The sequence below is a fragment of the Schistocerca americana genome, chromosome 2 (assembly GCF_021461395.2).
Source record: "Schistocerca americana isolate TAMUIC-IGC-003095 chromosome 2, iqSchAmer2.1, whole genome shotgun sequence".
Taxonomy (NCBI): Eukaryota; Metazoa; Arthropoda; class Insecta; order Orthoptera; family Acrididae; genus Schistocerca; species Schistocerca americana.
In genome coordinates, this window is record NC_060120.1 from 73,175,047 (window position 1) to 73,247,135 (window position 72,089).

A 72,089-nucleotide genomic window follows, 5' to 3' on the forward strand; every position below is an offset into this window, starting at 1 on the left:
GTTGAGACATGATCCAGCAAAGCCTGGGTGTGAGGATGGTTGAGACATGGGCATGCGGATAATTGATATGAGGTCCAATGATATGTGGGCTCGAGGACGGCTGATACAAAGTCCAATGAGATGTTGGCTCAAGAGCAGTTGACGCAAAGTCTACTGAGGCCTAGCTGTAAGGACAGCTGAGATAATGTTCAGCAAGATGTAGGTTCAAGGATAGCTGAGACAATATCCAGTGAGGAGTCGGCTTCAGAAGTTTGGAGAAAAGGTCCCCTAAGGTCTGGGCATGAGGTTAGTTGAGACAAGGTCCAGTGAGCCCCGAACAGAAGAATGTTTGAGCCAGGGTCCAGTGAGGCTTGGGTGCAAGGACAGCTGAGACAGTCTGAAATTACCGTAATAAATGCGTGCTGTGTTTTACAGAATAATGTCCCACAAAGAGACAGCAATAGATTTGAAGATATATTGTAAGTCGCTACAGAATTGGAAATTCTTCAGATCCTATGAGCTGTCTAAATTCATCGTGAAATTTGTATCAGGGTGCAGGCAAGGCCTGGCAGCTTCGACAAGTGCACGGACTATAAAGGCAGCCACATCCATTCTCCACAAGACAGCCTGCTGACAATAGTCAGCGCGAAGCCACAAAATAACAGCTGCGCAGTGCGTGGGCTACAGCTCCTGACCGTATGTAAATTTTCTTCACAATCAATGCTAATTGTTTCGTCCTCTGCATGCCAATTGAAAGCCGAAATTCGTTGTACCAATGACAGGTCATCCTCTTGCGTTGTCTGAATTCCAGAAAAAATTTGCGATCCACAGTGACCAGATGTAGATCACAAACCCTAACAGCAACATCATCTAAGAACGCTTATAAACAAAATGCTTTTCATGTGAAATAGACAGTTGTCAACTAACAGGGTAACATTTTCCTGCACATCAAAAAGCAACGTCCTGCAATCGGAGCATGTGACACTTACGTCCCCAACAGTATCCACACTGATGTATACCAGCAGATTTCATGTAGTCTGCAACTACTGACTTAAACCAGTGGTACTGCCCTCCTCAGATTCGGTATGAACCTTTAACTCATACTGGAAGCAATGTTTTCGTTAATGAGTCAGCCCCAACACACTTCTCACTCCCATGGCCAAATACTCTCCTAAAACAACCAAAACACTAGTTACTGGAAAGATGAGTTGCTCACTACCAGGTGCAACTCCCACTCACCGAATAACCACTCTCTGTTACCACAGAAATGATTAAGGGTGCGGGGATCTGGAAGTGGTAAGTGAGTGAACTCGTGCTTAACAGAAAAAAATTCACAGCTTTATTTAACACAAACGATTTACATAAGCCACTTGCTGGTAAATTGAATATTTTTAATTATTTAGTTAAACAATTGTAAATAATTGATAAAATGTTTACAGCAGATCTCACACTATTAACATAAAAAGGTGCCATAAAAAGATCTGATAGTGTTACACTCAAATAAATATTTAAAAGCATCTTTAACTAAAGCATCCACCAACAATAAAATTTATTTAAAAGCCCAAGGATTTAAGCATACAATTTAACATCAAAATTATTTAAAATGGCACCAATAATACCATCAGAAGTCCCAGTACTTTACAGGCACCAATAAAAAGACCGTTCAGCATCAGAAAACCTTTAACAATAACAAAGACCAAATATTACAGATGGCAATAATTAGAAGCAAGTCTGTATCAGTGCACATTCCATGAATTTAAATTTCCAGCAGACATGCTTACAATGACACATGTAAAATTACAACCTACATTTTATGCAGATAAAGAATGTCAAGGCCTCGCCCTGGAAACTTTGTCTTGAACCTGGATTTACATTGGGCAATGACAGCAACAGGTGATCCCACTACTTTTACACAGGTAGAATAAAAGCTGTTAGGTTTTATAGCTCTAAAAAAGAAGAAAAACACTCGTAAAATAGAATCTTAAAAGAGTTACACATCATTTAAGAGAGGGAATAAGTGTTGAAATTTCTCACCTCTTTCGACATTAACGAATTTATCAAGTGAATAATCAGTTACTATTATTGGAAACATTGTTAGAGGAAATCAGCTATCACAATGGAACATTTGAAATTAATTATACAGCAGTGAAGATCCAATGATGTTTATTAAAAGGTGACCAGTTTCGATCATTACATAATAATCTTCAGACTTTCAGCTGTAACGTAATACAGGATATAAATTAGAGGGATACGTAAAATGAACTTAAAATTAGCTACAAAATACGAAATATAGATATATTCATATTGATGGACAATGGCTGTGCGTGGAGCACTAACCGCTGAATGACGACAGCCAACTGCTAGAGAGAGAAATACAGCTGTTTCTTAAATACTGGAAGCTCCTCCTACAGCTGGCAGAATGATGTCAGCGTTAACCAGTCAGGTAGAAATCGAGAGAATTATGCACAAAAGGATGCAGTTATTTGTAAACGGAAGGTCAAAATTTTATAATAAAAGAAGAAACAGCTATAGCCAAAACAATATTCTAAGAGCTTTAAAATCACACACATTAAAGACCAATCAGTTTATGACAATTCCTTCCAGTCAGAGTAACAGTTACAGACGGAATCAAATCACCCATAACACGTCAAAGTTATAACTGGCACAGCCACGGGAATTTTGAATAAAAGGAACACATAAATAGTGGGGCAGCCAAACTCCCGTGATTAGTATTTTCACTCACTCAGTTGTTTCACAACACAGCAGATGAGAGTTCGTTATTAACTTCCGGTATATGATAGTAACAAATGCAACACAGCTTAGTAGCAGGTACACGTTTATGTTTTGAGTCATCAGTCTTCTGACTAGTTTGATACAGCCAACCACAAATTCCACCTCAGATTAGAACTTGCAGCCTAGGTCATCAATTATTTGCTGGATGTATGCCATTCTCCGTCTTACTCCACAGTTTTTTCCCTTTACAGCTCCCTCTATTATCATGAAAGTTATTCGTTGATGTTTTAACAGATGTCCTGTCATCCTGTCGCTCCTTCCTGTTAGTGTTTCCCATACATTCCTTTCCTCACCAATTATGCGGAGAACCTCCTCAATCCTTACCTTATCAGTCCACCTAACTTTCAACATTCTTCTGCAGCATCACATATCTAATGCTTCTCTTCTCTTCTGTTCCTGTTTCCCATAGTCCATCTTTCACTACCGTACAATCTGTGCTCCAACGTACATTCTTAGAAATTTCTTCCTCAAATTAATACCTATTTTTGATACTAGCAGACTTCTCTTGGCCAGAAATGCCATTTTTGATAGTGTTAGTCTGCTTCTTATGTCTTCCTTACCCCGTCTGGCAAGGGCTGTTTTGCTGCCTAGATAGCAGAATTCCTTAACTTCATCTGCTTCATGATCACGAATTACAATGTTAAGTTTCTCGCTGTTCTCATTTCTGCTACTTCTGATTACTTTCGTCTCTCTTCGATTTACGCTCAATTCATATGCTGTACTCATCAGACTGTTTATTCTACTAACATCCTGTAATTCTCCTTTCAGTGAGAATAGCGGTGTTATCAATGAATCTTAACACTGATGTTCTTTCACCTTGAATTTTAATCGGATTCTTGAACCTTTCTTAGTGCATCTTCGCTGTATAGACTGAACAGCAAAGGGTGAAAGACTAAATCCCAGTTCTACACCCTATGTTCTTGGTCTTCCACTCTTATTGTACCATTTTGGTTCACCAACATATTGTATCACCCGTATTTTCCAATTACTTAACACTAATTTCCTCAGGATTTCGAACATCTTCTACCATTTTTGTTGTTGTCGAATGCTTTTTCCAGATTCTTCAATCTTTGTTCCATTATTCAGCCGTAACGTTAGAACTGCCTCTCTGTCTTCCCTAAAGACTAAATGATCTTCCTCTAACAGATTCTCAATTTTCTTTTCCATTCTCCTGTATATTATGCTTGTCAGCAACTTGGACACATGAGCTGTTAAGCTGACTGTCCGATAATTGTCGCACTTGTTGGCTCTTGCAATCTTGGGAATTTTGTGGATGATTTTTTTCCGAAAACCTCTTGGTATAACGCCAGTCTCAAGACCCACCAAGTAGCCAAGGAAGAAACCTGTATCCTCTCAGAACAACATTCTACACTGTCCTGGGCAACTTTCACATATTCCTGGCTGCTAGAAGACCGACTCTCCATATCCTGCTTATGCCCGTAATCACTCGTATCTGGCTTGGCATCGTTTTCAAAGGTGTGTCAAGGAAAGAAATGCGTTCTAAATTAACAATGAGTAGTGACATATAATTAATTACACTACTGGCCATTAAAAGTTCTACACCAAGAAGAAATGCACATGATAAATGGGGGTATTCATTGGACAAGTATATTATACTACAACTGACATGTGATTACATTTTCACACAATTTGGGTGCATAGATCCTGAGAAATCAGTACCCGAAACAACTACCTCTGGCCGTAATAACGGCCTTGATAAGCCTGGGCATTGAGTCAAACAGAGCTTGGATGGCGAGTACGGGTACAGCTGCCCATGCAGCTTCAACACGATACCACAGTTCATCTAGAGTAGTGACTGGCGTATTGTGACGAGCCAGTTGCTTGGCCACCATTGACCAGATGTTTTCAATTGGTGAGAGATCTGGAGAATGTGCTGGCCAGGGCAGCAGTCGAATATTTTCTGAATCCAGAAAGGCCCGTACAGGACTTGCAAAATGCGGTTGTGCATTATCCTGCTAAATTGTAGGGTTTCGCAGGGATCGAATGAAGGGTAGAGCCACGGCTCGTAACACATCTGAAATGTAACGTTCACTGTTCAAAGTGCTGTCAATGCGAACAAGACGTGACCGAGACGTGTAACCAATGGCACCCCATACCATCACGCCGGGTGATATGCCAGTATGACGATGACGAATGCGCGCTTCCAATGTGCGTTCACCACGATGTTGACAAACACGGATGCGACCATCATGATGCTGTAAGCAGAACCTGGAATTCATCCGTTGACTCAGGTATCCAGACGTGGCTGCACGATCCGTTACATCCATGGGGATAAGATGCCTGTCATCTCGACTGCTAGTGATACGAGGCCGTTGGGATCCAGCACGGCGTTCTGTATTACACTCTGAACTCACCGATTCCATATTCTGCTAACAGTCATTGGATGTCGACCAACGCAAGCAGCAATGTCACGATACGATAAACTGCAATCGCGATAGGCTACAATCCTACCTTTATCAAAGTCGGAAACTTGATGGTACGCATTTTTCCTCATTATGCGAGGCATCACAACAACGTTTCACCAGGCGACGCCGGTCAACTGCTGTTTGTGTATGAGAAATCGGTTGGAAACTTTCCTAATGTCAGCACGTTGTATGTATCTCCACCAGCGCCAATCTTGTGTGAATGCTCTGAAAGGCTAATCATTTGCATATCACAGCATATTGTTCCTGTCAGTTAAATTTCGTGTCTGTAGCACGTCATCTTCGTGGTGTAACAATTTTAATGGCCAGTAGTGTAATATTGGGTTGTTGCATAAGTTCGCACGGTTTTGCAAGTTGGTACTCTGGTTGCTGTGGGTTTATTGATAGATTGTAACTTTTTATTTTTAGTTCATTGTTGCCATTTAAGTTTACATACTTGTCATTTTGTCTTTTAGAGATAGTCAGTGGAGCTGAGGATGCTAGAAAATTTAGTGCCAAGTGGAGAAGTCGGACATTTCCGACATATTCTTGTGTTTGAGTTCAGTAGAAAGCTGACAACTTCAGACACAGCCAGAAACATTTGCGCCTTGTATGTAGTCAGTGTCATTGGACGGAGCACTGAAAGAAAATGGTTTTCTCGTTTTAAGGAGGATCGTTTTGACTTCAGTGACTCTGTTCAGGAAGTCCTTCAGCGTTTGATGAAGATCGTTTACATGTCTCAGTTCACAATGATCCATGTCAGTGCACTCGAGAACTGGGAAATGTGATGAACTGTGATCATCCCACCATTGTGCAACATTTTCATGCGATGGTAAAGATGCGTGTATGGATACCACGTGTTCTAAGCCAAAATCACTAAACAAGCATCCCTGCTTGCTCGTCATCTATTGGCTCGTAGACAACGGTGATCATTCCCTATGCTGTATCGTTGCTGGTGACGAGAAATGTAGGTTTTTACTGACACAAGGGAATGGGTGAACCCATATGAAACAGCAACTCCACGTACAAAGATAATGTTATGCGTCCGATGGAACAGCGACTGTGTGGTATACTATGAACTGTTTCCCCGAGGTGTAACCATCACTGCTGACAATTCTTGTCAAAAATTGAGACGTCTTGCAGACGCAGTCTAAGAACAACAATTAGCAAGACTGCGCAAAACGATGCTACTCCACAATAATACACTCTTGGATTCTGCTAGACTGACATAAAACACTATTCAGGGTGGTCCATTGATAGTGACCAGACCAAATATCTCACTAATAATCATCAAACAAAAAAAACTACAAAGAATGAAACTCGTATAGCTTGAAGGGGAAAACCAGATGGCGCTAAGGATGGTTCGCTAGATGGCGCTGCCATAGCTCAAACGGATATCAACTACGATTTTTTAAATAGGAACGCCCATTTCTTATTACATATTCGTGTAGTACATAAAGAAATATGAATCTTTTAGTTGGACCACTTTTTTTCGCTTTGTGATGGATGGCGCTGTCATAGTCACAAACGTATAAGTATGTGGTATCACCTAACATTCAGCCAGTGTGGACGGTATTTGCTTTGTGATACATTACCCATGTTAAAATGGACCGTTTACCAATTGCGGAAAAGGTCGATATCGTGCATGCTGCTCGGTATCCTGGACGACATCATCCAAGTGTCCGGATCATTCGCCAGATAGTTACATTACTTAAGGAAACAGGAAGTGTTCAGCCTCATGTGAAACGTCAACTACGGCCTGCAACAAAAGATGATGCCCAAGTTGGTGTTTTAGCTGCTGTCGCGGATAATCCGCACATCAGTAGCAGACAAATTGCGCGATAATCGGGAATCTCAAAAACGTCGGTGTTGAGAAAGCTACATCAAAATCGACTGCACCTGTACCATATTTCTATGCACCAGGAATTGCATGGGGACGACAGGACGTCATTGTACAGTTCTGGGCGCAAGAGAAATTAAGGGACGATGACAGATTTTTTGCACATGTTCTAATTAGGGACTAAGCGTCATTCAACAACAGCGGTAACGTAAACCGGTACAATATGCACTATTGGGCAACGGAAAATCCACGATGATTGCGACAAGTGGAACATCAGCGACCTTGGCGTGTTAATGTATGGTGCGGCATTATGGGAGGAAGAATAATTGGCACCAATTTTATCGATGGCAATCTAAATGGTGCAATGTATGCTGATTTTCTACGTAAGTTCTACCAATGTTACTACAAGATGTTTCACTGCATGACAGAATGGCGATGTACTTCCAATATGATGGATGTCTGGCACATAGCTCGTGTGTAGTTGAAGCGGTATTGAATAGCATATTTCATGACAGGTGGATTGGTCATCGAAGCACCATACCATGGCCCGCACGTTCACCGGATCTGACGTCCCTGGATTTCTTTCTGTGGGGAAAGTTGAAAGATATTTGCCTGATAACATGCGTCAGCGCATTGTTAATGCATGTACGAACATTACGGAAGGCGAATTACTTGCTGTTGAGAGGAATGTCGTTACACGTATTGCCAAATGCATTGAGGTTGACCGACATCATTTTGAGTATTTATTGCATTAATGTGGTATTTACAGGTAATCACGCTGTAACAGCATGCGTTCTCAGAAATGATAAGTTCACAAAGGAACATGTATCACATTTGAACAACCAAAATGAAATGTTCAAATGTACCTACATTCTGTATTTTAATTTAAAAAACCTACCTATTCCCAACTGTTCGTCTAAAATTGTGAGCCATATGTTTGTGACTATTACAGTGCTATCTACCACAAAGCGAAAAAAGTGGTGCAACTAAAACATTCATATTTCTTTACGTACCAAACGAATATGTAATAAACAATGGGGGTTCCTATTTGAAAAAACGCAGTTGACATCCGTTTGACCTATGGCAGCGCCATCTAGTGGGCCAACCATAGCACCATCTGGTTTCCCCCTTCAAGCTGGACAAGTTTCGTCCTTTGTAGTTTTTTCGTTTTCGCTTATTTCGTGAGATATTTGGCCCAGTCACGATCAATGGACCACCCTGTATAGTAGTTAGGTTGTGAACTGATTCCACACCCACCTTATTCGACTCATCTTGTGGCCACAGATTTTCACCTTTTCCTCTCTCTATTGAACAACCTTGAAGGAACTTCATTTCTGGATGAAAATGCACTCCGTTGATGGCTGTATGAGTTTTCCGACTCAAAAGCACATGGTTTCTACAGTCGTGGAATCGAAAAGTTACCCTAGCGCTGGCAGAATAGTGATGAAGAATACATTATTAACGCCTACAGTCTCTGTATCTGTTGTGTTTAGTAAACTTACGAAAAATCGCTACGAACTTAGGCTGAAACCTTATACATTTCAGAAATGCCGGCGTGCTGGAAGTGCTGGAGAAGCAGCTGTCGACCAAAGAGATACTGAAGTGGAGTCCATTGCGCTTCGCCGAAGAAACTCATGCTTGGGGATGGGTGGAAATTCTGCTGCAAGGAGGCTTACCTCGGAAACACCTGGAAGTTACGAGAGCCAAGTTGAGTGACCCCGAGCACGCCGCCGGCATCATGGAGCAGCTGTGCGAGTGCGGACACCTGCAGCTGCTGCAGTTCGCCCTCTCCGTGGACCCGGCCCTGGCGAACGTCACGCTGCAGGGGGGCGGCCGCAGCCCGCTGCAGGTGGCGGCGGCGCGCCGGCGCGACGCGGCGGTGCGGCTGCTGGTGGAGGCGGGGGCCGACGTGGGCGCCAGGGACGGCCGCGGCCGCACCGCGCTGCACGCCGCCGTGGCGCACGGCGCCGTCGACGCCACGCGCATCCTGCTGCACGCCGGCGCCGACGCCTGGGCGCGCGACGCCGACGGCAGGACGGCGCGCGAGCTGGCGCGCAGGAACGAGCAGGTGGCGACGGTGCAGGTGCTCGAGGAGCTGGCCGGCGACGTGCACTGGCCGCTGCGGCGCCTCATCCTGGCGGCCGAGGCCTCCAACGTGGCCGCGGTGCGCCAGCTGCTGGCCGCCAGGCGCGGGCCTCCGAAGGGCAGGTGGACGCACCTGCACTGGGCGTCGCTCAAGGGTAGCGCCACGGTTGTCAGGTAGAGGCGGCAAACTTGGCTGTAGCATTTTTGCAATACGCGAGGGGCATTCAATAAGTAATTCAACACCTTTTCCTCTGAAATCCGGTTGATTTCATTCAGCATTCCAATACACCATATCATTCCGCACCCTTTCGGTTGTTGTTGTTGTTGTTGTTGTTGTTGTTGTGGTCTTCAGTGCTGAGACTGGTTTGATGAAGCTCTCCATGCTCCTCTATCCTGTAGAAGCGTCTTCATCTCCCAGTACCTACTGCAACCTACATCCTTCTGAATCTGCTTAGTGTATTCATCTCTTGGTCTCCCTCTACGATTTTTACCCTCCACACTGCCCTCCAATGATAAATTTGTGATCCCTTGTTGCCTCAGAACATGTCCTACCAACTGGTCCCTTCTTACTGTCAATTTGTGCCACAAATTTCTCTTCTCCCCAATTCTATTCAATACCTGCTCATTACTTATGGATCTACCCATCTAATCTTCAGCATTCTTCTGTAGCACCACATTTCGAAAGCTTTATTCTCTTCTTGTCTAAGATATTTATCGTCCAGGTTTCACTTCCATACATGGCTACACTCCATACAAATACTTTCAGAAACGACTTCCTGACACTTAAATCTATCCTCAATGTTAACAAATTTCTCATCTTCAGAAACGCTTTCCTTGCCATTGCCAGTCTACATTTTATATCCTCCCTACTTCGACCATCATCAGTTATTTTGCTCCCCAAATAGCAAAACTCCTTTACTACTTTAAGTGTCTCATTTCCTAATTAATTCCCTCAGCATCACCCGAGTTAACTCGACTACATTCCATTATTCTCGTTTTGCTTTTGTTGATGTACATCTCATATCCTCCTGTCAAGACACTGTCCATTCCGTTCAACAGCTCTTCCAAGTCCTTTGCTGTCTCTGACAGAATTTCAATGTCATCGGCGAACCTCAAAGTTTTTATTTCTTATGCATGGATTTTAATACCTACTCCGAATTTTTCTTTTGTTTCCTTCACTGCTTGCTCAATATACGGATTCAATAACGTTGGGGGGGGGGGGGGGGGGCTACAACCCTGTCTCACTCCCTTTCCAACTACTGCTTCCCTTTCATGTCCCTTGACTCTTATAACTGCCATCTGGTTTCTGTACAAATTGTGAATAGCCTTTCGCTCCCTGTATATTACCCCTGCCATCTTTAGAATTTGAAAGAGAGTATTTCAGTCAACATTGTCAAAAGCTTTCTCTAACTCTACAAATGCTAGAAATGTAGGCTTGCCTTTCCTTAATCTATTTTCTAAGATGAATCATAGGGTCAGTATTGCCTCACGTGTTCCAACATTTCTACGGAATCCAAACTGATTTTTCGTGATAACGACGTCCTCTTGAGTAGTCCCCACCCAGAGATCAGATTGGGGGACTATTTCACCTGTGGAATATTTTACCCAAGAGGACGCCATCGTCGTTTAACCATAGAGTAAAGCTGCATGCCCTCGGGAAAAATTACAGCTGTAGCTTCCCCTTGCTTTCAGACATTCGCAGTACCTGCACAGCAAGTCCGTTTTGGCTAGTGTTACAAGGCCAGATCAGTCAATCATCCAGACTGTTGCCCCTGCAACTACTGAAAAGGCTGCTACCCCTCTTCGGGAACCACACATTTGTCTGGCCTCTCAACACATACCCCTCTATTGTGGTTGCACCTACGGTACAGCCAACTGTATCGCTGAGGTATGCAAGCCTCCCCACCTACGGCAAGGTCCATGGTTCATGGAGGGGGTGGGTCTTTTGGTTACAAAACCCCATTTTTCAGCAAAGTCTCCGTTCAGTGCGACGACCTTATGCCGCCTTATAGGCAGACTCTGTATGCTTGTGTGGTAACACTACTGGTCGACATCGGAGGCAACATCTTGCTGCACCAATGACCTCCCCATCACCCACATGCTGCTTCCCCCGGCTGTAGGGCGGTAGGGCGCATGAGGAAGAACTGTCTAATGAAGGTCTGTGATCTCTTCTCGAGTGCACGAGGCCTTGTGTTGTTACAGAGAAGGAGACGTTCGTTGGCATTTTGGTGACGACGAACTCATTAAAACCATTTCTTCAGTTTCGCGAGGGTAGCACAGTACACCTCACAGTTTACCGCTGCACCTTGAGGGAGGACATCAAACAGAGTAACCCCTCAGAGTCTCAAAGACCGTCGCCATGACTTTGCTGGCTGAGGTTGCGACTTCGAGCTTTTACTTCGGAGGTGAGTTGGTGTGGAGCCACTCCATGGATTACCATTTTGTTTATGGTGCAAAGTGATGAACCCTTGTTTCATCGCCTGTGAAGATTTTCGACAAAATATTGACACAATCAGCTGCGTTACGCGGAAGCAATTCCACACAGGTGGTCCTTCCTTGCCCTTCAACGGTCTTCTGTTAGGCGGCGAGAAACCCGGCAGGTACCCAAATTCGTGGATGAGTGTCTCAGTACTATCAGTAGAGATGTCCAGTTGAGCAGCAAGGTGCCTGATTGTGACCCGTCAATCACCTCGATTAAGTGGTGTCTACAGCTACACACACACTCCGCAAGCCACTGTATGGTGCGTGGCGGAGGATACCCTGTTCCACTACTGGTTGTTTCCCTCCCTCTTCCACTGTAGACAGAGCAAGGGAAAAACGGCTGCCTGTATCCCTCCGTATTAATGCTAATTTCTCGTATCTTATCATCATGGTCTTTAAGCGAAATTTATAATGGTGGCAGTAGGATCGTTTGCGACGTAACGCACTTTTTTTCACGTCGACGGCGGTTCTGCAACACAAATTGTCCACCTACCTCGATGCTGCTGCAGATCTGCACACGTAACTCCTGACTGCAGCTACTTAACAGATCTCAGAGAAGCAGTGTTGAAGAAACTGAGATTTCATAACTGCACGTCGGAGGCCGCTATAAGTACAAAAAGTTGAAAATAGTCTTGTGAACTCTAAAGAATAAATCGGAAATGGGTTGCTGTTCAAATTTCTAAGTTCAAAGGTCGTTTTAAACTTGCATTAGGATTTTTGTGTTGCTATTAAGCAAGATCATAAGCCCACGTGTTCAAATCATTAAAGTTCCTGTTCACAGTCCTCGTCACACTCAAACAGCCAGAACCTTTCCTATCCAATTCCGAAATCATTTACGAGAGTAACACAGTCAATAAACCACTATTTACTTTTGCACTCGGCATTCAGTGGTTGTCTTTAAATAAAGTTTTTGCTCGCCATAAATATTCAGTAAAAAAATGTACTTAGTACTGCCACGCTTTTAGTTCAAAGTTTACACACGCGATTTTCTCCAGAACAAAATATCTCTCGACTCTTAAAATTTCACAAATAGTTAATGGTAAACACCATCTACCTTTATCACTGTACCGAAATGCGGAAGCCACAATATCACTTAATTTTACACATAATGCATTCGGACACTTTCAGCATGACCGGCTCCTTCGAAAGCTAGTGCACCACTCCCTTCTTCTCTCTGCCACTGCAAGCCCCTCTATCTCAAGCGTTCGGTGGTAAACCGTCTCACTTCTTACTGGCTGTACAGAATTACGGCCAATCAGAACTGACTTTCAGGGCGCAGCTCGCGCCAGAATCTAGCATAAACCAACCACTGCTCTCAGCTCATTGACGTCATTAAAATAAGCAACTCATAACAGCCTTGTCAAACAAATAAAATTAAATAAGCTTTAAGCTGTACTTTACGTCTGGAATTTAACTATATAGTCACGAATGTTCTGGCTGTCTCTTACATATTCAAACATGCTTGGACATCTGTCATCCACTAGTAGGGGAACCACTGGTGGATTCGTTCCCGCCATGATACAAAGCTGGAACACTTGCAAGTTCATATGGAGAATTACAAACTGAAAATTTAATATTGGTGAATGTCCCACATACACTTACACAAGTACTCTCTTTCATACTCACCCTAACACAAAACAAATAGCTACTTGAAATTCTTAAAGTTATTACTACAGCAAAATTACAAAAGTTTTTCTAAAATGAGAACTTTCCACATGTGAATATAAACACTGAAGGTGTTACCATATCTTTACAAATAGTCACAGTTGGTGAATTATTAACATATATATATATATATATATATATATATATAGTTTTTTAAGTGTCAGGTAATTACTTTTTTACTGATTTTTCTTTTTTCTGTAACTTCCAAATCATGACAGTTATTGAATTCAGATTTTGACAGATTGTTCCTTTACACAACAGAAGGTTATGTACCGAATATGAAGTTTCTCAGGCTTTTTCTAGATCAGTTATTAATTTTTATAGTTCCTGAGAACGTAACTACTCTGTAAGCGCCTCTACACTACTTTCACATGCTGCAGTCACGCCATATGGTAATGACGCACGTCTGCAGGATACAGCTCGCCCGTTGTAGATCGTATAAGATTCTGACTGCTTACACTGGAGCCCACATACATTCATACAAAAGAGCTTTAACAGACAAATTGGCAATCGCACCCTGGCTGCGATGCCTCACATAATGCATTCAACTTCAAATGAGGTTTCTCTAAATTTTCGCAGTACTGTTCCTCAAAAAAGAACGTTGCCTTCTCTACAAGGATTCCCATTTGAGTTCCCAAAGCATCTCTGTAGCACTTGGGTGTTGTTCGCACCTACCGGTAACACATGTGGCAGACTCCTTTAATCAGACCTAGTGTGGATACCAAACACCCAGCACTACTCAAGAACAGGGGCACTAAAGTCCTATATATGGTCATCTTTACAGATAACCATATTTTCCTAAAATTCTCCCCGTAAACCGATGTCGACAATTCACCTTCCCTACCTCTATCCTTATACTCTCGTTCCATCTGAATCACAGGTGTGTTCAATGGGCCCGCATGTGGGACACCAGACAGGATTTCGCAAATGTGTCGTGATGAAAACAGACGCCTTGCCCAACGACTCATCGTCCACTGCCAGGTCTCTGTAGACATTCTGTAAGCGCTTATGAGTATCTGCGATGCTCTGGTTTTCTGAAAAAAGAAACTCAATGACCGCTCTCTGTTTTGGAACGCATCTTCATTACAGACGCCATTTTGAAGGTTACGTATGGCGCCGCCACCTATCGGAAGTTCATGAAATTATAATGGCTGAAGCCAGAATGTCCCACAATGTCCCACACCAAATTCTGCATTTTTTAACTGGAATTTCCCGAACAAAAAAAAGTGTTGCGTTACTTATTGAGCGCTCCTAGTACATACAGAGAGCTCATAATTAAACTTCAAAGGCTGTAGTAAGAGAACCAGTGCTCAGAATGACGTCAGATTTGAACTGCCTACTATTTAGGACTCATCCCCTCGGGAAAACGTGGCCCTACGATAAACGATGCCGTCATCCCGCACCACACCTTTACAGTATGAAGTGGTATGGTTGATGTGCGTGCGGTTTTCCTTTGGTCATGTCCTCCGACGTGGAAATGTGCTCCGTCTGTCCACAGAATCTCCTATGGTCATTCATTGTCCACTTCCATGCGAGCAAGAAATTCAAAGTGAACGTTTGTCTTGCTGGTAGGTCGGCAGGAAACAACTCCTGAAGACGGTTCGTCTTATGTGGGCAGCAATGCATGATGTTTCGTAGGATTTTCTGCAACGTACCGTTAGGCATATCCTACTTTTCAACAAGCCCCCCATGCACTACATGTGCAGCACATGTTCCATTGCAATGCTGTGGCCACGTCTTCGACATCCGTCGGATTAACTGCTTTCTGTCCATTGCAACATACCACTTAAAAAGAACCTCTCTTTCCGAATTTTATAATCATTTCCTCCAGAATCTTAGTACAAATCGTATCAATGCTTTCTTTTCATACTCTTGACTGTCTGGAATTTCTGCAGGGCTAGTGGCACAGTCACGGTCCTTGTAAAAGAGTTTTACCAGCAACTCGCGATTCTTTAGTGAATCAGTCATTCTGGGCGTCTCGGACGCATATTGATGAAAAGCCGAATGCCGCGCGTCCGTTGATGTGCACATTCTTATGCTTACGACTTTGTGATAAATCATTATGCATGTCCTATGGAAAAACCTGTGTGGTTTTGGGATTGAGAAAATAAAAGCCGCAGCTGATCCCAATTGTCCCAGCCAAGAAACTGAACTGGTACTCCACATTACCTACAATCACAATTGAAACGCAAACAAAAGAGAGACTTACTGTTTCTTCCATGGGTACGAACGAGTTTAGCCATGAGAAATTCCATCTAAAGCATGTTACTTGCAATACCATCATAAAGGCCGTCTTGCCTACCTGATCAGCATATACTGGACGTCGTCTAAACGATGAAGCTTATAACTTAACCATAACTGCTCACTAAAACAGTGTTTTCCCTGCACCTAGAAACAGAGACTAGTTAAGCCACTACCTAAAATGGACGTTGCCATAGCATCTTCTGATGACCCCCCTATTCGCATTCTTCCTGCGATGTCCGAGGTTTTAGAACATATACTGATTCACCAGCTTACAAATTACCTAACTACAAGCTGAAACAACCCACTAGATGAGTACCAATCACCTTTCCCTTAATATCACAGCACAACATTTTCCTCAATAAAGGTAAGAGACGACCTGAAGTTTTCAATGGATGCACAAGAGGTGAATACTATGTGCTTCTTAGATGTGTGTCGACTTTTACACTCGTCTTGCCAAACTTAACAGCCTAAATTTCTCGCAAAGTGCACTGCAGTGGTTTCGCTCGTACCTAACATCTCACCAGCAATGTGTCATGTCTGGCACCACAAAGTCACAACAGAGGCAGGCAGTACCAGGCGTTCCACAGCGTCCAGTACTATGTCTTATGCTGGTATCATTGTATCTCACCGAGCGAGGTGGCGCAGTGGTTAGCACATTGGACTTGTATTCGGGAGGACGACGGTTCAAACCCGCGTCCGGTCATCATGATTCCCCTGAGCCACTGTAGGCAAATGCCAGGTGGCTCCTTTCCTTCGCCATCCTTTCCTAATCCGATGAGACCGATGACTTAGCTGTTTGGTCCCCTCCCCCAGAATCAACGTACCAACCATTGTACGTAATGATGTGCACCACTTTTGTCCTATTTCAAGTACCACAGGTACGCTGATGACTTACAGTTGTATCTAAGTGCAAGACCAATAAACCTGAAGACAACTATCGCGAATCTCAGTACCGAAATGTGCGCACTATCAAAATGGGCACATGATATAAGGTTAAAGCTCAAACCACCCAAATCCAAACCGGTCGTTTTAGACTCACTAGCCCGAAACATTGGGACTCACTACTATCTTTGATCCTAAATGGGACAAACATCAACTTCTCACCCTCAGCAAAGAGTTTAGGAATAATAATAGGTGAAAATCTAGCTTGTACTGAGTATGTACTTGCAAAGTGTATTACCAATGCTCTTTATGCACTCGTTACACCTGTACACCCTTTCCCCAGTCTCGAAACTGTGTCGTCAATTGGCAAAGTAATAATGCCTTGTGTGAAACAGCAAGCATGACACTGCCGAAAATAATGCGTCAGTCCTCACTGCTCTCTAATTGATTGCTACCTATGATGCTCATAGATTATCCCTTACTCATTTCTCTCACTGCTGCCCCCACTTGACATTTTTGTTCATTTCCTACCACTCTGTCCTTCATGGTGCTGGATTCCCCATCGTATTCTCTTTGTCAATGTGCAAGCTCACACTATGAATGATCAACATTGCGAAACCACACTTACTAATCTTCGCGCAGGCTTCTTAAATTACCGACCCTGCGACGGCTCTCGTAACCTGGGAACCCCCACGCCGCTCTCACTCTATGCGACTTTCTACCGTTAGTGCATGCTCCCTAGTTCCCCCACATGCCGATTTTTTCTTGCGAATACCGCTAAGAATTCGTCCGGGTGTTTCCCTGAATTCCCGAGTCGTCATCAAGGCTGCAGTCGGTCAACAAGCCTGTTTGTTTGTAACGGGACTGCTGGTAAGCCAGAACTGGAAACTGTGTGCCAAACACCACCCCTGCAGGATATACGGGTCACACGTAGGGTGGGCCGGACCAAGGTCTGCCTCGGCTTTGCTCGGTCCTATTCCGAAGGCAGTTTACCTTCGATATTTGTTCTTGGTATAAGGGATGTGGAAGGGGCCTGGAGACAATGAAAGGTTTCAGATAGATTATATAATGGTAAGACAGATATTTAGGAACCAGATTTTAAACTGTAAGACATTTCCAGGGGCAGATGTGGACTCTCTGACCACAATCTGTTGGTTATGAACTGTAGATTATAACTGAGGAAACGGCAAAAAGTTGGGAATTTAAGGAGATGGGACAAGAACAGGGGAAAGAAATACGGTAGAAGAAGAATGGGTAGCTTTTGAGATATGAAATAGTGAAGGCACAGAGGAACAAGTAGGTAAAAAGACGAAGGTTAGTAGAAATCCTTGGGTAACATAAGAGATACTGAATTCAATTGACGAAAGCAGAAAATATAAAAATGCAGTAGATGAAGCAGGCAAAAAGGAATACAAACGTCTCCAAAATTAGACAGACAGGAAGTGCAAAATGGCTAAGCAGGATGGCTAGAGGACAAATGTAAGGATGAAGAAGCATATATAACTAGAGGTAAGATAGATACTGCCTACAGGAAAATTAAAGAGAGCTTTGGAGAAAAGAGAACCACTTGTATGAATATCAAGAGCTCAAATGGAAAACCAGTTCAAAGCAAAGAAGGGAATGCAGAAAGGTGGAAGGAGTATACAGAGGGTCAATACAAGGCGATGTGCTTAGGGGAATGTTATGGAAATGGAAGTGGATGTAGATGAAGGTGAAATGGGAGATATGATACTGCTTGAAGAGTTAGACAGAGCATTGAATGATCGAAGTCTAAACAAGGCCCCAGCAGTAGGCAACATTCCATAAGAATTACTGATAGCATTGAGAGAGCCAGCCCTGACAAAATTCTACAATCTGGTGAGTAATATGTATGAGACAGGCGAAATACCCTCAGACTTCAAGAAGAAGATAATAATTCCAACACGAAGTGGGTGCTGACAAATGTGAAAATTGCCGAACTATCAGTTTAATGAGTCGTGCTTACAAATTACTAACACGAATTCTTCACAGACGAATGGAAATAATGGTAGAAGTCGACCACGGCGAAGATCTGTTTGGATTCCGTAGAAATGTTGGAACTCGTGGGGCAATACTGCCCCTATGACTTATCTTAGAAGATAGATTAAGGAAAGGCAAACCTACATTTCTAGCAGTTGTAAACTTAGAGAAAACTTTTGACAGTGTTGACTGGAATACTCTCTTTCAAATTCTGAAGGTAACAACGTACAGGGGGCAAAAGACTATTTACAATTAGTTCAGAATCCAGATGGCAGTTATAAGAGTCAAGGGGCATGAAAGGGAAACAGTGGTTGGGAAGTGAGTGAGACAGGGTTGTAGCCTCTCCCTGATGTTATGCAATCTGTATATTGAGCAAGCAGTGAAGGAAACAAAAGAAAAATTCGGAATAGGAATTAAAATCCATGAAGAAGAAAAAACAACTTTGAGGTTTGCCAATGACATTGTAATTCTGTCAGAGACAGCGAAGGCCCTGGAAGAACAGTTGAACGGAATGGACAGTGTCTTGAAAGAAGGATATAAGATGGACATCAACAAAAGCAAAACGAGGATAATGGAATGCAGTCGGAATAAACCAGGTGATGCTGAGGGAATTAGATTAGGAAATAGGACACTTAAAGTAGTAAGTGAGTATCCTAGATGGGGAACATAATAACTGGTGATGGTCGAAGTAGAGAGGATATAAAATGTAGACTGGCAATGGCAAGGAAAGCGTTTATGAAGAAGAAAAATTTGTTAACATCGAGTAATGATTTAAGTGTCAGGAAGTCTTTTCTGAAAGTATTTGTGTGGAGTGTAGCCATGTATGGAAGTGAAACATGGGCGGTAAATAGTTTGGACAAGAAGATAATAGAAACTTTCGAAATGTGGTGCTACAGAAGAATGCTGAAGATTCGATGGGTAGATCACGTAACTAGTGAGGAGGTACTGAACAGAATTGGGGAGGAGGAATTTGTGGCACGACCTGACTAAAAGAAGGGATCTGTTGGTAGGACATTTTCAGAAGCATCAAGGAATCACCAATTTATTATTGAGGGTGTGTAGAGGGTAAGAGTCGTAGAGGGAGACCAAGATATGAATACACTAAGCGGATTCGGAAGGATATAGGTTGCAGTAGTTACTCCGAGATGAATAAGCTTGCACAGGGTAGAGTAGCAAGTAGAGTTGCATCAAACAAGTCTCTGGACTGAAGACCACAACAACAACAAAAACAAGAACAACAACATAAAGGACGTTCACAGGCCAAGTGGCTGTTCGTGTTAAAAGAGGCAGTCTATCGGTCTATCGTCACAAGCCTATCAAAATAAATGAGAAAGTAATGAGAGGTGAGAATTCTCAACATACATTATGCAATCGCATAAGCAATCGCTAAGGCAAAATTTACTACGAAATGACATGACAATGCCACACAGAAGTAATTTAAATATTTTGCTGACAATGAAAGAGCACAAAATTGCAACAATCGACAGACGGTATTCATTGTTCTGTACATCAAGGAACAATTTGTGCTAAATTTGCAGGCATGGAGCACGTGAAGAAACTGATGGTAGAAACAGGAAAATTTCTAAAGCCACACGCATAATTCCATTGTCAGCTGCTACTGTTTTCGAAGGGACTGAACGGACAGTATGGAGACTTTATAAACTAAAGAGCCAAGGAAACTGGTACACCTACCTAAAATTGTGTATGGCCCATGCGAGTACACAGAAGTGCCGAACACGTCGTGGCATAGACTTGACTAATGTCTGGAGTAGTGCTGGAGAGAACTGATGCCATGATACTCATAATGTAACACAGAAATACACCCTGTTAAGTGTCTCTATAGGAGAATTTATCAACTGGTTCCCTTCCTTTGCCAGCTGCAGGAAGGCATGTAACCCATATAAAAACAAACGTATTGCTCGGTAAAATTTAAGTAGTTTCTTTAAATGAAATTGAAATAACGCAAAATTAATCTTAAACCTCATACCGTATTGTACGTGTAAGAAAAATTTGCATTTGCTTCAGTACTACGACATGGAGCACCCAGATGACAACGGAGACACTTAACATCATGTTTCCCCGTGTTACGTCACTATATAAACTACATTTTCTCCTCACAACGGATATTACGTTCGTATTTTACGTGTATAAACAGGGTAGATTTCAACCTCTGTATCCCGAAAACGCAAAAATTTCTAGGTTGTATGAGATCGGGAACTTTAGAACTCAACGTAAAAATTATAGCTGTTTCCTGTGCATAGCCCTCTCGCAATCCGGGTCTGGGTTTTGGAACCCAGAAACAAGTCTTTGTGGTGTTTCTCAGTAACTGACATTATTTTTGAAAACGGGGAGATGGCTCTTCTAGAGAAATGCCTAAAATCTGAGCAATTTACTGCGATTATTTATTATTAAGATTTCACCTGCACTGGACTTTACGTATAGAAGTAGAATAACTTTGATTCTATGTACATTGGAAACGGATAAGAATATCAAGAAAATTTTCCAAGGCTGTTTGAGTTCGGGATCTTAGGAATATAACGTAAAAATTTCAGCCATTTGGTGGGAATAGCCATCTTGGAAATATCTGCTGAGTTTTGATCTGCTGGTGACGGCGAAAACATAGTTAAAAAATCCTTTTTTGGGACTTTCGAAAGATCTGCCCATGAACTAAAGTTGCCTTCGTAACTCCCATCAAGCAAACTGAAGACCACATCAAATGCAGAAGTACCAACCAATATGTTCCATTTGTCTAAGCAAGTGAAAGTGTTTAATATTCATACTGTGAGCTTGTACTGTCGGATAGTGACATTAAAACGTTCGTTCTGTTAGGTACACAAATGGTCCCTAGCCCAAGGGCTATGCACAACACTTGACCCAACCTTTTTACTCAGGTATAGACACTGTAAAACCCCGTTTTTCCACGCAACGTTTCGAAACATGTTAGATATGCATGCTGTCGCTCGCATACCGTTAAGTCACAATTACGTGTCAGCAGTTTGCAACAAGCTCAAATGATACTCTGAAGCACCAAAAAACTGGTATAGGCCTGCCTATTCAAATACTGAGATATTTGAACAAGCAGAACGCGGCGCTGCGGTCGGCACGCCTATATAAGACAACGAGTGTCTGGCGCAGTTGTTGGATCGGTTACTGCTGCTACAACGGCTGGTTATCAAGATTTAAGTGAGCTAGAAAGTGGTGTCGGCGCACAGCGATCGGACACACTGGGGGCCGAACCGCATTATAACCCTGGGTTCGGTGTGGGGTGGTGGTGGGGTGAGTGGACTGCTGTAGCCTGGTGTGAGGATGTGTGCCGCTGCCGGCTACGGCGGGAACGAATCCTCTCCGTCGTTTCTATGTATCCCGTTCCATACAATATAATACCCCAAGGACAGTTTCACCTTTTCTCTTGAAGCCTGTCATCACCTCTCCAGAAGATACTGGCAGTGTTCCTTATCTACATCTACATCTACATCTATACTCCGCGAGCCACCTTACGGTGTGTGGCGGAGGGTACTTATTGTACCACTATCTGATCCCCCCTTCCCTGTTTCATTCACGAATTGTGCGTGGGAAGAACGACTGCTTGTAAGTCTCCGTATTTGCTCTAATTTCTCGGATCTTTTCGTTGTGATCATTACGCGAGATATATGTGGGTGGTCGTAATATGTTGCCCATCTCTTCCCGGAATGTGCTCTCTCGTAATTTCGATAATAAACCTCTCCGTATTGCGTAACGCCTTTCTTGAAGTGTCCGCCACTGGACCTTGTTCAGCATCTCCGTAACGCTCTCGCGCTGACTAAATGTCCCCATGACGAATCGCGCTGCTTTTCGCTGGATCATGTCTGTCTCTTCTATTAATCCAACCTGGTAAGGGTCCCATACTGATGAGCAATACTCAAGAATCGGACGAACAAGCGTTTTGTAAGCTACTTCTTTCGTCGATGAGTCACATTTTCTTAGAATTCTTCCTATGAATCTCAACCTGGCGCCTGCTTTTCCCACTATTTGTTTTATGTGATCATTCCACTTCAGATCGCTCCGGATAGTAACTCCTAAGTATTTTACGGTCGTTACCGCTTCCAATGATTTACCACCTATGGCATAATCGTACTGGAATGGATTTCTGCCCCTATGTATGCGCATTATATTACATTTATCTACGTTTAGGGAAAGCTGCCAGCTGTCGCACCATGCATTAATCCTCTGCAGGTCCTCCTGGAGTACGTACGAGTCTTCTGATGTTGCTACTTTCTTATAGACAACCGTGTCATCTGCAAATAGCCTCACGGAGCTACCGATGTTGTCAACTAAGTCATTTATGTATATTGTAAACAATAAAGGTCCTATCACGCTTCCCTGCGGTACTCCCGAAATTACCTCTACATCTGCAGATTTTGAACCGTTAAGAATGACATGTTGTGTTCTTTCTTCTAGGAAATCCTGAATCCAATCACAAACCTGCTCAGATATTCCGTAAGCTCGTATTTTTTTCACTAAACGTAAGTGCGGAACCGTATCAAATGCCTTCCTGAAGTCCAGGAATACGGCATCAATCTGCTCGCCAGTGTCTACGGCACTGTGAATTTCTTGGGCAAATAGGGCGAGCTGAGTTTCACATGATCTCTGTTTGCGGAATCCATGTTGGTTATGATGAAGGAGATTTGTATTATCTAAGAACGTCATAATACGAGAACACAAAACATGTTCCATTATTCTACAACAGATTGACGTAAGCGAAATAGGCCTATAATTATTCGCATCTGATTTATGACCCTTCTTGAAAATGGGAACGACCTGCGCTTTCTTCTAGTCGCTAGGTACTTTACGTTCTTCCAGCGATCTACGATAAATTGCTGATAGAAAGGGGGCAAGTTCTTTAGCATAATCACTGTAGAATCTTAAGGGTATCTCGTCTGGTCCAGATGCTTTTCCGCTACTAAGTGATAGCAGTTGTTTTTCAATTCCGATATCGTTTATTTCAATATTTTCCATTTTGGCGTCCGTGCGACGGCTGAAGTCAGGGACCGTGTTACGATTTTCCGCAGTGAAACAGTTTCGGAACACTGAATTCAGTATTTCTGCCTTTCTTCGGTCGTCCTCTGTTTCGGTGCCATCGTGGTCAACGAGTGACTGAATAGGGGATTTAGATCCGCTTACCGATTTTACATATGACCAAAACTTTTTAGGGTTCTTGTTTAGATTGTTTGCCAATGTTTTATGTTCGAATTCGTTGAATGCTTCTCTCATTGCTCTCTTTACGCTCTTTTTCGCTTCGTTCAGCTTTTCCTTATCAGCTATGATTCGACTACTCTTAAACCTATGATGAAGCTTTCTTTGTTTCCGTAGTACCTTTCGTACATGATTGTTATACCACGGTGGATCTTTCCCCTCGCTTTGGACCTTAGTCGGTACGAACTTATCTAAGGCGTACTGGACGATGTTTCTGAATTTTTTCCATTTTTGTTCCACATCCTCTTCCTCAGAAATGAACGTTTGATGGTGGTCACTCAGATATTCTGCGATTTGTGCCCTATCACTCTTGTTAAGCAAATATATTTTCCTTCCTTTCTTGGCATTTCTTATTACACTTGTAGTCATTGATGCAACCACTGACTTATGATCACTGATACCCTCTTCTACATTCACGGAGTCGAAAAGTTCTGGTCTATTTGTTGCTATGAGGTCTAGAACGTTAGCTTCACGAGTTGGTTCTCTAACTATCTGCTCGAAGTAATTCTCGGACAAGGCAGTCAGGATAATGTCACAAGAGTCTCTGTCCCTGGCTCCAGTTCTGATTGTGTGACTATCCCATTCTATACCTGGTAGATTGAAGTCTCCCCCTATTACAATAGTATGATCACGAAACTTCTTCACGACGTTCTGCAGGTTCTCTCTGAGGCGCTCAACTACTACGGTTGCTGATGCAGGTGGTCTATAGAAGCATCCGACTATCATATCTGACCCACCTTTGATACTTAACTTAACCCAGATTATTTCACATTCGCATTCGCTAATAACTTCACTGGATATTATTGAATTCTTTACTGCTATAAATACTCCTCCACCATCGGCGTTTATCCTATCCTTGCGGTATATATTCCATTCTGTGTCTAGGATTTCGTTACTGTTCACTTCCGGTTTTAACCAACTTTCCGTTCCTAATACTATATGCGCACTATTTCCTTCAATAAGAGATACTAATTCAGGAACCTTGCCCTGGATACTCCTGCAGTTTACCAATATTACGTTAACTTTTCCTGTTTTTGGTCTCTGAGGACGGACGTTCTTTATCAACGATGATAATGTCCTCTCTGGTAAGCCGTCAGGTATTTTATCGTTTCGCCCAAGGGGGGGGTCCCTCTAACCTAAAAAACCCCCGTGTGCACGCCACACGCACTCTGCTACCCTAGTAGCTGCTTCCGGTGTGTAGTGCAAGCCTGACCTGTCTATGGGGGCCCTACAGTTCTCCACCCAATAACGGGTGCATAATGAGCATAATGAATGTAATCTGTTAGCACCACTACCCACGTCGGAGGTGGGAGTCCCCCCTTGAGCATGGGTGTGTGTGTTGTCCTTAGCATAAGTTAGATTAAATAGTGCATAAGCCTAGGGAATGATGACCTCAGCAGTTTGGTCCCATAGTCATTACCACAAATTTCAATTTTTGTTAGCACCACACCATGCCAGTCCCAAAATTCATGCAGTGTCACCTTGCCAGATGATGTTTGGTTCCTCAAAGCAAAGACAATGAGCTCCAACTGTAGCAACCAGAACCAACTGCGGGAACGCCTTGGGCTGCGGATCGGAGCCGCCAGGCAGGGAAGCCGCCGGCGGCGGAGCACGCACCACCGGGTAAACACAGGACAAGTCGGGCGACAGACCAACGACAACTGACAACAACCGACCACGACCGACTATGACCGACACAACAGGGAAGAGATAAACAACGGAGGCTTGTGGAAACCACAACGCCAAACACCAACAGTAAATCCACTCAGAACCAGAGCCAGGCAAACGTCAACAACGAGCAACGACCAGAACGCAGTACCGCCTAGATAGAAACGAAATCCAGAGCGAGTACCAGACTCACTGGACTAGGTATTTTTTTTCTTTATTGTGATTTCATTCCCCTGTCCCATATGGGCAGGGGAGGGCTGTCAGCAGCACAGTCCACCGCTCTTCAGCCGAGTGACACGACAACTAAGACAAGAATAAAATAATACATACATAAGTAGATAAAAAAGGGGAACATAAAACAGAGTCCGGGGAGAAAATGGAGGTAAAAAGACATGGACATGTAGACGTTCATGGGGGACAGTTAAAAAGTCACCAGAAAGTTAAAAAACACAGTTGGCGATTCTTAAAACACAGAGAAGACACTGGATGCTCATGCACAGGTTAAAAGTTGGCCACAATATTAAAAACACTCTGAAACAACACACTTAAAACCCACTTGGAGCACACACGACGAAGAATAAAACTACCAGGTGGGACCTGCCGAGGGAAAGGTCAGAGAGGATGGAAAAGGAGGGGAGAGCATGGGGCAGCTGGGGAAGCGGCGGAATAAAGAGAGGAGAGGCAACCGTGGGTGCATGAAGAGACAGGAGACACATGGGGTGGGAGAGGAAAAGGGAAGACAAGGCAGGAGGGAGCGCAGAGACATTGAAAGAAGGCACAAGATGGTGGTGGTTAGTGTTTAACGTCCCGTCAGCAACGAGGTCATTAGAGACGGAGTGCAACCTCGGGTTAGGGAAGGATTGGGAAGGAAATCGGCCGTACCCTTTCAAAGGAACCATCCCGGCATTTGCCTGAAACGATTTAGGGAAATCACGGAAAACCTAAATCAGGATGGCCGGAGACGGGATTGAACCATCGTCCTCCCGAATGCGAGTCCAGTGTGCTAACCACTGCGCCACCTCGCTCGGTGAAGGCCAAGAGATGAAGGGGGAGTAGGAGGGGAAATCCGCTCGGAAGGAGGGAGGGGGAGGAGAGGGAGCCCGGAGGAGGAGGCAGGAAGAGGGGGTTAGAGTTGGTAGGAAGGGTAGATGTCAGGGCGAAGCTGCATCATCCAGGAGGGGTAGACGGTGGAAGTTGTGCTGGGAAAGGAGATGGAGGGTGTGGAGATGGAGAGAGGGAGGGACACAACGGTAAAGGCGTGGCAACTGGTTGGGAGTGGAGAGCAAGAGAGACACCAGGGGGTTAGGGGGATCAAGGCGGCGGACAATATAGAGTGTGCGGATGTGTTCAAGGAAAAGGAGAAGGTGGGGGAAGGGGATGAGGTCATAGAGGATGCGCGAGGGGGATGGAAGGCGGTTGCGGAAGGCGAGGCGGAGGGCATGGCGTTCGAGGATTTGGAGGGCTTTATAGAACCGGGGAGGGGCGGAAATCCAAGCGATGCTGGCATAACAAAGGATGGGGCGGATCATGGATTTGTAGGTGTGAAGGATCGTGGAAGGATGCAGACCCCACATCCGGCCGGACAGGAGTTTCAGGAGGTGGAGGCGGTTGTGAGCTTTGTTTTGGATGGTAAGGAGATGGGGAGTCCAGGTGAGGTGGCGGTCGAGTGTGAGGCCAATGTATTTGAGGGTAGGAGTAAGCTGGATAGGACGGCCATAAATAGTGAGGGAGAAATCATGGAGGCGGAAGGAGCGGGTGGTGCAGCCTATGATGATCGCCTGGGTCTTGGAGGGATTAACACAGAGGAACCACTGGTTGCACCAAGCAGTGAATTGGTCAAGGTGTGTTTGGAGGGTACGTTGGGACCGTTGAAGGGTAGGATAAAGGGCTACGAAGGCGGTGTCATCAGCAAACTGGAGAAGATGAACAGGATGGGGAGGTTTGGGCATATCAGCAGTGTACAGGAGATAGAGGAGAGGGGAAAGGACAGAACCTTGGGGCACGCCGGCAGAGGGGTAGAAAGTATGGGAGTTGGAATTGTGGATAGTCACATAGGAGGGACGATGGGAGAGGAAGGAAGCAACGAGACGGACGAAGTTGATGGGGAGAGCATAGGTCTGGAGTTTGAAAAGGAGCCCGGGATGCCAGACACAGTCATAGGCGTTCTGGAGATCAAGGGAAACAAAGATAGCAGAGCGACGGGAGTTAAGTTGGAGGGAAAGAAGATTGGTAAGGTTAAGGAGCTGGTCGTCGGCAGAGAAGGAAGGCCGAAAGCCACATTGGGTAAGAGGAAGGAGGCAGTGCTGGTTAAGGAGGCAGTGGATACGGCGAGAGAGGATGGCCTCAAAGACCTTACTGAACACGGAGGTGAGACAGATGGGACGATAGGAAGAGGTAGCGGAGGGGGTTTGTTAGGCTTAGGGAACAGCAGGACATGGGAAGTCTTCCACAGGTCAGGGTAAAATCCAGTGGAGAGGAGGACATTGTTCAGGGTAGCAAGGACAGACAGGAAGGATGGAGGGGATTCCTTGAGGTGATGGTAGGTGACGCCATCATGACCATGGGCGGTGTTGCGTTTGGAGTGGATGACGAGTGTGATGTCTTGCGTGGTGATGGGAGTGTTGATGTCTGAAGGGGGTAACCGATCCAAGTACGGGAAGCTAGGGACGAGCAGGGGGACAGATGTGTCAGTGCTGTCAGGGATGGTGGGGAAGAGGGAGTAATCAAAATGGGGATCGTCAGGAATGGAGAAGACCTCAGATAGGTGGGAAGCAAAATGGTTAGCCTTACTGAGGTTGTAAGGAAGGGGTCGATCGTCATGGAGGATGGGGTAATGCGGGGTGGGATGGCTACCAGTAAGGTGGTGGAAGGCTGACCAGTACTTGGAGGAGTTGACAGGGAGGGTGGAGTTGAGGCGTGTGCATGTCTGACGCCAGTCCCGGCGTTTCTTTGCTGTAAGGAAGTTCCGGATATGTCGCTGTAATTGCCAGTGGCGGGTGAGAGCATCCCGGTCACGAGTGCGGAGGAAGGAGCGGTAGACTGGACTAGGGCAGAGTGGGTCCCTATATATAAAACTGGAGGGAGCGGCTATTGGCTGTTGGCTGTTGTCTGCACGTGGCATAGTGGTGGCGCCCTCACTGTTCGAAAGCCGCTGCGAGGAATATCCACCGCGGAGGCAGAGCCCTCTATGGGCTGACCACGTCCATTTGTTCTTGCATGTGTTCGACTTCCGCGGCGGAAGGTACTAGACCGACCTGTGTGCTGTAGCATCACATGGCATGGGCAGTGTTTCGAGCACTCGTCCTCAAGTTCTTTTCTACATGGTGAAGGACATATACTTCAAAGTCAAGCGTGCAACACGTCCGTGGAACAACACAGTCGAACCTCCTAGTTTCGAACGTACCAATTTCCCGCAGCCGCGTGGGGTAGCCGTGCGGTCGGGGCGCCTTGCCGCGGTTCGCGCGGCTTCCCTCCCCCCTCTCTCGCTCCCCCGTTGGAGGTTCGAGTACTCCATTGGGCACGGATGTGAGTTTGTCCTTGCTTAGCGTAAGTTGGTTTAAGTTCGATTAAGTAGAATGTAAGCCTAGCGACCGATGACCTCAGCAGTTTGGTCCCGTAGGAACTTACCACAGATTTACAATTTTTACAGTTTCCCGCAGCCCTTGCTGTAGCTTGACCAATGTATTATGTGATGTCATAATTACGACAGGTACTGACAATGGCGCCCTCTTCTTAGCTTATGTGCGTGCCGTGAAGTGGGAGATTTAAAAGAGATACGACCTTCAAACTTACTTTACGAGGGTTGCCCAGACAGTAATGCACCGCATGGGTTTTTTTTTTTTCTTAGCCGAAAACAATGCTACAAATGCAGAACGTTACACATGTATTACACTACTGGCCATTAAAATTGCTACACCAAGCAGAAATGCAGATAATAACCGGGTATTCATTGAACAAATATATTATACTAGAACTGACATGTGATTACATTTTCGCGCAATTTGGGTGCATAGATCCTGAGAAATCAGTACCAAGAACAACCACCTCTGGCGGTAATAACGGCCTTGATACGCCGGGGCATTGACTCAAGCAGAGCTTGGATGATGTGTACAGATACAGCTGCCCATGTAGCTTCAACACAATACCACAGTTCATCAAGAGTAGTGACTGACGTATTGTGACAAGCCAGTTGCTCGCCCACCATTGACCAGACGCTTTCAGTTGGTTAGAAATCTGGAGAATGTGCTGGCCAGGGCAGCAGTCGAACATTTTCTGTATCAAGAAAGTCCCGTACAGGACCTGCAACATGCGGTCGTACATTATCCTGCTGAAATGTAGAGTTTCGCAGGGATCGAATGAAGAGTAGAGCCACGGGTCGTAACACATCTGAAATGTAACGTCAACTGTTCAAAGTGCCATCAATGCAAACAAGAGGTGACCGAGACGTGTAACCGATGACACCCCATACCATCACGCCGGGTGATACGCTAGTATGGCGATGAAGATTACATGCTTCAAATGTGCGTTCACAGTGATGTCACCAAACATGGATGCGACCATCATGATTCTGTAAACAGAACCAGGATTCATCCAAAAAAATGACGTTTTCTCATTCGTGCACCCAGGTTCGTGGTTGAGTACACCATCGCAGGCGCTCCTGTCTGTGATGCAGCGTCAAGGGTAACTGCAGCCAGGATCTCCAAGCTGATAGTCCATGCTGCTCTAATCGCCGTCGAACTGTTCGTACAGATGGTTGTTGTCTTGCAAAAGTTCCCACCCATTGACTCAGGGATCGAGACGTGGCTGCACGATCCGTTACAGCAATGTGGATAAGATGTCTGTCATCTCGACTGCTAGTGCTACAGGGCCGTTGGGATCCAGCACAGCGTTCTGTATTACCCTCCTGAACCCACCGATTCCATATTCTGCTAACAGTCATTGGATCTCGCCCAACGCGAGCAGCAATGTCGCGATACGATAAACCGTAATAGGCTACAATCCGACGTTTATCCAAGTCGGAAACGTGATGGTACGCATTTCTTCTCCTTACACGAGGCATCACAACAACGTTTCACCAGGCAACGCCGGTCAATTGCTGTTTGTGTATGAGAAATCGGTTGGAAACTTCCGTCATGTCAGCACGTTGTAGATGTCGCCACCGGCGCAAACTTTGTGTGAATGCTCTGAAAAGCTAATCACTTGAATAGCACAGATTCTTCTTCCTGTTGGTTAAATTTCGCGTCTGTAACCCGTCATCTTGTTGTGTAGCAGTTTTAATGGCCAGTAGTGTACTTGGAGTCTCCATAGTGAGTGCGCCAAGTTTTCGTCCCTTCCGACAGGTAGTGTAGCTGCAGGGAAGTTTCAAAGTGGCGTCTGTAGGTGATGTACGTTACAAGCAACGTGCAATCACTGGAGTTCTCACTGCAGAGGAAGAAATTGTGGGGAATATTAACAAACGCTTGTGAAAAGTCTATGGAGCACTGCTGCTGACAGAAGTACAGTTAGTCGCTGGGCACAGAATTGAGCTCATCAGAAGGTGGTTTGGTGGAGCTCCACGATTTGCAGCGGTCGGAGAGACCATCCACGGCTGTCACACCTGACATGTTACAGCTAGCTGATGTTGTCATTCGCGAGGACAGACGCATTACGACTCGGCATTTGGCGCGGCATTTGACGATCAGCAAAGGAAGTGTGGATGCAATTATCCGCACTCTTGCATATTCAAAAGTGTGTGAAAGATGGGTCCCACAGTGTCTAACGGTGGATCACAAATCGCACAGGAAAATCATTTGTCTTGACTTGTTGCAACATTTTGAAGCTGAGGGGGAGGCCTTCTTGTCCCGGACTGCGATAGGTGAAGAAACCTGGTTCACCATTTTGAGCCTGAAACAGTCGATGGAATGGCACCATTCGCACTCCACACAGAATAAAAAATTCAAAGCAACTTCTTCCGCCGGTAAGATCATGACCACCGTGTTCTGGAAGTGTGAAGATGTGATTCTCATTGATGTGGTGCCAAGAGACGGTACCACTAATGCAGAAGCATATTTCAACACATCAAAGAAACTCAATATGCGCTTCTGGCGACTTCAGCCCCATAGCAACCCAGGAGGTGTTTTACTGCAACACGATAACACTCGGCCCCACACAAGTCTGTGGACTGCTGAACACATAGCAAAACAGGGTTGGATAGTGTTACCGCATCCACCCTACAGCCCTGACGAAGCCCCCTCCGGCTTCCATTTGCTTGGGTCATTAAAGGATGTCATTTGAGGAGAAAAATATTGATTACGATGAAGAGGTGAAATGAAATTTCATGTGGCGATGGCCTCCCAGTGGGTAGACCCGATTGCCTGGTGCAAATCTTTTGAGGTGACGCCAATTCGGCGACTGGCTCGTCGATGAGGAAGAAATGATGATTGTGAAGACCACACAAACACCCAGTCACCGAGAGGGGAAAGTCTCCAACCCAACTGGTAATCGAACCCGGGGCCCCCGGCATTACAAACCAGGGTGCTGTCCACTCACTTACGGTGGCGGTCGATGAGCAGGCGATTCACACAGTGAAGCACAGGCTCCGCCACCAGGACAAGGATTAGTATCGACAGGGCACATATGACTTTGTTTCGCACTGGAGTAAGGTGATAGAACGGGATGGAGATTACGTGGGAAAATAGGGTGTGTAGATAAAACACCATTCATTCGTGTGGGTAATTCTCATTATGTTCAGTAAAAAACTCTTGAAGAAAAAAATGCGGTGCATTACTTTCTGGGCAATCCTCATACATCCAAACAGTACATTTCTGGACGTGTTTCCTTATCGAAATTTCATCCATTAAGTTCCCACAACAATCAGTGCACTCTAGAAGTCTGTAATGGAAATTTTGAATCAACATGTATAAACGAACCTTCCTCGTGAATCAATCGATTAGTGAAAGCCGTATCAAAATCCCTACAGTAATTTCTACAATTAGCCTTGACATACGGACAGAAAAACGTGGCGGCAGACTTTAACTTGTAATATGTGTATAGATGTTACGAATATATCTTTCCCAAATACCTTTTTTGAATTTTATATCCTTTCTGATTTGGACACTTTCTGTTGTTTTGCTGCTCAAGTAGCTACCTTTATTGTCCCATTCCCTAATCCAATTCCCTTGGCATTGCCTTATTTCGTTGGTTGGCTGGTTGATTTGAAGAAGGGGACCAAACAGCGCAGTCATCTGTCGCATCGTATGAGGGAAGGATGGAGAATAAAGTCGGCAGTGCCCTTCCAAAGGAACAATCCCGGCATTTGCCTGAAGCGATTTAGGGAAATCATGGAAAACCTAAACCAGGATGACTGGACGCGGGCTTGAACCGTCATCCTCCCGAATAAGAGTCCAGTGTGCTAACTACTGCACCACCTCGCTCAGTTTGCCTAATTTCATTCGATACATTTCATTAATTACTTTTGTTAATATCGTGTAACAGCTTCTTTTCAACACTATTCATTCCCATACTGTCATCGATAGACCAGTCATTATAAGTAGTCCATAAACATATCTTATGGTTGTTGATCATGACTGGTCTGTCGCAGCTAGAATAATCATCGCAGCTGGTGTAACTATTTTATAGTTTAAGTGCCCTTTGCCTAAAATAACCTTTATAATTAAATATCAAGTGCTTACTAATGCCTTCTGCTAATAACATGACAGATATTGAGCAAACAATAATTCCATTTAACTGATTTCCTTTCCATTCCCTGGCAACATTTTACCCGCAAACCTATAAGTTTTTATTTGTTCTTCCCTTACTAAATTTCTCATTGGCATCCTTTTCTACTTGCTCAGTATACAGATTCAAAAAAATTGTGGATAAGCTTCATCCCTGTCTCACTGCCTTCTCAGCTACTAGTTCGCTTTCACATCATCCGTGTCTGAAGCATCGAATGTAAAAACCAGTATTTTCGACAAACAACAAAGAATGATCCTAAATTGAGGCAAGGTCTGAGTTTGGAACAGGGAACCGTTGTTACTTAAATTTCTTTTACGACAGGTCTGTCATTGTAGACAACTATTTGTTTCGTCAAAAAATTTTATAACGATATTCAGCTTCTTGTTGATTTTACATTAAACGTTATTCGACAGAGATTCAGGAATGAATCTTTCACCCTGCATCCTCTGCATCGGAGTGTACACTGTTTTGAAGCTATCTTCCAGGTCAAAACTATATGCCCAATCAAGACTAAAACCGAGAACTTTGCATTTCACGGTCAGTGCTCTTACGAGAGAAGTGCTGGCCGATGTAAGGTTTGAGTGTGTGTCTCGAGTCGTGCTCGAATAATAATTCAGGATTGACCGTAAAAAACAAGGTTCTAAATTTTATCTGCCGAATTGCTGTTTGTAGATCTGGTCAATTACACTTACCTCATGCAACATGATCTAGAACTGCAAAGACAAAATTCCGGGGGTAGTTCACACAAACATTCGAGTTTTCTGGTATAGGGGACCTCCTTTTCTCTGGTGGCTCAGTACAGGGTAGTTGCATTTCGTTTGATTTACTATCTCCATTTGCTTTTGTATCTGTTTGCAGTGAAACTAACAGCAAAAAGTGCAAATGAAGACGGTATCCACTGTCTGTCTTGTTTGCAAACAAATTAGGGTTATGTGAGGAGCTTGCTTACGACTCAATACTGAATATGAATCTGGTTAGTAAGGTTGTCGAATGTCGAATCAGCAGAAGTAGTACGCAGAACTCCTGAAGTTTCCGAGTCTCTTGAGACAGTCGATGGTGCGTTGCTGCACACTCGACCATGAACACGGTGATGGAAATTTTGAACAATACCTGAAAGGGAACAGATCTGCATTCTGACAAAACAGACTGAACACCTTGACTTCTGTGAATAAAAATAAATAAAATGTTGTGAACTAAAACGAATGCCTCACCAATATGCTGCCGATATGGTTGCACTATCAGTCGTAGGATGGCATTCACATATTGTACAGCCGTTACGGCGCCTTCCATGACCACCAGCAGCATACGTCAGCCCCACATAACGCCCCTCCAAAACTGCAGGGAACCTCCACCTTGCTGCACTCGCTGTACACTGTGTCTAAAGCGTTTAGCCTGACCGGGTTGCCTCCAAACACGTCTTCGACGATTGTCTGGTTGAAGGCATATGTGACACTCATTGGTGAAGAGAACGTGATGACAATCCTGAGCGGTCCATTCGACATGTTGTTGGGCCCATCTGTACCACGCTGCATGGTGTCGTGGTTGCAAAGATTGACCTCGCCATGGACATCGGGAGTGAAGTTGCGCATCATGCAGCATACTGCGCAAACTTTGAGTTGTAACTTGACGTCCTGTGGCTGCACAAAAAGCATTATTCAACATGGTGGCGTTGCTGTCAGAGTTCCTCTGAGCCATAATCCGTAGGTAGCGGTCACCCACTGCAGTAGCAGCCCTTGGCGGCCTGAGCGAGGTATGTCATCGACAGTTCCTGTCTCTGTGTATCTCCTCCATGTCCGAACAACAGCGCCTAGGTTCACTCCAATACGCCTGGACACTTCCCTTGTTGAGAGCCCTTCCTGGCACAAAGTAACAATGCGGACGCGATCGAACCGCGGTATTGACCGTCTAGGCATGGTTGAACTACAGACAACACGAGCCACGTACTTCCTTCCTGGTGGAACGACTGGAACTGATCGACTGTCAGACCCCCTCCTTCTAACAGGGCGCGGCCCATGCATGGTTGTTCACATCTTTGGTCAGGTTTAGTGACACCTCTGAACAGACAAAGGGATTGTGTCTGTGATACAATACCCATAGTCAACGTCTATCTTCAGGAGTTCTGGGAACCTGGGTAATGAAAACTTTTTTTAATGTATGTATTTGGAATAGCTAATCACATTGTCATGAAAGACATTCTTCCTCTGTTATCGTCATCACATGTAGGTGAGAAAGAAACAAAAAGTACACATTAAAAGGTGCCACTTCCCACCATTAACATTTCTCGTCTACCATATTAACAACCACCTAGTATTCTCCACTCCATAAACGTCCATCATCTACAAGACTAAATACCAACAAACTACAGCAATTATATACAAGATCTTCAAGTTATATAATTGCACTTTACCATCTTCTAACTCAACAAACTCACTTCAGTATACAGTTACCCCTTAGCATGCCCAACAACTACTTCAGTTATACAGAAATTACGTGTTGATCTTTTCAGTACATACATACAATGTGCTCCAAAACTACACCGACAAACTTCAAGGGGATGTAGAACGTGTCTTGAGGAACAGAGTGAGGACAGAAACCTGTTTCCGAAACGTTACCCATCGACGCTATCGAGCATAGACGTTACAGGTGGCGGTGCCTGTGTATGTATGCATATACAGCGCGATTCCGTGACGATTTTACGAACTTTCAGGGATGATGGAGAAGGATAAATGTATAAATTTGTTTTACAGAACCATCATCCGGAATCAAACGAGTTGAAAGTTATTAGTGAAAATCGTTCCGATACCTGTGACAGCGCAACATACTGCTGTTGCTAAGATCGCAGGGTAGGCAACTTCCATATATGGTAGTATCAACCAAAAGAAGAACAATATGTCTAGTAAACACATGCTCTAAAATGTATACATCAGAGTTACGAGCACTAGCTCAGTAAAGGAAATGTATTTCACAGTATCGAATATGAGAGAGTGCTAATAGGCCTAAGATATGCATTTTAGAGCCCTTGTTTACCAGCATTTCTTCTTTTTTTTGTCCATACTAGCACCACCTCTGACTATTACCTACCCTACAATCTTAGCAACAACAGTACTGGTACATGTGTTGCATCGTCAGAGGCATGAGAACGATTTTCGTGTGTATCTTTCGACTCATTCGTTTCCGGATCCGAGTCCCTTACAAATTGATACATTTATCCATCTCTGTCATCCCTGAAAGTTTGTAACATCATCATCATGAAATCACCATATATATATATATATATATATATATATATATATATATATATGGGCACCGGTTCCTATAACTTTGATGCTCTGTAGCGCCGTTGGATGACGTTTTCGTTTCGGACACAAGGTCCCTTCAACATTTTTTTTCCCTCAAGACACCTTCTACTTCATCTCGAATCTTGTCGGTGTAATTTTGAAAAACCCTGTACAGAAAATCAGAGTACAAAACTTTAGTATACCTTCCTCGATTAACTTACCCGTGCTTCTCTTATGACGCTCTCACCACAGCTCGCTTCATTGATTACCACCCTTGTAAGGTTCATTTTGGTGTGTCCTACCGCTTCATTTCTCTAGCACATAGTTACATGCTTGATTACGTGTTACTTGCAAGTTCGTCCATCTATTACATCATTACGTTCCTTTAACACTAGAAAGTGGATTGCTACATGTAATCTACTAGAAAATCCTCATCCACTATCAAAAAACTGTCTTTACTCTTTACCACTGCAACTACCAGCGTTCCACCAACATGAAAAATAAGTCACAAATTGATGTAACTTAAAAATTATTCACACTGGCCAATTACTCAAAGGTTTATTGATTTAAATATAATCACGTATCCATTTGCTCCCTTTCCTTATAACGTTATTCCATCCAAGGCTTGGCATAGAAGATGTGATACAGTCAGATCATTTCTATCTCAACAGCATTGGGACGTGGAATCCTCTGAATCATGTAGAGTCTACTGAACATTTCGAAACATCTCTTATTCAAGGCGTCACACTCATTGGGTAGTGGGAGAGAACATACAAGAACTTTCTGTTCCATATGGAAAGTAATGGATCTTATCTATTTACCACTACACTCTAATCTGGCGCTCTGCTGTTCATTTTAAATTCTTTAATGCTAAACCAGAGGTTGTACAGAGTTTCAGGGAGAGCATAAGGGAACAATTGACAGGAATGGCGGAAAGAAGTACAGTAGAAGAAGAATGGGTAGCTCTGTGGGATGAAGTAGTGATGGCAGCAGAGGATCAAGTACGTAAAAAGACGAGGGCTAGTAGAAATCCTTAGGTAACAGAAGAAATATTGAATTTAATTGATGAAAGGAGAAAATATAAAAATGCAGTAAATGGAGCAGGCAAAAAGGAATACAAATGACTCAAAAATGAGATCAACAGGAAGTGCAAAATGGGGAAGCAGGATGGCTAGAGGACAAATATAAGGATGTAGAAGCTTATCTCACTAGGGGTAAGATAGATACTGCCTACAGGAAAATTAAAAGAGACCTTTGGAGAGAAGAGAACCACATTTATGAATATCAAGAGCTCAGATAGAAACCCAGTTCAAAGCAAAGAAGGGAAAGCAGAAAGGTGGGAGCATATAGAGGGTCTATACAAGGGCGATGTACTTGAGGACAATATTCTGGAAATGGAAGAGGATGTAGATGAAGATGAAATGGGAGATACGATACTGCGTGAGAGTTTGACACAGCACTGAAAGACCTGAGGCGAAACAAGGCCCCACGAGTAGACAATGTTCCATTAGAACTACTGACGGCCTTGGGAGAGCCAGTCCTGACAAAACTCTACCATCTCCTGAGCAAGATGTATGAGACAGGCGAAATACCCTCAGACTTCAAGAAGAATATAATAATTCCAATCCCAAAGAAAGCACATGTTGACAGATGTGAAAATTACCGAACTATGAGTTTAATAAGTCACAGCTGCAAAATACTAACGCGAATTCTTTACAGACAAATGGAAAAATTGGTAGAAGCCGACCTCGGGGAAGATCAGTTTGGATTCCGTAGAAATGTTGAAACATGTGAGGCAATACTGACCTTACGACTTATCTTAGAAGAAAGATTAAGGAAAGTCAAACCTACTTTTCTTGCATTTGTAGAGTTAGAGAAAGCTTTTGACAATATTGACTGGAATACTCTTTTTCAAATTCTGAAGGTGGCAGGGGCAAAATACAGGGAGCGAAAGGCTATTTACAATTTGTACAGAAACCAGATGGCAGTTATAAGAGTCGAGGGGCATGAAAGGGAAGCAGTGGTTGGGAAGGGAGTGAGACAGGGTTGTAGCCTCTCCCCGATGTTATTCAATCTGTATATTGAGCAAGCAGTAAAGGAAACAAAAGAAAAATTTGGAGTAGGTATTAAAATCCAGGGAGAAGAAATAAAAACTTTGAGGTTCGCCGATGACATTGTAATTCTGTCAGAGACAGCAAAGTACTTGGAAGAGCAGTTGAACATATTGGAAAGTGTCTGGAAAGAAGGATATAAGATGAACATCAACAAAAGCAAAACGAGGATAATGGAATGTAGTCGAATTAAGTCGGGTGATGCTGAGGGAATTAGATCAGGAAATGAGACACTTAAAGCAGTAAAGGAGTTTTGCTATTTGGGGAGCAAAATAACTGTTGATGGCGAAGTAGAGAAGGTGTAAAATGTAGACTGGCAAGGACAAGGAAAGCATTTCTGAAGAAGAGAAATTTGTTAATATAGAGTATAGATTTAAGTGTCAGGAAGTCGTTTCTGAAAGTATTTGTACGGAGTGTACACATCTACACCTACATTGATACTCCGCAAGCCACCCAACGGTGTGTGGCGGAGGGCACTTTACATGTACAGAAGTGAAACATGGACGATAAATAGTTTGGGCAAGAAGAGAATAGAAGCTTTCGAAATGTGGTGCTACAGAAGAATGCTGAAGATTAGATGGGTAGATCACATACCTAATGAGGAGGTATTGAATAGAATTGGGGAGAAGAAGAGTTTGTGGCACAACTTTACAAGAAGAAGGGACCGGTTCTGAGGCATCAAGGCATCAAGGGATCACAAATTTAGCATTGGAGGGCAGCGTGGAGGGCAAAAATCGTAGAGGGAGACCAAGAGATGAATACACTAAGCAGATTCAGAAGGGCGTACGTTGCAGTAGGTACTGGGAGATGATGAAGCTTGCACAGGATAGGGTAGCATGGAGAGTTGCATCAAACCAGTCTTAGAATGAAGATCACAACAACAACAACAACAATGCTTCGTCTACAATATATGACTGAAGAAGGCAGAGCAGCTTTTATCCCAGTCAACAAAAAAGGTCGAATAAGGAAAAAATTCATTCAGTCGCAAATTTTTGTGCAGTGGTACGATGAATAACACACTAAATGTGAACAGTTGGGTGTGTGGTGGGGGTTTAAAAAAGGTCGTTTGAAGGTCACTTTTTTATGTTTTTCTTTTCCCAGCTGAAAACTAAACAACATTACATTTCCTACATTTTCATTTTTCGTTAGGATTAATAGTTTCCACAATTCAGGGGATGGAGAATTGGCATATTTTTAAAAACAGTCTTTCAATGGTAGAAAATTAATTTTTATTGTTAAATGAAGTGGGTTAAAGGCAAGTATGAAATGTGTGTCCCACATCGAAGTGCAGCATTGCTGTATTTAGGGATAAATTCTGTGAAGATATTTAGGTGGACTCTGTCCATGTCTGTTTCCTGTGTTAGTATCTTTAGTGCGTAATTCTATATTCAATGTAGTATTGACATACTTTATGGAAAAGAAAGAACACCTGGGACTGTCTGCACACTACGTCGCCAGTGACACGAGGTGACCTGTCGAAGGATTGATACCATTGTATGAAGTAGCCTGTAGTTGCTTTTTGAGACATACTGAAGTAGATAGTGGAGAGTCACCTCTTCGCCCTTAAGTTTGCAGACGTATGAAGGAGGGAGGGCATGGCCACAATCTATCGACCTATCTTCCCTCAAGCTTCTTCCACAGCCCACCCTCTCCCCACCCCCTTCAACCTGTTATACCTAGTTTATCACTTAATACGTATGTAGCGCTCTTATATGTGGTACATACATCTGATGTTTGTTCTTAACCCACTTAATTATACAATGAACATCGATTTTTCACGTAGGAAATTTAATGTAGCTTAATTTTGTAAGGGTAAACATTTTCGTTAGAAGCCTCGGTTTTCGAGTTATTCTAGAAAAAGCTCAACGTGACCTTTAAATGCCTCTCGCCCTTCACGCTGTAATCTCCCCCTTCCTTCCTGATTCCAGCTATTGTCCACCATAAGAAAAAGTCTTTTATAGAAAAGTTGAGAGGAGCGAAGATTACAATAAACTTTCTTGTTTACTTAGCTTTCTGGGTAGAGTTGGCTCCACTTCTTCTTGTCTAGAGGCCTGATTCTTGAAGCTCAAATTTTCACACTTTAAGTCCTTATGGTACGAACTGATCTAAATAAATTTGAAGATTGTTGTTGCAGTATTTTTGTTGTTACGTTAATATATTATATCACATTTTCATATATCATACTGTCTTTTGAATTTTCACAGTAAGAGAGTCGAAGTTACATTATTCGCCCAAAATACAAAAATACGTCCGACCGCATCAGAGGCACGCTTACTAGTAACTCACTCAGCGGAAATGACAATATTTCACAGGGTTTACAAGTTTTCTTGAGAAATGACTTTCTATTAGTTTCGATTATTATTACATAAATGAATCCAGAAATAAAGAGAGTAAACACTACTAGAACAGTACTAGATTTCGTAATTAAGAATAGAGGTTTTAAGTGTGCCAAGTAATTTATAATTTCAAATGTTTCTAACAAAATACTTTTAACTTTACATTCAGAGCTAGTACTTATCGGTTGTAACATCTAAAATAAAGCAATTCCTTTTCATAAATTTTAGCTTGAAATATAAAATATTGAGTATAAAATTACATGAAAGTTTTCAGAAAATCACCCGAGATAATACAGACTGGGCCAAAATTTCAAAAAAAAGTACTGGTATCGACAATTACTGTTGAGGAAAAGTAATGCTAAGAGGAGGATGTCCCATTGCAGCGCTCACATCACACGGGTAAGTTTTTGGTTGTAGTCCCTCCCACCAGTGTATAAAAAATTGCGACTACACGATTTTTTCCTGATGTCCCTTCGTTGATTGTGCAAGATGCCCTTCCTTCTAAACTGATACTATTAATACTCAGCTTAGCCGCGAGTCTGTAGAGTGTGGTGTATGTGACGTACGGTATAACTGGTCAGCATTTCCACCCGGAATTTGCGAGCGTAAGTCGGACCTTCCTTGATCCACCTTGGTGGGTCCTGTCGTCGGATATCCTCCTACCTGTGAGCGGTACAGCTCTCGTAAATGTCGCCCCGTGCAGATTCTTCATTAGCGCATTGGATGTCTCTGTCGGTGGAAGCTAATTATCTGAAATTGCTGTCGATCAACTTTGGGGTATCTATTTACTCGAAATTAACATTCAGAATGCTATAATATCAGTTGTATTCGTATTAGATCAATAATGAAACACTCATGTCACAAACTACTCGTAACCGAGAGCATGGCTACCATCGAACAAGACAGGAAGAGCTCTTAACGCCGACTGCCGACTTTGGTGCGCAGTCTGTATCTCTTACTAGTTTCGTCACAGTTCGTGGATTTCCGATCAAGTTCGTACTTACTAAGATACGCATTTGTTAATGAATGGGTGTGAATTTTAACGAGGCAAAATTATGATAAATAGTTTTAAATATCCAGAGGCTCCTCCTAGTATTCATGTTGTCATAAATGACTTTAATTATTAAATATAAATAAACAAAATCAGTGACTTTGACGCCAAGATGGCGGTACTTCCTGTCATGTATATTTCCCAGGCTGACGCTTGTTCATACAGTCCAGTGCCGAGCCCTACCCCACTACGCGCGACATATGGTCGCTTCGTCAGCTAGCCAGTCACTGTAGGAAATGCTCTCCGACTCATGGCCGGCTACGGACTACAGCACTTCCTAACTAATGTGAATACATGAATAAGAGACAATAATTTATTAAAACTGGTAAAAAATGTCTTCCTCACTCAAGAGGCACTTTACAATTGGACTATCTGGCCACTGCACAGTTTATTCACTTCTGCTGGGAGTCTCTTGATTCTTAAAAAGTAAAGATGGTGGAAGCAACGTCGATTCGTTTGGAATCTCATTCACCACATTTTAGAAAGATCGAAGTAGCACGTCCTGTATCCGATGCTTTCTTAAAGAGCAGAGCCTACGTGCTGTAGTTTGCCTAATTCCCTCGTCACTCGTGTGTCTGTGTGTCAGGACGCTGGTGGCCGCCGGGATGGACCCCGACGCGCGCGACCGCCACGGAAACACTCCGCTGCACGCGGCGGCGGCGCGGGGCCGGCCAGAGGTAGTGCAGGCGCTGGTGGAGGCGGGGGCCACGCTCGACGCGGCCGACGCCACGGGCTCGACGGCGCTGCACTACGCCGTGCGCACCGGCAACGTGGCGGCTGCGCGGCTGCTGCTGGCCGCCGGCGCCGACACCGAGGTGCGCGACGGCGACGGCGACACCGCGCTGCACCGCGCCGTCTCCAGGGGCTCGCTGGACGCCGTCAGCGCGCTGCTGCACGCCGGCGCGCGCCGCGACGCCGCCGACGCCGACGGCCGCACGCCCTACGACGTGGCGCGCCTCTTCGGCTACACCGACATGCTCCGCTTCCTGCGCCTCTCCCCCTGACTGCTTCACCAGTCTACTACACCTCTCTGTCCATACTTTGCAAACCACTGTCAGCTGCGCAGCAAACGGTGCTCCCCGTAGTGGGAGTTGTTATGTCTTCTTCCCGTTCCAATCATGTATGGAGCGCGCAGTGAATGTTTAAGTGCTCTTTGCGCAATATCATTAATATAATCTGGTCACCACGACCATAACGGAGCAACATGTCCTTTATAGCTTCTTCTTCAAACCTTCTAAGCCTTCTAGGGACAGTTTTTGTCTGTCATTAAGAGTCTGGCAGTTCAATTTCTTTAGCATCTCTGTGACACTCTCCCATGAGTCAAATAACCCTATGACCACTCGGCCTCCCCTCTCTTTATATATTCCATAACGACTACTAGTCCTATTCTGTATGGACCCACACACCTCACTAATATTCTCAGATGAGTCCCACGAATGTTTTATATGGAATCTCCTTTGCAGAAGAGTGGCCAAGCAGTTCTAGGCACTGCAGTCTGGAACCATGCGATTGCTATGGTTGCAGGTTCGAATCCTGACTCGGGCATGGACGTGTGTGATGTCCTTAGGTTAGTTAGGTTTCAGTAGTTCTAAGTTCTGGGGAACTGATGATCTCAGTATTTAAGTCCCATAGTGCTCAGAGCCATTTGAACCATCTTTTTCCTTTGCAGACTAATTGTATTTTCCGACTGTTCTACAATAAAGCGAAATCAGCCACAGGCTTTATCTAGAACTGAGCCTACATGATCATTCCATTTTATACCCCTACAAAGTGTAACTCCCTACTTTTTGCAATGCAGACCATGGCAACAAGCACAGGAAGTGAGTGAATCAGATTCTGGAAGGTACCATCAAGGATTTGTAGCCATGTCAACTCCAGTGCTGTGGCCAGCTGAGCTAGGTTTCTCGGCTAAGGATCCATTGTGTGAACAGCCTCAAGGTGGCTCCACAGATTCCCCTACAAAGTGTAACACCCTACGTTTTGCAATGCAGACCATGGCAACATGCACAGGAAGAGAGTGAATCAGATTCTGGAAGGTACCATCAAGGATTTGTAGCCATGTCAACTCCAGTGCTGTGGCCAGCTGAGCTAGGTTTCTCAGCTGAGGATCCATTGAGTAAACAGCCTCAAGGTGGCTCCACAGAGTCCCCTACAAAGTTAAACACCCTACTTTTTGCAGTGCAGACCATGGCAACCTGTACAGGAAGAGACTGAATCACATTCTGGAAGATACCATCAAGGATTTATACCCATGTCAACTCCAGTGCTGTGGCCAGCTGAGCTAGGTTTCTCAGCTGAGTATCCATTGTCCAAACAGCCTCAAGGTGGCTCCACAAATTCCCCTATGAAGTGTAACACCCTACTTTTTGCAAATGCAGACCACGGCAACATGTACACGAAGATACTGAATCAGATTCTGGAAGGTACCATCAAGGATTTGTAGCCATGTCTACTCCAGTGCGTGTGGCCAGCTGAGCTAGGTTTCTCGGCTGAGGATCCATTGAGCAAACAGCCTCGAGGTGCCTCCACAGATTCCCCTACAAAGTTTAACACCCTACCTTTTGCAATGCCGACCATGGCAACACCTACAGGTAGAGAGTGAATCAGATTCTGGAAGGTACCATCAAGGATTTGTAGCCATGTCTACTCCAGTGCGTATGGCCAGCTGAACTAGGTTTCTCGGCTGAGGATCCATTGCACGAATAGCCTGATCAAGGAGTGGTTCCACAGAGTCTCAAGTGATTTTAAATCTGGGGAATTGGGCGGCTAGGGGCTGCAGTAAACTCATTGCTGGTGCTCTTTCAATCACCCACATACACTGTGAGCTGTGTGACAAAAAAATGGCTCTGAGCACTATGGGACTTAACATCTGTGGTCATCAGTCCCCTAGAACTTAGAACTAATTAAACCTAACAAACCTAAGGACATCATACACATCCATGCACAAGGCAGGATTCGAACCTGCGACCGTAGCAGTCGCGCGGTTCCGGACTGAGCGCCTAGAACCGCGAGACCACCGCAGCCGGCAGCTGTGTGACAACTTGTATTGTCCTGCTTGGAGATGCTATCATGTAGAGGAAAAACAGCATGCAGGTGTGACCATCAGCAGCAGGGTAAGGGCGGCGTGGATGCACTTTTGATATCTAATTGATAAGTAAACTAATTACATTCATCTATTAATTACCACCACTGCACTGCAAGTAGTCTTCAACCATGAGGAGACGTGATGCAGCATGTCTCACATCCTTAGCCTGCCTCTGGGTGTCCACATCTGCTGTAAGATATGGATACATTTTGGATTTTAGACCAAGAAACTCCACAATCGGGAATCCATTCACTTCATCCTGCAGTAGGTCTATAATCCTCTTGTTAATAAACAAGCAGAAAATAGATAGATGGCCTAAGATTCAAAAACTTCATATCACTGATCCCACAAAACAATATTTTTGATTAAAATTCTTCAGTAAATTTAAACACAGCAGTACTTGCCCTTTAAACAAAGAATGTTTAAAGGTAATCAAGTTAATTAGTTAACGAAAATACTCACGAAAATACCCAAGAAAGCAAGTATAAACATGCCCATACCCTAGTACTGACACCATCGCCAAGGATAGAGGAATTCTTGTGTTGATCCATTGTGCCTTCCAAAATGACGTGATCACCCAGGAGATACGACAAAAACAATCCCCAGACCGTATTGCACTCTCCTCTGGCCTGGAACCATAGTACGATTGTTGCAGCATGTCTGCTTTCAGTCCTATGGAACATAAAACGCGATTCACAGGAAAGGGCCACCTTCGCCACTTAGTTCTCCTCCAGTTGCGGTATTGGCGTGGAAATTCCAGCCTTATGCGCCAAAGGATAGCAGTCAGTATGGGTGTATGAACCAGGTGCCTGCTGCAGAGGCCCATATGAAGCAATGGTCACTGAGCAGTCATTCAGGAGACGCTTTTGGTAGTCCCTTGGTTCATCTGGACTGTCAGTTGCTCAACATCAGTGCTTCTATTCACTCTAACACATCTCCACAGTCATTGTCCACTCCTCTCATCTATGGCCTGTGGTGCACAACAGTTCTCCTGGCTCTGATTTTGGGTAACACCAATTTGCCATACATGGTATACTTTAACCACAATGGCACATGAACTGTTTACAAACACAGCGTTTCAGAAACCTTTGTATCTTTGACCCAAAAGCCAATGATACCGTTCTTATGGGAGTCAGATAAGTCTATCTGTTCCCACATTACAATGACGATGACTGCTCTGTTTTTTGGATCCCCCTAGCAAATTTTATATAACCACCACTGCTAGCGCTGCCACCTGCAACCAATGTAGTCCGGCGACATTATTCTGAGTGAGCATAAATCACATATGGGGTTCCCCAAGGCTCAATCTTAGGTCCACTATTGTTTGATATATATATGTAAATGAACTTCCATTATATAAGAAGCAGAATTAGTTCTTTTTGCAGATGACATTAGTATTATAATCAATACAACCCTACATAAAGAAATAGAAGAAACAGTAAATGATGTTTTTAAAAACATCATTGACTGATTTTCTGTGAATGGTCTCATCCTCAATTTTAAAAAGACACAACATCTTCAGTTCTGCACATTTATGGATACTACATCAATGATAAGTATAACACATGACAAGGAAATAATAAATAGAATGGAGGATTCAAAATTCTTAGGTGTTCATGTTAATGAGACTTAAAATGAGAAAAAACTCATTTTGGAACTACTAAGAAAACTTAGTTCAGCCACAGTTGCACTTAGAATGGTTGCAAAAGCTGGGGAGAGACAAATCAGAAAGTTAACATATTTTTCATATTTTCAATCAATAATATCATATGAAATAATGTTCAAGGGGAAATCATCTTTAAGAAAGAAAGTCTTCATCGCTCAACAATGTGCTGTAAGAGTAATATGTGTAACACATCCATGATTATCTATTAGATGTCTGCTTACGGAATTGGGATTTTGACTGCTGCTTCACAGTATATTAGTTTCCTCACAAAGGTTGTTGCAAATAATCCACTGTAGCTCAGAAGCAATAATGATGTACATTGTTACAAAACCAGAAGGAAAAGTGACATTCATTACTTCATGTTGAGGTTGTCTTCAGCACAAGAAGGAGTGCAAGATTCTAGAACAAAATTTTTTTATAACTTACCCAGATATATAAAATGTCTGACAGATAGCGAAGTACAATTTGAAAACAAACTAAAAAGGTTTCTCCTTGACAACTAATTCTTTTCTGTAGAAGAATTTTCATTACTGTATCATGTAAAAGGTGGTGAGCAGTAATTACCAACTCACATGTGTCAAAACTAAGAGAAGACTACTTTATAATTGTTCAGTATATAGCCATATTTAAATATTAAGTTGTCATATGAATGTAAAATGACACGTTTCCCATTATTACTTTTTATTGCACAAATTATCCATGGAATATAAAAGTGACTAACGAAGACCTGAGGAGGTTAAAAGTGCATCTTCACTGAACGATGATACCTCAAAATCTTGAGAATAACAGTTACTGGGATAAGTGCTGAAACACCTGAAACAGAAACGGACATTTTCAAAATTGCTCAATTTAGAAATAATGAGACCAAGAATACGACGAATATAGTAAAAACCATTCTGGAGCACTATTAATTCCCATAAGGATATGATGACATGTATGTCATACAAAATTGTCAAACGAAGAGTTCTCCCTGCTCATGCACTGTAACATGCAGCAGGTTATCTTGCGAGAAAGGGAAGGTTAATCGAAACCGCTCGACAGATTAAAGACCGTGGCTGCTGCACCGACCAGACTGAGAGTGGATATTAAGCTCGTTTAGGCAAATTCTAACAAAATACAATACACAAGCAGTTAAAATTCGATCTCACACAGAACAAAGATTACATAGTTCATAGGTAGCACACACGAACTCCCTACCTCAACTAACTTACGACTGCCGCGCTGCGAAGCTCGAGTATAGGGTGCACGTAATAGATAGGATAAACGCTAACGAAAATAATAAGTTAAACGATGAATTCTCCAAAGAAATGTTATATGACTAACCGTCAACCTAAGGTCCTTCAGAAGTTATAACACCAAATGACACAAAAATCGCCGTTAAAAACAGAGAAAACGGTAAATCAGTTGGGACCGACGGAAATACGACTGAAGTTTTAAAGAAATATGAGGATTCCAGTACATCATGAATCACTGAACTATAGCCTCATCTTAACGGAATGGAGAATGCCTTCTGACAGGAGATGAAGTAACGTTGTTATGTTACGCCACCTTAGCGTCAGTATAATTAGCTGTTGGGCAGGATGGCCAGGCTGCAATAAGTAGAGGAAGTAATCTTTCAAACATCATACACAATTAAACAACAAGTTTCAACAAACATTTATTTTAAAAGGGAATTCCACACATTACTCGTAATCAAATTATTTGCACCTTAAATGTAAAAGGTTTCAAAAGCAATACAATATCAAATTCAGGACAAGAATCTTTAAAAAGACGCCATCACAGAGGTCACAATCTGTCACCTGCCATAACAGGATCACCCAACAGGACCTAAAGGCACGGGTAAATGGCCAGTTACATTCAAATCAGTACAACAGACTAAAAACGAAGGTTACATTTCAAATACCCTTTTTTTGAACCAGAAAAATGAAACGCTTTACAGTTTTAAATCGTAGCATTGCAGAAAATACGGCAAGAAAGGAAGAATGAATTGATTGTTGGTGTTAATAACGATGATCCTCCTTTACCTCCTCTGCATTACTGCAGATGACGTGTCACTGAGCACATTTGTTCTGTGCATGCAGTACACGTGAGGCGCCTAGTTGTTTCCACTGTACTGTGTGGAATACGAAGGTTCTGTTACAGTTCACTAACCTGCTGTCTTCAAGTTGATGTCCCCAGCGCAGAAAACAGCACGCAGGTCGTAGGTTCTGTATCTTGAGGCTGAAACTGACTTTTAGCCAGGTTCTGTTCTGAAATAATGTATCACTTCTTTGGGATGCCATTCGCATATTTTAATATAGCCACACGATAACACTACATGAACTTAATACAACACCTTCTGATACAGCAAAGTACATGATCAAACACAATGTTTACGAAAATGTATCTTTACACTATTTGTGGCACGTCTCTGTGCCTCATGACTTTTGGAATGAATCTTTTAATACTGAATACTGGCAAACACTTCCTGCCACAGACAACATGACTGTACATCTCGACCGCCTAATCCAGAGTGACGAACGGGAACTTAAATAAAAATTGGAAATACATCCTACGACAGATAATATGTCTGTTCTTCTCGACTGCCTGATCCAGAGTGACGAACAGCCTGAAAAACTTCGCGCACCGTACCAGAAAAGGCGTGACCCGAACGCTTCCAAAGTGCTTCGTCTGCAATTTCGTCAGTCTTTTGTTTTTGATTTAAATTGTTTTTAGTAATTCTAAAATGACTGATTGATAGTCAGCTGTTGACAGATATTTATATTAAAAAGTGAAGTCATTCCAATGAGTAGTTTAACTAGTATTAATAACTATACTTTAACTATTTGGCACCCTTGCTCCGAACACAGCAGCCAATCACAGAGCAGTAGCATTATGCAGGCGGTCTTTCTCACGGGAATGGTACCGAATCTAACATCTGTCACAGGTACCTCACACCACATTTCGTCATCTATATACTTCTTGCATCTCCACTGCTCTGGGAACAGCTTCTTGGCGCCTAATATGATGGCTGACTAAGCCAGAAATATTATCAAAATATTGAAATATTGGAATTTACTGATGTCAGACTGACATAAATAGCTATAAATAATTTAAACCTTGAAATTTTTAAGACTCAATCTCTTTCACAAAATTGGAATATAATCTCAGGAGGTCTCTAGTTTGAGTGGTATTGGTAATAATGAATGTATTACAAATAATGAAAAATGAGCAAATTTACGAATAAATGCCCCTTTCAGGTTTAATAAATATAAGGAATTCAGAATGGCAATGGGCATTGTGCAATAAAAATTATACAGAATTTGTCAACCACGGTTCAATGACAAATTTTGTGTAATAATCTTTCAGTGGCACGCTACCATTTTTGGATTAAATGACCTAATGCAACAGGTATTAAATCACAAGTACACTGCGCCATAACGACTCAAAATCTGATTCAGACTGCAAAACAGCTGTAAAACTTAAGAAGCGCATAAATTTTCCTAGGTTAGCAAGGCCTTCCAGTCAATTTGCCCAATATGGTGATACCACATTTATTCAAATAATCGAAGGTTGAAACAGCTTTCCTTTCCAAAATGGTATAGGCCAATATATTTTGACTGATTTTATCAACCACAATGTAGTCTGAAAACAAAGACTAAGAAAGTTCGCCCAGAAGTTTGGCCTCAATTCATATTCAAGCGTTGACTACGAAATACAAAACACGCGAAGGCTACCATGCCTATGTCTTGCGCTACATTTACCGAAATTGACCATTTACGCCACAGCGCAAGAGCGAACGGACTCAATTACTATTCAAGCATACACCAGTTCCGATAATACAGTTCAGCAACGTACTTCAGCAGAACTTACACTCAGTCTAGAAACGGAGTTACACGCTGGCCCACCAAGTACGTACTAGGGCTCTGCGGTACACAAGAAACAGAAATACTGAACAAAATATTTGGAGTCTTGACAAAATAGTCGGTGGTTTAGTACGAAGAGCGCTCAGTAAGTAACGTAACACATATTTTTGTCTGTAAGCACGTTAGTTTTATGCAGAATTCGAGTACATCATGATGTTGCTGTGGTCTTCAGTCTAGAGACTGGTTTGATGCAGCTCTCCATGCTACTCTATCCTGTGCAAGCTTCTTCACCTCCCAGTACCTACTGCAACCTACATCCTTCTGAATCTGTTTAGTGTATACATCTCTTGGTCTCCCTCTACGATTTTTACCATCCACGCTGCCCTACAAAACTAAATTGGTGTTCCCTTGATGCTTCAGAACATGTCCTACCAACAGATCCCTTCTTTTAGTCAGGTCGTGCCACAAATTCCTCCTCCCCATTTCTGTTCAGTACCTCCTCACTAGTTACATGATCTACCCATCTAATCTTCAGCATTCATCTGTAGTATCACATTTCGAAAGCTTCTATTCTCTTTTTGTCTAAACTATTTATCGTCCACGTTTCACTTCCATACATGGCTACACTCCATACAAATACTTTCAGAAAAGACTTCCTGACACTTAAATCTATATTCGATGTTAACAAGTTTCTCTACTTCAGAAACGCCTTCCTTACCATTGCCAGTCTACATTTTATATCCTCTCTACTTCGACCATCATTAGTTATTTTGCTCCCCAAATAGCAAAACTCATCTACTACTTTAAGCGTATCATTTCCTAATCTAATACCTTCAGCATTTAACTCGACTACATGACATTATCCTCGTTTTACTTTTGTTGATGTTCATCTTATATCCTCCTTTCAAGACACTGTCCATTCCGTTCAGCTGCTCTTCCAGGTCCTTTGCTGTCTCTGACAGAATTACAATGTCATCGGCAAACCTCAAAATTTGAATTTCTTCTCCATGGATTTTAATTCCTACTCCGAATTTTTCTTTTGTTTCCTTTACTGCTTGCTCAATATACAGATTGAATAACATTGGGGATAGGCCACAGCCCTATCTCACTCCCTTCCCAACCACTGCTTCCCTTCCATGTCCATCGACTCTTATAACTGCCATCTGCTTTCTGTACAAATTGTAAATAGCCTTTCGCTCTCTGAATTCTACCCCTGCCACCTTCAGAATTTGGAAGAGAGTATTCCAGTCAACATTGTCGAAAGCTTTCTCTGAGTCTACAAATGCTAGAAACGTAGGTTTGCCTTTCCTTAATCTACTTTCTAAGATAAGTCGCAGGGTCAGTATTGCCTCACGTGTTCCAACATTTCTACGGAATCCAAACTGATCTTCCCCGAGGTCGGCTTCTACCAGTTTTTCCATTCGTCTGTAAAGAATTTGCGCTAGTATTTTGCATCTGTAACTTATTAAACTGATAGTTCGGTAATTTTCACATCTGTCAACCCTTGCTTTCTTTGGGATTGGAATTATTATGTTCTTCTTGAAGTCTGAGGGTATTTCGCCCGTCTCATACATCTTGCTTACCAGATGGTACAGTTTTGTCAGGGCTGGCTCTCCCAAGGCTATCAGTAGTTCTAATGGAATGTTGTCTACTCCCGGGGCCTTAGGTCGACTTAGGTCAGTACATCATATTATTCCCCAATCTTCTGGCTACAAACGATATTTTTCAAAATAGTCTCCGTTCAATGGGACTGCCTTAGGCCACCTTAGTGGTAGGGCCTGCATGCCCGCATGGTACCACTCTACTGGTAGACGTCATAGCCATTGTCTTGCTGCATCAATAACCTCCCCATCATCCACCTACTGCTTCCCGTGGAGTGTATTCTTCATTCGGCCAGATGGGTGGAAGTTGGAAGGTTCGAGATTCGGACGATGTCAAGTTCGTTGGCACTTTTGTGGCTACTAACGCGATGAAGTCGTTTCTTAATTTTCCTGAGAGTGTATGCAGCCGGCCAGCACGTGGGACATAGGACAGGTTTGCCCGACACTGTGGTGAAGACAGATGCCTCCTCCAACGACTCACCGTGCTCCAGTGTTGACTGCCAGGTCTGCGTAGACATTCTGCAGTCACACCTATGGAATATCTCCGATCCTCTGGTTCTCTGCCAAAGGAAACACAGTGACAGCTCTCTGCTTGCAACGCACCTCCGTTGCAGACGCCAATTTGAAGGCTATTTATAGAGCCGCCGCCTATCAGAACTTCACAAAAATATAAGGGTGAATCAGCAATACTCCACGATGTCCCACAGCAAATTCCACATTTTTTCACCCTAAACTGGCCGATAAAAAAACTATTGCATTAGTTATTGAATGTACATTGTACACTCTCACTCCCGCCACAGCTGGTTGACATCAAAGTTCATGAAACTCAGAGCAAGGCATTTCACCGACAAGAGCCACACGACACACAGTGGCAAAAAACAGTCAATACCGACGAAGTAAATATTCCAGACTGCGAAACCAGAACAGCTGTTAGCATGAGTGACATAAAAGTAGATATCTTGGGTGTTGCGAAACAACTCAAATCACTTAAGAAAGGCAAGTCTTCCGGTCCAGATGGTATACCAATCAGATTCCTTTCAGAGTGTGCAGACACAATAGTGCCTTTCTTAGCAAACATATACAACCGCTCACTTGACGAAAGGTATGTTACTGAAGACTGGAAAGTAGCACTGGTCCCACCAATATTCAAGAAAGAAAGGAAATAGGAGCAACCCACTGAATTACAGACCCATATCACTGACCTCAATTTGCAGTAGGATTTTGTAGCATATACTGTACTCGAACATTATGAATCACCTTGAAGAAAATGACTTATTGACACATAACCAACACGGGTTCAGAAAATATAGTTCTTATGCAACACAGCTAGATCTTTATTCACATCAAGTAACGAGTGCTGTCGACAAGGGATCTCAGATCGATTCCATATTCCTAGATTTCCAGAAGGCTTTTGATACCGTTCCTCGCAAGCGACTGTTAATCGAATTGCGTGCATATGGAGTATCGTCTCAGTTCTGTGACTGGATTCGTGATTTTCTCTCAGAGAGGTCACAGTTCGTAGTGATAGACGCTAAATCATCGAGTAGAACAGAAGTGATATCCGGCGTTCCGAAACATTGTGTCATAGGACCTCTGCTCTTGCTGATTTACATAAATGATCTAGGTGATAATCTGAGATTGTTTGTAGATGACGCTGTAATTTACCGTCTAGTAAACTAATCAGACAATCGATTCCAATTAGAAAGTGATCTAGAGATAATTTCTGTACGGTGAGAAAAGTGGCAATTGGCACTAAACAAAGAAAAGTGCTAGGTCATCTACATGGGGACTAAAAGAAATCCGATGAATTTTTGAGTATACGATAAATCCCACAAATCTAAGGGCTGTCAGTTCGAGTAAATACCTAGGAACTACAATTACGAGCAACGTAAATTGGACAGACCACATAGGTAATATTGTAGGGAAGGCGATACGGAGACTGCGATTTGTTGGCAGAACAGAAGATGCGACAAACCCACTAAGGAGACAGCCTACAAGTAGGATCCTTACCAAGTAGGATTGATGGAGAACATCGAAAAAGTGCAAAGAAGGGCACTTCGTTTCGTGTTATCGCGCAATAGGGGCGAGAGTGTCATTGATATGATACGCGAGTTGGGGTGGTAGTCACTGAGACAAAGGCGGTTTTCTTTGCGGCAAGATCTATTTGAGACATTTCAATCACCAAATTTCTCTTCCTAATGCGAAAATATTCTGTTGACATCCATCTACATAGGGAGAAATGATCATCATAATAAAATAAGAGAAATCAGAGCTCTAGCGGAAAGATTTAGGTGTTCCTTTTTCCCACGAGGCATTCGAGAGTGGAATGGTAGAGAACTAGTATGAAAATGGTTCGATGAACCCTCAGCCAGGCACTTAAGTGTGAACTGCAGAGTAACCATTTAGATGTAGATGTAGATGTAAACACATCCTAGTGAACATGTAGGTGACTCAGTGTAAGATCCATGGCAGCCAACCGACCAAAATGCACTTCGAACAGCTACACATAACAACTCTGTTATGGCTTGCTGCGCTTGCACTCGGTATGGCGGCTCCCTTCCTGGTTGCTAGCAGAACCGTCGCTGGCTAACAGTTTTTCAAGCGACAGCGTTGTGGGGGGTGCTGGTATTCTGTCCACAAAATCGCTGATGTCAGCATCACAATTCCTAGAACCACTGACTTCAGCATAAGTGTTCCAACAATCGCCAACGTCTGAATCAGCATTCGCGGAATCCTAATGTCTGTCGCAGAATTTTTTCCAGAGTTCCCTCCCCCCACCCCCACACACTATGGCCAGCGGCTTTACATATGGTCGTCGACTTCATTATGCTCCAGTAAATTACATCTGGGTCTCAGAGTCCCAGGAGATTGAAGTTTGGGCCAGGTGTGCGCGATCAGCCCCCATCCCACCTCTCAAGCAATTCTAATTTTTATAATTCGATTGTGTGAGCTCCTTCATTTTCTGTCTACACTTCAAGGACGAAAGGGCTCCCACTTCTTTCGAGTAATAGGCTCTCCATCCTAGCTCAGTTCTTGAGTATTTGTTCTAACAAATTAAGGTTTATCATTACTCGAATTATGCAACGCTGTAGTGATGAGAAGGACATTGTGTCAAATAATGACATAATAGCACACTTTGCAAAATGTTACTTGAGTGGCACCAGATCAAGTGAGAGGACCTGTTCCCAAAAGTTCCCATATAATCTGACACCGTCGCACTGCATTTATTCTGTTTATGCAGCGCAATTGTGACGTATATGCACTGTATGTGCGACGGAATGCCGAAGTAAGACTCATGTCAGACAGGATAACATTGGCGTTATGCTGGCTTCGTATCACTGTGACGTTAAGTCAATGTCAGCATGCACTGCTGAGACCCATACTTAATTTATTACTCACAAGCACGTGTATTGTTTTTCAATTATTTGCTGTTGCTCTCCATTAGAGAACTGTGCTCTGTAGTGAGGAGATCAGTTGCTGTACTGAGATGAAGAGTTAATAAAAATGCCGAGGTAAGGTATTTTGATATGGCTGTGTACTATGACGTCATAGGATATTCCGAAAGCGTTAGTCAAATGGCACCGAATCTGGAAACCGCTAAAACTGGCTGTAAGGATGTCAAATCTGGAAAATGGCGAATTGCTAGAACAGACAAAATTGCAGATGTACCAGCCACAGTAGAACTGTTGCATGTATAAATACAGTCTTGCAGATACACATTTATGTTAAAATATATGAGTGCTTTGCATTAACGATTACTGAACTGCTGGCGTCCATACATGCTGTACTGAGAGACACAATTTAAAAAATGGTGAGGTGAGGTACTCTGACATTGCAGAGTGTGTGTGTGTATGCGTGTGTGTGTGTGTGTGTGTGTGTGTGTGTGTGTGTGTGTGTGTGTGTGAGAGAGAGAGAGAGAGAGAGAGAGAGAGAGAGAGAGATCATTGCATATTTCGCAAATTAGGGGTAAATATTGTTAGCTACTTCGACGTTACAGTGTATGTCACTTCTACAGAAAAAACATTAGCCCTCAAGGCGAAGTGTATGTGACTGAACACAAAAAAGTTAGTCAATACTACGTAATTAATGGCTTTCGTGTCCACTAGCAAAGTATAGGACATTTTCTGATATCCATTCCACAAACATCAGGACTGTGTAACACACTTACCTTGAATATTCAGGTGCTGCAAAAGTGCGTTAGCGATCGCACAAAAAAATGGCTCTGAGCACTATGGGACTTAACAGCTATGGTCATCAGCCCCCTAGAACGTCTGAAACCTAACTAACCTAAGGACATCGCACAACACCCAGTCATCACGAGGCAAAGAAATTCCCTGACCCCACCGGGAATCGAACCCGGGAACCCGGGCATGGGAAGCGAGAACGCTACCGTACGACCACGAGCTGCGGACAGCTATCGCACATGTTAGGGTATTTGTTGGATGTAGTATGTTTATTAGATAGCTTGCACATTTTTTCTATCCCTGCATTCATGCATTTCTACAGAATCCGTACTTGCAGAAAGTGTTGTCTAAGTACTTCTGTAAGTCCCATCTTGTCACGATGAACATTCTATCCACAGTTGTGTGTAGGTCAGTGCAATGCCATTGTGTAAGTATTACATTAATGCAGCAGGATTTTTTCACCGCAATACCGTCAAATAAGGACGTTACAGAATTGTTTTTGAGTCCTACCAGCAATGTCATTTCGAAGGCCTTAAGAAAAGAACCAATGTACCAAGCGTAAACTATTATCTACCAGTTTATAATTTTAATTACTTATCAAGGAAATCAAGACACTGCATTATAGGAGGTGGTATCACATCTTGCAGCAAAGCCTATGTCTGACCTAATTTGTGTTTAAAGCTTCGATTTATAAACACACTGTTTACCCTACCCATACAATGAAGACATTAATTGGTTAATGCTATTTCTGTGGATTTCTTCTTATATTGTACTACTGCAGTGCAGGTACACCGAAAATTACGTTAGCATGTCCATATGTCATTCTCTTCAAATGTGATCAGCTGCAAAAAGTGGTGGAGTAGACCAAAATGCAAGCATGACAAGATTGGTGGAATTAGCTAACTGACGTTAAGATAACACACGTCCTTTTGAGTAATTGCATAACTGCCTTGAACTTCTATGATGACTAAGGGAAGAATGCAAGACAACACAGCTGCTTCCACTTTACAAAACATGGTGCTGTTAGTGCTGCATGTGTTAACATGTTTTGCTGCCTCAAACAAATGTTTATAATTTACCAAATAGTACATCATTTACTAATCATGCGAATCCCCTGCACGTAACTGTCTGTTACACAATATTGTCTGTTCAGCGAGTTGTGCTTCTGTGGTCTTCTGTATTGTGTGAGATGCTAACAACATACTGCAAACAAACAGCTTGAAATCGCAATGATACCTACGTTACATATTAGCTATAACTGTATTATAAGAATCTAAGTTGAAATTAACATTGACATATGTAGCAAGTGTGCATGTTCACATGTTAGTATCAGCGATACTATACATCGGGAAACTCTGGTTAAATCATGCATGAAATGATAACAAACAGTAATCAAACAATGTAGTCATACATCAAATGTATCCTCCTTAAAAATGATAGGAAATATTACTGTACGTAATAGCTCAAAATATCTGGCTTCAAGTTTTGTATCATAATTAATCAATTAGCAGCAATTTCCTTGAGGAGTGACACAATGTGATTCTAAAGGGGAAACTACTGTATTCCCCTATACATGAGCCACACTGTAATCGCAAAAGACATATCGAAAAAAGTATAAGAATAAATTCAGCCCTGCTTATATTCTCTGTAAGCGCACAGATAAATCATCACATCCCTCCGATGTTGTTTACTGGTATATTGAATGGGTGAGAGGAGACTGAAACACACTCCCTCATGAGTTGGTATGGCCAGCCATACCCAGACCATATACACCACGTCCACAACACACACACATGGTGCATCACATATCAGAAAGCAGCACATAACTCCTGTGAGCAGCTTGAAGTCAGTATGTTACTGGTTACACATCGAACAACGCATGATCTATCAGTGTAATGTTATGTAAGTTTATTATGCATGATAACTTACATCATGTGGCGGTCGTGGTGGTGAAAAATTATATTGTTTGCACATCCATAGGAAAAAGTACATGAGTTGTTAGCATAGTGTTATTTATGCTTATTTCACATGTGCAGTCAAGCAGTGGTGCTGAAATATTATTTGTCACACATTCATGGAAGGAAAACTGCATAATCTGTCAGTGTATTGTTACATGCACCTATTAAGCCTGACAACATCAGTCTGTATGCCCAACCAAGCGATGGTGGTGAAATACTGTATACTCAAACACACACACACACACACACACACACACACACACACACACAGGTGACATGTACAAGCTGCCACATGAGCAAAATGATTTAGAAGTGGAATTTTATGCATCCATTTGGCAGAGCATTTCGCAAATTAGTCTAAAGGTCGACCCCTAGATACAGTGTGACAATTATTGAACTATATGAAATAAAATCGCCGTAACTTCTGAATGTTTTGCGTTAGGATGTTCTAACTATATGATTGGCCATGGAGTATGATGGGAATTAGTAAGGTTTGGTTTGGCGATGCAGTCCGCTTTCATTTGGATGGGTTCGACAAGAAGCAAAATTGGCGCGTTTGCGGCACTGAGAATCCGTATTTCGCGATCGAGAAGTCTCTTCACCCTCAACGGGTGACTGTGTGGTGTGCAATGACCAGTCACGGAATAATCGTTGCGATATTCCTTGATGGCATAGTGTCACGCCATAACAGGTGCAATATTCTTTGGTGGCATGATAACTACCGACCGCTAGGTGAAGCTTTTGGAAGATGATTTCATCCCCATTATCCAATGTGACCCTGATATCGACAAAACGTCGAAGCTCGACCCCATCGAAGTAGGAGAGCGTTTGATGTCCTGGAGGAGCATTTTGGGGACTGCTTTCCGGTTCTGGGGTTCCCCCAGGCCACTGGCATGGGCCTCGATTGGCTGCCATATTCTCCGGATCTGAATACATGCAACTTCTTTTTGTGGGGCTATATTAAAGACAAGGTGTACAGCGATACCCAAAACCATGGCTGCGCTGAAAACAGCCATTCAGGGGGTCATCAACAACATCGACGTTCTGACACTTCAGCAGGTCATGCAAAATTTCGCTATTCGTCTGCGCCACATCATCGTCAGTGATGTAAGGCATATCAAACATGTCTTAACCTAAACCCGAGTATCTGTAGTGACGTTTACATTTGAATAAAGTGTGTGCATGCCGTAGTTAGTAATCAGTTTTTCTTTTTTTAATAAATTTCAATAAATTTCAGCCTGCATAAGCCCTAAGTCGGTGCATTAGGAATGATACACTGCTATTAACAAGCCATCACACTGACATTTTGTCCCTAGTGAGGTCTTCTACACACAGTTCCACACAGACTGTGTAAAACAATCCGACTGGTCTCTGCAGTAAGTTGAACAAAAGGTAAGAAATGAAAACGGTAAATTCTCCATACGAATAAACTGCCTTCATACTGCACATTATGTCACATATATTCATATTTTCTCAACCGCCAGTCCATGTACGAACCAGCAGTCCTCGAGAAACGCTACACTCTAAGTGCTCTGCTGTAAGCAGCACATCTATTTTTGTTTTTGTGCATGTATCGTCACTCTTCGTCCCAAAACATATACCAAGGCAGTAAATCTAGCTCTATATATGTACTAAAGTGACCTCTATATTACATAATTACCAACCAAAGCAACACACAGCGCAAAACCGAATCTATTTGCAATGTTTTCGAAGGTTGTCATCCACAGTCAGTAACCGATATGTGTTCTGTGCTACGTAGCGTACACCAGTCACAGTTTGTTACTTATGGGGTGTTGACACTATACTACGTATTCCTTTGCTTTTAAAAACTGTGTAGACGCAAATTCTTTTAAACAAGGATGGTGACACTTTACAAAATACATTCCACTAACCTAACACCAACAATAAAACAATTTGATTGTTATGACACTCAATCTAATTCTGTTTTGCATGCATAGTAGTGCTCTACACCACTCAGCATCTACTTCGGGCGGAGAGTTAGGGGTAATATATTTATTAAAGTATAGCCCTAGGCATCTTTTTTTTTTTTTGTTTTACATGTGAGATCTCACCATCAGCCAAACGTTAAGCTCCACCCAGGCACGTTTACAGAGCAACCAAAGCAAATTGTTGATGCCAGAAGGATCCCTAGCGTGGGGTCACTATAATGTATCGTGCATACTGCGATTTTGTTGTAACAAGATGACAAGTGGAGCAGCTGTGTTTAATGCTTGCATGTAATAAATTACGCTGTTCATGAGCCATAACAATTATCAATCGTTGCCTCTGATAAACTAACATAGTAACTGTGGAAATGATAACACAGGCTCCAGGTATGATACAGAAATGTTACAACGCGCTCCTACCGGCTTGATTCCGTAGAACTGGGTTCATCTGTAAAAATGGAATTTCTATATGAACATTGTACCCATTTCCTAAAGCGTGGAAAGCTGTTCTTAAGATTCCTGAACGTATAGTGTGCTCGACCGTTAAGAAATACCTCGAAGGAAACAGCATTATGTGCGGGAAGTAAAGTCTGCAGTCTGTTGTGTTTTTGAATAGGCACGCCATGTGCTAAAGCTCAGCGCACACAGAGCTCTCACAGCTGCGAATTCTCATTACAAAAATCCTATCTTCCTGCTTACGGTTGCCGAGCTTATAATTTTGTTCCAAGTAAGAAGGTACCAACAGTACATAATATTATTTGTAGTACTTGTACAGATAAATATTGGTGTGTAACTAAGGAGCAGCATGCAGAAATGTTTTACAGACAAGCTCCATGATGCATTGGAGCAGAACACAGAATAATTTTCGAGACTATGAATTATGTGAGATTCTTTTTTTTTTTTTAATATGGACGCCGCGTTCCCATTTGGTGATATTTTGTGAGGTGTGGTGGGACCCCCCTCCCCTTCATGACATCTTTTCCGTAGTTAGGTAAAAATGCATAGAAATAAAAAGTTCTTTATTCGTTTAAACATTGATTAAAGCACTTTTATAAAAACACGTTTGTTTCGAAAGCATACTAAACAGTGTTTTACTGGGTGGTTAAAACAACCGATTCTACACATGCCAACAGAGAGACAGACAGGCATAGACAGATGGACAAAAAATAGTTTTAACTGTTTTGACTGATCCCAAAAAATTGATCTTTTATTAATATATTAGCTACATTAAATGTCATCGAAGCTTTACGTGATTTGCATATCAAAGACAATATTGTTTGTACCTTCCTTTGAACTCTACGATTTTCAGTCTTTTGATTTGTACAATCACTAAGAGAATAACTAAGAGAATGCTTCTCAGTGATCTTCATCTTAGTTTCGTTGCACAAACGATTAACTTCTTGCTGGCACAGTTGTTTTGCCTTGCTGGCACGCCACATAACATACGTATTGTAAAAGTTTTGATACAAACGCATATTGAACACAATAATATCGGCTCTACAAGCGTTTCAGAATATCATTACTCACTGATCGACTGCTGCACTTTGATTTCGACCTGGGGGAGGGGGGGGGGGGGGGAAGGACTGGACGGGGGACAGGGAACTCCCCAAATAAAATCTGACTTTTCTGCGGTACCTGTTTGCAATTGGGGAATCCTGGGCAACCGTGCCTATAAATCATTCAGTCCAGCTCAGTGAGGCCATAAAGACTGGAAGGCACTTTAATGTTGTGTCCGCTCAGGATTAATTTTTGGAAACAAATAAGCTACAATGATTCATATTCTCGTAATCAAGAAATTGACATGAAATTTTCATGCCCACCCCACGCCCTTAAGAGAAATATGTGGAATTTTTCCGAACCCCCATCTCCCCTGCCCAGTATTTTGAGTTCAAGTAAGCAATGGACGTCCTTTATCCCTGACATCCATGCCATAGATATCGTATTACATCTTCGAATTCTATACAGTGCATCAAAGAAGTGTTCTGTACTATTACCGATAGAAAAAATGTATACCAAGTACCCTCTGTCCTGTTACATGACTACCAAACAGTAATGTAACAATTAATATGCCAAACAGAGTGTAGGATTACGAACAAAATGATTTTACTTCGAGTGGCAAAGACAGAGCCGACACCAGGCGTAGTTTTCGGATATGACGTCATAAACAATGAGACGCCTGAAAAATTGCCGCATCATGCATGAAGTTTAAACTTATTACTTCTTTGTTACAAACTCTATTCGCAATAAATTTCGCTGACATTATCCACATATGGCGTTGAATGTACCTACAATACTACATCATTGTAGGGCACATAATCAGGAGACATGACGTCATAAACAGTGAGATGCGCGAAAAACTGCCACAGCCTGCATTACACTTAAATTTATTACTTCGTTGCTCTAACTCCATTTGCAACTCATTTTGCAGCCAGTGTCCACATAAGACGCTGAATGTACCTACAAAATTATATTATTGTATTACACATAGTGCAGGAGAGACGACTTCATAAACTTTAAGCACAAGTCCAAATGCTGCGTGGTACAGGGGTGGATGCTGGAGTCAAGGAACTGAGCTGCAGCTCAAGTAAACACTATGCTATTACTAGAGAAGAATTGTTCAATACTGTAGAAGGGTTGCTCTTTAAGCTTACAGAAAATAGTAGTCTTTAAACTGCTCCCATGGTAAAGACTGAATGTCATCAGGTAGAGCATTAAAGAATTTTAAGGCCACCACTGGGAAGCTGTTTTATGTCTTTCTAATCTACACCTTGGCATGTCGATGATGTCTTTGTTGTGAGTGCTGTATTTGTGAGCTTCATGTCTCTTTCTGTAAATATCATGGTTTCTCTTAATGTGGAAGAGGCAGTTCAATATATATTGGCTGTAAACAGTCAGAACTCCTAACCCGGTGAAAATTGGTTTACAGTGGTCTTTTTTTTTTTTGAAGTAATGATCCTCATTGCTTTCATTTGCAGTAAAAGCACATTCTTGCAGCCTGCAGAATGGCCCCAAAACAACAGCAGATAACTGATGTGGCTGTGGAACACTGCATAGTACACAGTTAGCAGGTACTGTTCTGGTACTATACTTTTCAGTTTCCTCAAGAGGTACAGGACCCGTGGAAGCTTGGAACATACATGTTTGGTGTGCTGTTGCCAGATTAATTTGGTATCAATGAGAAAGCCCAGAAGTTTAACATCTGCTGCATTACCCAGTTTTTTCTTCATTAATTTTCATTTTTTTCACGATAAACCAGGCCTTAGCTTCACTGAACAACACTTCTGCTTCTTGGACTGCCTGTACAACATTCTCTCCTTTTGAGAACAAGATTGTATCATCCGCAAACTGCAAGGTGTGGCCATTGGAGCCCATGTCATCTACGAAGATAAGGAACAGGAGGGACCCTATTACCGATCCCTGTGGCACACCATGCTGTAGTTTCTTCTTACCTGAATCAGCTCCTTGCACGGAGACAATCTGCTATAAATAAATATCTGGGCAACGCCGGGTTTCTCCACTAGAATTAACCTAAACATAGGGTATAGTAATCTATCACATAAAATGGATGAAATCAAAATATTGACTTTATTGATAGCTTAATTTCTAGTTAATGTAATGATAGAGAGAGAGAGAGAGAGAGAGAGAGAGAGAGAGAAAAGAATGGACAAATGCTTACTTGCTTCTGGACAGTCGATAGATACTCTCTTCCGTATTCAGCATGACTATAGAGGCGAAGGCCCGGTCCTCCATAATACGTGGGTACCCTATTGCTCCTCGACTTGCCCGCCAAACAACCCGTTCTTAATCCCACAGAAAATGTGTAAGGCTACTTGGAACAAATAGTGAAACGTAACAATCAACATCATGACAATTTTGTTGCTCTGAAGGTGCAAATCTTTAATGAATGGTTTCAGCTGGCTAAGGCATACCGAAGAAACTTACGGACTCTCTTCCTCGCCGAATTGAGGACATTACCATAGCTACAGAAAGTTTTATATTGAGCAACCATATTATGCCTTCTGGGGGCCTAGTTTTTTGCCTGGTGCGTATGATTTCTATGCCACCGCTGAGTAATAGCACCTACTGGTCCATTACTTAAAGTTCCATCCAAACTTCCACCGTTTCTGTGTAGGCTGACACGTAATGTTTTGCGAACATGATTTTTGCTAAAAAGATTTAGCCTACTTCTTTGTATGTGCCTTAGTTAAAATAGTGTAAACATCTTTCTCATTTTATAAATGACAGATGTGTAATACCAGATAAACTCGCTGTAGAGATGACAAAATCTTAAGTGAGAAATATCAGTAACAAAAAATGAAAAAAAAATATACTGGCTGAGTATCTCCATATCACAATTTCTTGGTTTGTGTAAGTTGTCGATGTGACTTACTGCCAACAACTCGTCACACACACTAGCAGGTTCCACGTGCTAGGGCCAAAAAAAATTTAAATTGCTTTGATAAGAAGCGCTCACTAAATTAAGCATTAGTACCTACAACGATATCACATCAATTTTCGAGGTGAAACCATCTGTTAAGAGAAACTCCTTGGCACATGACAAGGTTTTTTGGCAGATCGCAATTACTCAGTTGCTTTCGTTAGTTTCGTTATCTTTGTAATCTTGCCCTAGCAGGATCCACGCTGTGTGAATCTCTGCTTCAATGATATCTCCCGTCTCGATATGGCGATGTTCGTAGTGCACTCCAGAACGGTCAGAATATGTACTCATCCATAAGTTACCATTAAAAGTCAACAAAGTTGTTCGCCATTGCGTCTAGAACTGACAAATAACGAAAAATGAGTACAGGCAAAAGGTGCACGCGGCTACCGAGCGTGCAGTCGTCTGCTAGATGTCGTTCTGTCTGCACCGACGACGTCTGTCGCTTGTGTTCTGAGGCCACGCTCTGTTGGTACAGGCGACTGGCGGAAGTGCTGAAGACTGCTGGCCTCGCTTGCGGGGTGCAAGTTGACCTGACAATTTGCAGCATTGTTTCCACAACTGATCGGCGTCCTTTGGCTTGGAACCGAATAGACGGTCTCAACCAGAGGCTCCATCGATTTTGTGACGGTCTTGGCGGTAAATTTCTAGACCTGCGTTATGGGGTGGAAAATTGTTGGCCTGCCCTTGTTAGGTGTAGGCTGAGGTATAATGTTCTCTGACGAATCATAGAATGAAGGCTTTCACTACCGGATGACATAGCTACTGTTAAACCTTTCGGCATGTGAGGTCATGGTCCAAGAAACTCTTCTGTTCCTGACGTTTCGTCCAGGACTGTGCTCGACATCCTCAGAGGCGCTCCTCCGCTGAGTGTTGCCAACTAACCAGTCGGACGTTCGAGAGCGACATACGTACTGCAGGAAAGGGGGGCGTGGTCCAGGTAACACGTGATGAGCAGAGATAATCCTTGTCGAAGATAAAACTTAAACTATCGATTGTTGTCTTGTAGAAGATAAAATTGTCTAGCGATTCTGCAGAGCTACTGTCCATATGTCGCTATGTTTCCTTGCCTCCTATTTCCTATTAAAATTATCCTGATGCTTATAAATTTCGATGGCTTCTCTACATAGTCGTGGATAATAATTTGACGTTGTAGATAAAATTTCTGTTTCAGAAAATTTCACTTCGTGGTTTCCTGATTATGTAGAGGAGCCATTGGTATTTATAAGCATCAGGCTAACTTTAATAGGAAGGAGGAGGCAATGAAACTTAGCGACATATGGACAGTAACTCTGCAGAATCGCCAGACAATTTTATCTTTTACAAGAAGACAATCGACAGCTAAGTTTTATCTTTGACAAGGATTATCTCTGCTCATCACATGTTACTTCGACCACGCCCCCCTTTCCTATAGTATATATGTCACTCTCGGACGTCCGGGCAGTCGTGTGCCCCAGGGCTCTGTCCTCTCCCCTCTCCTCTACCTCCTGTTCACGGCAGATATGCCCCAACCCCCCCCTCCAGTACACCTCATGCAATATGCTGATGACACTGCATTCCTCGTCCTCGCTCCTGCCCTCCAACGGTCCCAGCGCCTTCTCCAGACTCACCTTGACCTTTTTGCTGCATGGTGTAACCAGTGGCTCCTGAAACTCAACCCTTCCAAGACCCAGGCAATCATCGTAGGTCGTACCACTCACGCCTTTCGGCTCCTGGATTTCTCCCTTACTGTCTGCGCCCGTCCTGTCCCCCTCACCCCCACCCTCACCTCCCTTGGCCTCGCCATTGACCGTCACCTCACCTGGATCCCTCATCTCCGCTCCATCCAATCCAAAGCCCACAACCGCCTCCGACTCTTCAAACTCCTCAAACTCCTCTCCGGCCGGACATGGGGGTTGCACCCCTCTACCATCCTCCACACCTACAAATCCTTAATCCGCCCCATCCTCTGTTATGCCAGTCCTGCCTGGATATCTGCCCCCCCCCAAATTCTATAAGTCGCTCCAGATCCTTGAGGCTCATGCACTCCGCCTCGCCTTCCATATACACCTCCCGTCCCCCACGCGCATCCTCTATGATCTCATTCCTTTCCCCCATCTGCTCCTATTCCTCGAACATATCCGCATCCTCTACACCTCCCGCCATCTTGAACCCCTCACCCCCTGGTTGCTCCCCTCCTCTCTGATCCCCTCCCCCTGCCACGTCTTCACCGTTGTGTCCCCCCTACCCTCCATCTCTACACCCTACATCTCCTTTCCCAAGGTGGCTTCCATCAACTCCCCCTCCCGGAAGATGTCCTCTCTCCCTCCATTTACCCCTCCTATCAACTCTGATCCTCACTCCCCCTTCTTTCCTCTGTCCTTTTCCCGGGCTCCCTCTCCCCCTGCCCCTTTCTTCCCCACCTCCCCTCTCTTTGCCCCCTTCTCTCCCCCGCGTCCTTTTCCATTTCCCTCCTCTACCTCCTCTCATTCCCTCTCGCGTCTGCCCTTCTCCCCCTTTATTATTCCTCTCCCTCCTTGGTTCCCCCCCTCTTCGTTTTTTCCTCTCCTCCCTCCTTGTTTTTCCCCCTCCTGCAGGTCCCCCCCCCCCCCATCTGCCTTTGGCTCGGGAGTGTCGTCTTTGTGCTGCCACTTTCGTGCAGTGTTCTACAGTGAGTGTTCTACAGTGCGTGTTTTACAGTGAGTGTTCCGTGTTGTGTTTTTTGGGACTGGTTGCGAACGGCCATCATACTGTCGCTGGGTGTGCCTTTTATCTCTTGCGAACAGAAACCAGACTGTCGCCACGTTTTTTAATTGTGTGTCTACTATGTTACTTGTCTGATTCCTCTGTGTTTTATCTACATTGCCAATCCCTTTTGCTTTCTGTTTTAACTTTCCGCAATTTTACGCCATTTTACATTTTAAATCGCCATTTTATCGCCTGTTTTTCCTTGTTTCTTTCTTCTTCCTTTATTTAAAAAAAGTCTGTAGGCTATAGAGCAGCGTAGTAAGCTGCTGCCAGCCCGCCCCCTTCGGGGGGAATTGAAAATCAATAAAGAAAAAAAAAATATATCCGAGCAGTCAATCGGCAAGACTGCGGGCTTTCAAAAACAAAATGATGAAATGAGGTGGCCCACAACTACGTACCCTCAGACTCAGAGTTGAAATATTAAAAGTTTTGGCTGTTTACGTTATCTAAGGGCTGGGATACGTAGTTGCCGCATTACAAGCCAAATACTGTTGAGCCTACTGTATACAATATGAGCAGACACATGAATCGAATGGTCGAAGGTTCCTATCACTCGGCAATTGCGAATGTAACGTAGAAATTTTGCAATGAAATAAAATCCGCAGGGACTATCTTAATGACTTTAAATGATGAGTTCGATAGTAGAAATACTTTTGAGAATGTGGTATATTTCTGCAAAACACTTACTGGTGTCGATGGTCAAGCAATCAAATAAAATGTAAGTTGAATGACAGGGAAACAATAGATTCCTACTGCACGTAATTAGTTATGATCAACAATATAGCTCGTGAGGTATTCCCTTGTAAACACACACTATGTCTTCACTGTAGAAGCCACTGAAATCTCCCAAGTTCGCAAGTCGGCACTCCAAAGTATTTCTATCTGCTGCGACCACGCGCAGACCGCTCCACAAACTCCGGTCTCTCTCGCGACAGTCTCTCGTGGTGCACCGTTACGAACTCCCCGTGTCCTGCCCTGTACTGTCCGTGTCTTGTGCCCCACTCCCATCGCGCCGTACTCCTCTGAATTCCCCCTCCATTCACTTCGGTAGTCGCCTCCCTTAGTACATCTACATCTACATTTATACTCCGCAAGCCACCCAACGGTGTGTGGCGGAGGGCACTTTACGTGCCACTGTCATTACCTCCCTTTCCTGTTCCAGTCGCGTGTGGTTCGCAGGAAGAACGACTGCTGGAAAGCCTCCGTGCGCGCTCGAATCTCTCTAATTTTACATTCGTGATCTCCTCGAGAGGTATAAGTAGGGGGAAGCAATATATTCGATACCTCATCCAGAAACGCACCCTCTTGAAACCTAGACATCAAGCTACACCGCGATGCAGAGCGCCTCTCTTGCAGAGTCTGCCACTTGAGTTTGCTAAACATCTCCGTAACGCTATCACGCTTATCAAATAACCCTGTGACGAAACGCGCCGCTCTTCTTTAGATGTTCTCTATCTCCTCCGTCAACCCGACCTGGTACGGATCCCACACTGATGAGCAATACTCAAGTATAGGTCGAACGAGTGTTTTGTAAGCCACCTCCTTTGGTTCAAATGGCTCTGAGCACTATGCGACTTAACTTATGAGGTCATCAGTCGCCTAGCACTTAGAACTAATTAAACCTAACTAACCGAAGGACATCACACACATCCATGCCCGAGGCACGATTCGAACCTGCGCCCGTAGCGGTCGCTCGGTTCCAGACTGTAGCGCCTAGAACCGCACGGCCACTCCGGCTGGCCCACCTCCTTTGTTGAGCGCTGTGATTGGCGATAGAGCTACCGTCATGTCTCCAAGCCAACACACACAAACATTTTGAGACACTTTCGAAATACTGGATTTACATTTAAATAACTTGAAATTAAATAAATATTCCTACGGCTGGACCATAAACACGCTCTAACACACATTAGTAAATACATAAACAAATTAAATAGACATATATCAAAGGAATAGCAAGCAAAAGTAGGACAGTAGCCTAACGTCTCTGGGCTTTCTAAAACACAGTAAGTAATTGACCAATTTCTTCATGAATTGCATATATCGGATATAAACAAAGACATAGATGAATAAATATATTTATAAGCATGCTGCCACCGGTTTCTCGTGTCACTGTGGAGTACTTATGGCCTGACGCGATCAATAATAGCCGGCCATAGTGGCCGAGCGGTTCTAGGCGCTACAGTCTGGGACCGCGCGACCGCTACGGTCGCAGGTTCGAGTCCTGCCTCGGGCATGGATGTGTGTGATGTTCTTAGGTTAGTTGGGTTTAAGTAGTTCTAAGTTCTAGGCGACTGATGACCTCAGCAGATAAGTCCCATAGTGCTCAGAGCCATTTGAAGCATTTGCTGGTGGCCGAGCGGTTCTAGGCGCTTCAGTCTGAAACCGTGCGACCGCTACGGTCGCAGGTTCGAATCCTGCCTCGGGCATGGATGTGTGTGATGTCCTTAGGTTAGTTAGGTTTAATTAGTTCTAAGTTCTAGGGGACTGCTGACCTCAGAAGTTAAGTCCCATAGCGCTCAGAGCCATTTGAACCATTTTTTGAACCATTTGATTTGATCAATAATAATCGGCCACTTTTACCTCCAATAACTCATGTACTATTCAAGTTACATGCCTGTAATTCATACCAATTTAGGCTTACACTAGTGGCTTTCTAAAAACACGTCAATCGACGCAATTGGATGAACGGTTTAGATTTTGGAAATTCGTTGCTGGGTGTTACTTCTATAATTTACAGTCGGACATTAAACTTTAAACTAATAATCATATTGAAAATCAGAATCAGAATGGTAATGTAAATGTTTCTTTTTGTGTTATCATGATTCATCTGGCTACTATTAATTTCTATACAAACTGTGAAATGTCTGCTATTATGGTTTCACAAAGTCCGCCATCTTTGGCTTTCCTGGCATAGACGTCTCCTTCTTCGACACAAAGCATGATCCTTGTCACAGCGTCAACATGGAATTGCCAGCCACGCGATCGGGCTGGACGCCTCTTGCTTCGGCCAGCGTCCGGCACCACGTGGTCGGCGCCCGCCGAATGGCCTATGCGGCCACACCGACTCCGAGCTTACAATGTTTCCAGGGCAGCACAATCCGCCTGTTACCTCACGAGACCCAGTAGAGGAGCGCCTATGAGTATGCCTGCGCAATTCTGGACGTAACTTCAGGAACAGAAGAGTTTCTCTGATGAATGCTCGGCAGTCAATACGCAGAAAGCGAAATCAGACCACATACAGTATAAAAATACATCGACTGTCACTATTTTAACAGTAAAATGTCGAAGTATTCGTAGCAAGGTTGTTTAATTTACTGCTCGCCACGAAAGTTGTTGCGCTCAAATTACTCTCATAACAGAGAGCTGTCTGCTTCTGAAATGTACGAGGGCAGTTCAATAAGTAATGCAACACATTTTTTTTCTGAAACAGGGGTTGTTTTATTCAGCATTGAAATACACCAGGTTATTCCCCAATCTTTTAGCTACACAATACTATTTTTCAACGTAATCTCCATTCAATGCTACGGCCTTACGCCACCTTGAAATGAGGGCCTGTATGCCTGCACGGTACCATTCCACTGGTCGATGTCGGAGCCAACGTCGTACTGCATCAATAACTTCTCCATCATCCGCGTAGTGCCTCCCACGGATTGCGTCCTTCATTGGGCCAAACATATGGAAATCCGACGGTGCGAGATCGGGGCTGTAGGGTGCATGAGGAAGAACAGTCCACTGAAGTTTTGTGAGCTCCTCTCGGGTGCGAAGACTTGTGTGAGGTCTTGCGTTGTCATGAAGAAGGAGAAGTTCGTTCAGATTTTTGTGCCTACGAACACGCTGAAGTCGTTTCTTCAATTTCTGAAGAGTAGCACAATACGCTTCAGAGTTGATCGTTTGACCATGGGGAAGGACATCGAACAGAATAACCCCTTCAGCGTCCCAGAAGACTGTAACCATGACTTTACCGGCTGAGGGTATGGCTTTAAACTTTTTCTTGGTAGGGGAGTGGGTGTGGCGCCACTCCATTGATTGCCGTTTTGTTTCGGGTTCGAAGTGATGAACCCATGTTTCATCGCCTGTAACAATCTTTGACAAGAAATTGTCACCCTCAGCCACATGAAGAGCAAGCAATTCCGCACAGATGGTTCTCCTTTGCTCTTTATGGTGTTCGGTTAGACAACGAGGGACCCAGCGGGAACAAACCTTTGAATATCCCAACTGGTGAACAATTGTGACAGCACTACCAACAGAGATGTCAAGTTGAGCACTGAGTTGTTTGATGGTGATCCGTCGATCATCTCGAACGAGTGTGTTCGCACGCTCCGCCATTGCAGGAGTCACAGCTGTGCACGGCCAGCCCGCACGCGGGAGATCAGACAGTCTTGCTTGACCTTGCGGCGATGATGACACACGCTTTCCCCAACGACTCACCGTGCTTTTGTTCACTGCCAGATCACCGTAGACATTCTGCAAGCGCCTATGAATATCTGAGATGCCCTGGTTTTCCGCCAAAAGAAACTCGATCACTGCCCGTTGTTTGCAACGCACATCCGTTACAGACGGCATTTTAACAGCTCCGTACAGCGCTGCCACCTGTCGGAAGTCAATGAAACTATACGAGACGAAGCGGGAATTTTTGAAAATATTCCACAAGAAATTTTCGGTTTTTTCAACCAAAATTGGCCGAGAAAAAAAATGTGTTGCATTACTTATTGAACTGCCCTCGTATATAACAAGGCATGGCTCCTGTGTCGAAAAGACAGATCAGACATCGTAGGCGGGGACTGTTCACTGCAGTCGACAAAAATATTGTGTCTATCGTAGTCGAAATTGATCCTAACAGTGAAGTTACCCTAC

General features: G+C 43.4%; 1 protein-coding gene across 1 annotated transcript; it reads left to right on the forward strand.

Moving 5' to 3' along the window:
- Window positions 1-280: 280 nt before the first annotated feature.
- On the forward strand, window positions 281-42,786 carry LOC124593788 (ankyrin homolog). The gene is made up of 3 exons (XM_047132137.1): window positions 281-285; window positions 8,581-9,294; window positions 42,369-42,786. Exons 1-3 carry the CDS (start codon window positions 281-283, stop codon window positions 42,784-42,786), a joined length of 1,137 nt encoding a protein of 378 aa, XP_046988093.1.
- The last annotated feature ends 29,303 nt before the right edge of the window (window positions 42,787-72,089 follow it).

Bases quoted from the DNA above. Each gene is read 5' to 3' on its own strand.
- LOC124593788 (XM_047132137.1), top strand. The intron at 9,295-42,368 runs GTAGAGGCGGCA...TCTGTGTGTCAG, and splicing joins GGTAGCGCCACGGTTGTCAG to GACGCTGGTGGCCGCCGGGA.